The sequence below is a fragment of the Dendropsophus ebraccatus genome, chromosome 1 (genome assembly GCF_027789765.1).
Source record: "Dendropsophus ebraccatus isolate aDenEbr1 chromosome 1, aDenEbr1.pat, whole genome shotgun sequence".
In the NCBI taxonomy this organism is placed as follows: Eukaryota; Metazoa; Chordata; class Amphibia; order Anura; family Hylidae; genus Dendropsophus; species Dendropsophus ebraccatus.
The window spans coordinates 118,800,081-118,872,169 of NC_091454.1; the positions used below are offsets into that span (position 1 = coordinate 118,800,081).

At 44.2% G+C, this 72,089-nt stretch overlaps 1 protein-coding gene across 1 annotated transcript; it reads left to right on the top strand.

Moving 5' to 3' along the window:
- The first annotated feature begins 2,506 nt into the window (after positions 1 to 2,506).
- Positions 2,507 to 55,565, top strand: NAMPT (nicotinamide phosphoribosyltransferase). The gene is made up of 11 exons (XM_069977589.1): positions 2,507 to 2,749; positions 28,556 to 28,712; positions 31,839 to 31,942; positions 34,331 to 34,459; positions 35,499 to 35,657; positions 38,072 to 38,208; positions 40,776 to 41,001; positions 47,414 to 47,533; positions 47,934 to 48,074; positions 48,161 to 48,295; positions 50,549 to 55,565. Exons 1-11 carry the CDS (start codon positions 2,696 to 2,698, stop codon positions 50,660 to 50,662), a joined length of 1,476 nt encoding a protein of 491 aa, XP_069833690.1. The 5' UTR covers positions 2,507 to 2,695; the 3' UTR covers positions 50,663 to 55,565.
- The last annotated feature ends 16,524 nt before the right edge of the window (positions 55,566 to 72,089 follow it).

Below are 72,089 nucleotides of genomic sequence, written 5' to 3' on the forward strand. Positions count from 1 at the left end.
ATCAGACCCCATCTCCCAGGTTGTCACACTACATGTAGCAGCGGGAGGGGGTGCTGTACAGGACTATCCTGGGGTGGTATGACAGGATTAGCGGTGTCCTGTAGCAGAGGGAGGGGGCGCTGTACAGGACTATCCTGGGGTGGTATGACAGGATGAGCGGTGTCCTGTAGCAGCGGGAGGGGGCACTGTACAGGACTATCCTGGGGTGGTATGACAGAATGAGCGGTGTCCTGTAGCAGCGGGAGGGGGCGCTGTACAGGACTATCCTGGGGTGGTATGACAGGATGAGCGGTGTCCTGTAGCAGCGGGAGGAGGCGCTGTACAGGACTATCCTGGGGTGGTATGACAGGATGAGCGGTGTCCTGTAGCAGCGGGAGGGTGCTGTACAGGACTATCCTGGGGTGGTATGACAGGATTAGCGGTGTCCTGTAGCAGCAGGAGGAGGCGCTGTACAGGACTATCCTGGGGTGGTATGACAGGATTAGCGGTGTCCTGTAGCAGAGGGAGGGGGCGCTGTACAGGACTATCCTGGGGTGGTATGACAGGATGAGCGGTGTCCTGTAGCAGCAGGAGGGGGCGCTGTACAGGACTATCCTGGGGTGGTATGACAGGATGAGCGGTGTCCTGTAGCAGCAGGAGGAGGCGCTGTACAGGACTATCCTGGGGTGGTATGAGAGGATGAGCGGTGTCCTGTAGCAGCAGGAGGGGGCGCTGTACAGGACTATCCTGGGGTGGTATGACAGGATGATCGGTGTCCTGTAGCAGCGGGAGGGGGGGCGCTGTACAGGACTATCCTGGGGTGGTATGACAGGATTAGCGGTGTCCTGTAGCAGCGGGAGGGGGCGCTGTACAGGACTATCCTGGGGTGGTATGACAGGATGATCGGTGTCCTGTAGCAGCGGGAGGGGGCGCTGTACAGGACTATCCTAGGGTGGTATGAGAGGATGAGCGGTGTCCTGTAGCAGCAGGAGGGGGCGCTGTACAGGACTATCCTGGGGTGGTATGACAGGATGATAGGTGTCCTGTAGCAGCGGGAGGGGGGGGCGCTGTACAGGACTATCCTGGGGTGGTATGACAGGATTAGCGGTGTCCTGTAGCAGCGGGAGGAGGCGCTGTACAGGACTATCCTGGGGTGGTATGAGAGGATGAGCGGTGTCCTGTAGCAGCAAGAGGAGGCGCTGTACAGGACTATCCTGGGGTGGTATGAGAGGATGAGCGGTGTCCTGTAGCAGCAGGAGGGGGCGCTGTACAGGACTATCCTGGGGTGGTATGAGAGGATGAGCGGTGTCCTGTAGCAGCAGGAGGGGGCGCTGTACAGGACTATCCTGGGGTGGTATGACAGGATGATCGGTGTCCTGTAGCAGCGGGAGGGGGGGGCGCTGTACAGGACTATCCTGGGGTGGTATGACAGGATTAGCGGTGTCCTGTAGCAGCGGGAGGAGGCGCTGTACAGGACTATCCTGGGGTGGTATGAGAGGATGAGCGGTGTCCTGTAGCAGCGGGAGGAGGCGCTGTACAGGACTATCCTGGGGTGGTATGAGAGGATGAGCGGTGTCCTGTAGCAGCAAGAGGAGGCGCTGTACAGGACTATCCTGGGGTGGTATGACAGGATTAGCGGTGTCCTGTAGCAGCAAGAGGAGGCGCTGTACAGGACTATCCTGGGGTGGTATGACAGGATTAGCGGTGTCCTGTAGCAGCGGGAGGGGGCGCTGTACAGGACTATCCTGGTGGTATGACAGGATTAGCGGTGTCCTGTAGCAGTGGGAGGGGGCGCTGTACAGGACTATCCTGGGGTGGTATGACAGGATGAGCGGTGTCCTGTAGCAGCGGTAGGGGGCGCTGTACAGGACTATCCTGGGGTGGTATGACAGGATGAGCGGTGTCCTGTAGCAGCGGTAGGGGGCGCTGTACAGGACTATCCTGGGGTGGTATGACAGGATTAGCGGTGTCCTGTAGCAGCGGGAGGGGGGGCGCTGTACAGGACTATCCTGGGGTGGTATGACAGGATGAGCGGTGTCCTGTAGCAGCGGGAGGGGGCGCTGTACAGGACTATCCTGGGGTGGTATGACAGGATTAGCGGTGTCCTGTAGCAGTGGGAGGGGGCGCTGTACAGGACTATCCTGGGGTGGTATGACAGGATTAGCGGTGTCCTGTAGCAGCGGGAGGGGGTGCTGTACAGGACTATCCTGGGGTGGTATGACAGGATTAGCGGTGTCCTGTAGCAGCCGGATATCAGGAGAGATTCCTGTCCCCCGCGCCCTTCTTTCCCCGGCAATGCCAGGCCCCACAGGGGGAATAACGCTATGTGACGCAGGGCACATCCTACTCCTATTTCTCGAACACAGACTCGTTCGCCCTTTACAGAAAACCGAAACTGACAGCAGCAGGCATCGCTGTGGGGGCGAGTCTGACACACGTGCTTGTGGGCGTGCCCCGCTGCCCCGAGCCATCCAATGACAGCAGCGCCCGGCTGCCGATATGACGTCACCGTGTTCAAGGGGGTGGGGGGAAATTATCGTCAGTGATCATCGCTGAATGTGAATAGGTTTTGGAGACGGCACCTCCCGGCGACGTCATATCAGAGGCCCCGCCCCTTGGCCTGGCACTACGAAAGGTATTGAAGAACGGCGAGCGGCGCGGTTCAGTATTGTTCACCTACTACTCGCGCAGCGTGCTGACAGTCACCGGTGCGGACATGGAATGTGGCGAACCAGAGTTCAACATCCTGCTGGCTACTGACTCGTACAAGGTGAGAGCTGCGGGGCGGCCGGGAGGGATGCTGCCGTGTAGGGTACTCACCTAGAGCGGGCTGCCAAGGGGTTGTGGCCTCCTCGCTGAAGAGACTTGGGGCCCTGTGGTGGCAGCGTGTGGCGCCCCCCGGGTCAGTGCGGGCACGGTGTGTGCTGTGAAGGTCAGGGGTGACTGGTGGCAGCAGCCCCGAGCCCTGCTTGTGCATACAGTGCACCTGGTGCAGGGGGTGTGCATGGCGGACACTAGACTTGACTGTGGTCCTGCCGTGCCTCTCGGTTATGGAGAAGTACCTATATTGCATAAAGCCCCTGACTAATTGCGCAAGGTCTCCTCATCCTCCTCATTGTACAGTGGAGAAGTGCGGCTTATAGTATGGAAGGCTAGCTGAGGTCATGGGGGGTGATGAAGCCGCTGTCTGACCAGCATAACATGGACACAAGTCTAAGGACCCGGACTGACAGCATCCTAGTCATCTGTTCTGGAGCTGTGGTCAGGCCTGGACCAGTGTCCTAGTCATCTGTTCTGGAGCTGTGGTCAGGCCTGGACCAGTGTCCTAGTGATCTGTTCTGGAGCTGTGGTCAGGCCTGGACCAGTGTCCTAGTGATCTGTTCTGGAGCTGTGGTCAGGCCTGGACCAGTGTCCTAGTCATCTGTTCTGGAGCTGTGGTCAGGCCTGGACCAGTGTCCTAGTCATCTGTTCTGGAGCTGTGGTCAGGCTTGGACCAGTGTCCTAGTGATCTGTTCTGGAGCTGTGGTCAGGCCTGGACCAGTGTCCTAGTCATCTGTTCTGGAGCTGTGGTCAGGCCTGGACCAGTGTCCTAGTGATCTGTTCTGGAGCTGTGGTCAGGCCTGGACCAGTGTCCTAGTGATCTGTTCTGGAGCTGTGGTCAGGCCTGGACCAGTGTCCTAGTGATCTGTTCTGGAGCTGTGGTCAGGCCTGGACCAGTGTCCTAATGATCTGTTCTGGAGCTGTGGTCAGGCCTGGACCAGTGTCCTAGTGATCTGTTCTGGACCAGTGTCCTAGTGATCTGTTCTGGGGCTGTGGTCAGGCCTGGATCAGTGTCCTAGTGATCTGTTCTAGAGCTGTGGTCAGGCCATAATCGCTGTCCTAGTGATCTGTTCTGGAGCGGTGGTCAGGCCATAATCGCTGTCCTAGTGATCTGTTCTGGAGCGGTGGTCAGGCCTGGATCACTGTCCTAGTGATCTGTTCTGGAGCGGTGGTCAGGCCTGGATCACTGTCCTAGTGATCTGTTCTGGAGCTGTGGTCAGGCCATAATCGCTGTCCTAGTGATCTGTTCTAGAACTGGGATAAGGTCAGGAAGTGTCCTAGTGATCTGTTCTGGAGCTGAGGTCAGGCCTGGATCAGTGTCCTAGTGATCTGTTCTCGAGCTGAGGTCAGGCATGGACCAGTGTCCTAGTCATCTGTTCTGGAGCTGTGGCCATGCCTGATCACTGTCCTAGTGATCTGTTCTAGAGCTGTGGTCAGGCCATAATCGCTGTCCTAGTGATCTGTTCTGGAGCTGTGGTCAGACCTGGACCAGTGTCCTAGTGATCTGTTCTGGAGCTGTGGTCAGACCTGGACCAGTGTCCTAGTGATCTGTTCTGGAGCTGTGGTCAGGCCTAATCGCTGTCCTAGTGATCTGTTCTAGAACTGGGATAAGGTCAGGAACAGAGTCATAGTGATCTGTTCTGGAGCTGTGGTCAGGCCATAACAGCTGTCATAGGTATTTGTTCTAAAGCCGTGGTCAGGCCATAATTGCTGTCCTAGTGATCTGTAATAGAGCTGTGCTTGGGCCAGGAATGATGTTCTAGAGATCTGTTCTAGAGTTTTGGTCAGGCAGAAACAGCTTATTGTGTTTATCTGGAAGGGGCCTCAGTTAAAGGGAGTTCCCATGTTGATTTCGATTCCTAGTATTGGGGGAAAACCCCTATATTTCCAATGTTCATAATCTTTATACCACTTCCTGCTGCCATTGTTTCCTCATTCAGCAGGATGGCTAAGATAAAAAGGGAAGCCGTCAGCTGTAAATTACATCCACACTAAAGGCCCTATTACACCAACAGATCTGATAACAGATTATCTGCCAAAGATTTGAAGCCAAACCCAGGAGTGGATTTGAAAAGAGGATAAATCCAGTCTTTCCTTTATGACCTGTTCTCTGTTTATAGTCTGTTCCTGGGTTTAGCTTCAAATCTCTGGCAGATAATCTGTCGTCAGATCTGTTGGTGTAATAGGCCTTTAAGGCTGTAGCTCTTAGGACAAGGAGATACCCAGAACCTTTCATATATCTGTCTGAATGTGTAGAAATGTTATCCTGGTTAGCACTGTCGCTATACAAATTATAACTGTTATCATTATATTCACCAGTGTAAAGTGTCCAAGAGGCTTCACCAAGCTTATAAACTAGTGAGGGCTGTAATGCCTCCTCGATCCCCCTCCCATTTATATTCCTGTTTGTTGGATAGAGCTCAGCTCTCAGTCATGCTGGGATAGACATAGGAGGGGGAGTGTAGAGATGTTACAGCCTTTCGAATGTTACAGCCTTTTTACCATGTGTCTCCTTGACCTAACCATGTCAGCAGTTGGAACCTGAATTGCAGCCAACAGATTCACTTTAAGGGTATGTTCACATGTACATGATCGGGTGCTGATTTTGCCCCAAAATATGCAGCTGATTTCCCAACCATTAACCAAATAGATATTTAGACCCAGTCCCAAGGTCACTGTCTGTCTATGGTGATATGATTCTCCATGTACATTGCTACACAGTACATTGTCACATGAATAGTTTATGCTGCTTCATTTAAGAAGGCATATGTGCTGCATTTGGAGTTGTAGTTTCTCTTCTGTTCCTGTGCTGCAATGTCATGTAGTCTTTGTAATCTTAGTCCAGGGCAAAGTGCCTCGCCAAGGTCAGTGTTAGAAAAGCATTTACATGACTGGCAGTGAGGAGTACTGCCTGTTCGCAGGGCATGTTTCATGTTCTAAAACTGTCCCACCCTCCAAGTCTTGTACCAATATAGTATTTCTCCAATGTCTTTGAAGTGTCACAGTAGTCCGGTGGGCTTTTTTCATTGAAATGTGTCTTTTGAGTTTACAGGCTGCTGAAAATATTCATACTGTAAGCTACAGAATAACTTGTACATTTTAAGTGCATTTGTTTGTAGAGCTTTCACTAGACTTTATCCATTGCTGGGTCATTCATGCATCCTATTAACTTCATAATAATAGCAACGCGATTGAAACTAGCGATGATTTAGGGTCCATTTACACAGAAATATTATTTGACAGATTCTCTGCCAAAGATTTGAAGCCAAAACCAGGAACAGACTATAAACACAGATCAGGTCATAAAGGAAAGACTGAGATTTATCCTCCTTTCAAAGCCACTCCTGGCTTTGGCTTCAAATCTTTGGCAGATAATCTGTCAGATAATCTTTCTGTGTAAATAAACCCTTACATGCACAAAAGATGCGATGGGCTGAAGGAGGAGAGCTTTCTCATTGGTCAGCTGATGGTTGGCCCTTTTACACAGGCTGATACAGTCAGTGAGCGTTCCTGCCTGTCGATATTTGGCCTGGAGTCCTTGAAAAGAGGATAAATCTCAGTCTTTCCTTTATGACCTGATCTGTGTTTCCTGGTTTTGGCTTCAAATCTTTGGCAGATAATCTGTCAAATAATCTTTCTGTGTAAATGGACCCTAAGTCATCGCTAGTTGCAATCGCGTTGCTATTATTATGACGTTAATAGGATGCATGAATGACCCAGCAATGGATAAAGTCTAGTGAAAGCTCTACAAACTAGCGCTGAAGTGTCTGTCCATGTAAAAGGGCCCTTTAGGCTGGGCCTTACAGACCTTATATGCATACAGAAAAAATGTCAAACTGGCTAAAGCATAAAAGAAATAAAGAATTGTTGGAATAAGGCAGGGTTCACATTATAATTGTGCCGCCCACAGCACAGATGCATTGGCCGCCTCTCAAATACTGGCACTGATGTATCTGTGCACAGAACCCATTGACTTCTGTGACTCAAACCAAACCCCTATTAACACAGAGACGTGCAGCCAATAAAGACACATTTTTAAGCAAGCTGAAAAGATGCGATCAGTCAGGCAGATTATTGGCTGCAGGAACGTTTCTAGTGATGCTCCTAGACGGTAATCAGCCCGTGTAAAAGGACCAATAGTCGGGTGATGGCTACATTTGGGTTATTTCCTGCACTTATACAAGTTTTCACTTGGACTCCAAGGAACGGCTTGCTGCTTTTTAGGGTCTGAGTGAAAACTGGTTTATGTGCATGAAATGACCCGAACCTTCGGGCCATAGATGGGGTAGTAAATGGGGTCCGAGCACAGATTTATGTCAAAACCTGGTGCTGACATAATAGTGGTGTGAATGCACCCTTACTGAGACTTACTGTACCTATGTATTATTACATGGTTGCCAATTGACTTTAGTGAGCAGCCTGTGATGCTCTAATGGTACAGGGATTTGTTAGAGGTCCTTTTAACAGCAATTTCTTCATGTTTTTTGCTCTGTATCTGATTTTTTTGTTTTTTGTTAAAGGGGTAGTGCGGCGGTAAAAAATTATTCACAGAATAACACACATTACAAAGTTATACAACTTTGTAATGTATGTTATGTCTGTGAATGGCCCTCTTCCCCGTGTCCCACCACCCCCACCCGTGTACCCGGAAGTGTAGTTGATTATACATTCCTGATCCGTGCCGACACGCGTCCACCATCTTGTGCCAAACGTCATCTTCGGCCGGCCTGCCCGAACACCTTCGATCTTCCAGAGTGCCGTCCGCGTCATCAGCTGCTCAGCCGCGATTGGCTGAGCATAACTGTGCTCGGCCAATCGCGGCTGAGCAGCTGATGACGCGGCCGACACTCTGGAAGATCGAAGGTGTTCGGGCCGGCCGGCCGGCCGAAGATGACGTTTGGCACAAGATGCCGGACGCGTGTCGGCAGGGATCAGGTATGTATAATGCACTACACTTCCGGGTACACGGGTGGGGGTGGTGGGACACGGGGAAGGGGGCCATTCACAGACATAACATACATTACAAAGTTGTATTACTTTGTAATGTGTGTTATTCTGTGAATAATTTTTTACCGCCGCACTACCCCTTTAATATACCCCAATATAGACACCTTTCAGAATGTCTGTTCACTATTTTGATACATTTAATAAAATCTGTGACACAAAACTGGTGGTATCATTTACCTAAAAATAAACCCTATGTATTCCTCTGTACTCTACACTGTAGTTTTGTCATCGCTTACTACATGTCTCATCATGAGTATGCACTTCTTGTACCATGTGCTGTATCGCTGCAACTTGGATCCATCCTGCGTCTAGCTTTAGTAACCTCAGAATTCATAGACTTCAGGTCTGAAGGAATACCAGAAATCTAGATTATAATACCAGTTAAACATGTTTGACCAGAATGCTAAGTTTTCAAATGATCAGAAGTGTTTAGTTAACTGTTTTTTTTTTTCCAGTTCTATATACACTGTATTTATTTGTGCTAGATTAAACTAAGACTATGCTAAGACTCTTTGTAGGATCCAGTGACCGCTGCAGTCCACAAGGTTCATTAAGTGACTCTGTACCTTCAATCTGCCCACCTAAAACCGCTTGTACCTTCAGATAGCCGCTTTTAATCCAAGATCAGTCCTGGGGACCATTCGGCAGGTGATGCAGTTATTGTCATAAAAACAACTTTTAAACTAGCAGCCCTGTGCCAAACTGGTGTGGCCTAGAATGACTATGCATTAGGCTGGCACAACCTCTATCCCTCCTCCCAACCTTCTTCATCATTAGGAATGCCCCAGGCAGGTATTCTCCTATTCATCAGCTGTGTGAACACTGCACATGAGCTGAATCATTAAGGCACCTGTGCAGTGTTTACTGCAGAGGAATAGGAAATATCATGCCAGTGACATTCCTAATGATGAAGAGGGTGGGGAGGAGGAACGGAGGGGTGGTGCAAGGTTAGGGCACAGATACTCTAGGCCACGGCAGTTTGACACAGGGCTACAAGTTTAAAAGTTGTTTTTTAGGACAGTTACTGTATCAACTGCCGAACAGACCCTAGGACAGATCTTGGATTAAAAGCAGCTATCCGAAGGTACAAGTGGTTTGGGGGGGGGGACAGATTGTGGGCACAGAGTCGCTTTAATGTCAAAATGTTGCAGAGGTACCTAAAAGTGCATCAAGTGTTCAAACCATGATCGATCACTAGAATGAGCCAGGAGAAGTGGATGCTTAGCACTTTCTCCCCCTGGCTCTGTCTCGTGACTGAGACAATATTATAATGTAAGTCTATGGGACCCGTCTCGCTTCCATAGACACATAGCGTGGACAGTTTTTTTTTTTTTAATTGGCATGTACACATTTTGCCTAACTCCTATTGACTTTAATGGGAGTTGCATAAATTGCTAAGCACTGTCAGTTATTCTTTTTCTAGAACACAAGCAGAGTAGCCTGCAGTGCATTAAACCCCTTAATCTTTTTAGCTATAAACTCCCTATGGCACCCCGGTTAATTGGTTGGTTTTCTTTTTTTTTTTGTTTAAAACTTTTTTTTCTTTTTCAATTTAACAGTTACAGGAAAGGAATAATTACTCAAATGTTAAGGATTCATAAGCAATATTACACATGGTACACATCCCAATCCAAGCTCCAATGCAGGAAGTATGAGCTTTCAACATGAGGAGGTTCACATCTCGTAATGTACAGATGTGCAGTAGCCATCCAAAACGAAGAAGAGAAACACACAGGACAAAGGGAGAAAAGGGAAGGGGGGATGATACCCCAGAGTAGGACATCCCATCTCTCACAGTATCTTGAATATGTTCTTTATTGTCAAAGAATGAGTGAGGAAAAGGAATGTTGCGAGAAGCCAGACTGCATCAAGGACAAATGTGGTGGTCTAACTTGGTCTCCCTGGTTGAAATCAGTGGCGGTCTTTGGCACCAAGCAACCCAAGCGATCGCTTGGGGCCCCCAACATCCAGGGGGGCCCCCACGCCCCGCTCTTATGCTCAAGACCGCTGGACAGGGCTGCTGTCCTGCTCGCTGCTGCCATCTGAACTGTAACTATGAGCACTCATAATGAGCGCTCATAGTTACATGCAGCAGCACTGACAGGGCGGGAGCCATTGGCTCCCTTCCTGTCAGTCACTCTTGTGGCCGCAGGAAGGGTTTTCCCTGCGGTCACGAGTGGCAGCTTTGTCCTTGTGGTGCCGGTGCTGGAGCATTGGCGCCAGGACAAGGGGAGTGCGGCCTCTTGTGATCGCAGGGAAAACCCTTCCTGCAGCCACAAGAGTGAAGAGAAGAGGAGACGCCCGGACCCATGTGAGTATAAGTGTTTGTTTTATTGTGTTTATATACTATTTGGGAGGGGGAGCACACAGGGGTCTGTTTAACTGAGGGAGCGCACATCGGGGGTCTAGATAAATGGGGAGCTATATAACGGGGAGCACACAGGGGCTATAGACTACTGGGGGTTCACAGAAGGGTCTATATACTACTGGGGGCAGCACACAGGGGGTCTATATACTACTATGGGCAGCAGAATGGGGTCTATATACAACTTGGAGAGCACACAGGAGGTCTATATCCAAGTGGGAGAGCACACAGTGGCTATATACTACTGGGGGAGCACACAGGGGTCTATATACTACTGGCGGGGCACACAGGGGGTCTATACACTACTGGGGGAACATACCGGGGGTCTATATACTACTTGTGAGGCACACAGGTGGTCTATATATAACTGGGGGAGCACACAGGGGTCTGTATACAACTGGGGCAGCACACAAGGGGTCTATATAATACAGGTGGGGCACACAGGGGGTCTATATACTACTGGGGGAACCACACAGGGGGTTTATATACTACTGGAGGAGCACACGGGTCTATATCCAAGTGGGGGAGCACACAGGAGGTCTATGTCCAAGTGGGGGAGCACACGGGGGCTAAATACCCCTGAGGGAGCACACAGGGGGCCTATATACTAGTGGGGGAGCACACAGGGGGTATATACAACTGGGGGCAGCACACAGTGGGTCTATATACAACTGGGGCAGCACACAGGAGGTCTATATACTTCTGGGGGAGCACAAGGGGGGCTATATATAACTGGGGGAACACACAGGGGGTCTATATACTACTGGGGGAAGCAAACAAGGGGTATATACTACTGGGGACAGGACACAAGGGGTATATACTATTGGGGGCAGCACACAAGGAGTATATATTACTGGTGGTAGCGCACAAGGGGTATATACTACTGGGGCAACACACAGCGGTCTATTGTTTTGGAACGCGTGTCGAGGGGGGGGGGGGGGGGGGGGCCAGACATAACTTCGCTTGGGGCCCCAGAAATGTCAAGACCGCTCCTGGTTGAAATACAAGCTTTTTTAAATATAAAATGGGATCTATACGTCCAGCTCACAAACTCCTCCATAATCTGTATTTGGTCAACTCTGCTGCGACATTCCGATATTGATGGAGAAGTGGTCTGTTTCCAAAGATTGAGGAGTTTGGCTGCTGTGAGAGTGCTGCTGTAGATGGACCAAAAGTGTGTTTTTGGTTAAATGTACTTGTGGAGGAGATAACCTGAAGAGAATTAATTGTAAGGTAACCACAATGGACTGGTCTCACGCAGGGCTGTGGAATCGGTAAGCCGCAGCTCCAACTCCGACTCCTGAATTTTCTCAAGATCGACTCCGATTCCCGACTCCGACTCCTGCTCCTTCATAAATGGCCGGCCATATACCAGGGGAGTTAATTATAACACTGGCTCAGCAGCTTCTCCCTAATGTCCTACATGATTTCTGAGGGAATAAGGAAACATATAAAGCGGATTCTCCTGTGTGTGCAGTGGATGCAGCCAGTCTCCAGCCTCCATGTCCTGAACAACTCAGAACTGGACTAGATGGAGCAGGTGGTCTTTTCCTGCTGACAGTCTTCTATGTTTCTTCCTAAATATTCACCATACAAAAAGAAACACTGCTTACAATGCCAGATACCTGTGATATAGAGGTCAGCCATAGTGATATACAGGGGGTCACACATAGTGATATACAGGTCACACAGTGATATAAAAGGTCACAGTGGGGGCATGCAATATCACGCGCACACACACACACAGCCTGCTGCAGCCATAGCATGCACACCACACACAGCCTGCTGCAGCCATAGCGCACACCACACACAGAGCTTGCTGCAGCCATAGCACACAGCCTGCTGCAGCCATAGCACACACACAGCCTGCTGCAGACATAGCACTCACACACATACACACAGCTGCAGCCATTGAACACTGAAGAAAAACACACAATATTATCCCAGAGAGAAAACACAACACTGAGGACAGAGGTTACTGCTACACTACTTATGTCTTCTCCTCCTCCTCTATATTACACAGGATATCTTCATATTACACTGCTGCTCATATACAGTCATCCAGCATCCAGGAAGAGAACAGCACCGATCTCCCCCCCCACACAATAGACTCTTCCTGCTCAGAAACAAACTGCCAAATAGTGACCGACAACTTTTCCATGACCCCCCTTATGTAATAGGGCCAGTGTCGTGTTAGAATGTTGCTCCTAATATATATCAATAAAAATTCCCGGCACTTCACCACAGCTTAAGCTTGCAAAAAGTGCATTTATTTACAGGACATAGTGCACACACATAGTCGGGCAGGACGCGTTTCGGCAAAGTGCCTTTATCAAACTGCCAGGCAGTTTGATAAAGGCACTTTGCCGAAACGCGTCCTGCCCGACTATGTGTGTGCACTATGTCCTGTAAATAAATGCACTTTTTGCAAGCTTAAGCTGTGGTGAAGTGCCGGGAATTTTTATTGATATAGTATTGCTATATCCACGAGCACCACGTGACGGAGTGCCGACATTGAAGGTATATGCTCATAATATATATTCATAAGCAGAACTTGTAAAATTCATATCAAAATTCAATTCTATATTTTTTAAACATTCGGTACATTTTTTTCCAACTCCGACTCCAGCCAAAGCTAGCTCCGACTCCGACTCCACAGCCCTAGTCTCACGTCTAATGGATTGCTATAGTAACAGATTCCCAGTATGTTAAAGTTGTCTTCCCAAGCAAGAACAAAACCAGGTTTCGGGGTCAGAAGATATGAGTGCATTTTGGATAAGCATTTTGAGGTTGCATTAGAATGTGTAGGTATCTTTCTTTGATTACAAGTCGAGAGAAAGTGACAGAAGAAGTAAAATCATGTAATTGAAGAAAATTTTGTGAGTCTACAAGAGAGCTGGGTAAGAGTTCTGTAGATGCAGGAGAGGTAAGCATATCCGCTATTTTAGTAGCCAAGTTGATTGCCTGCCAGTAACAATCACAAAACAAGTCTGGGGAAAGATATTGTTTTAGATAGCGGAGGGGCATAAAAGGGGATGGCGAGGGTGAAAAAGAATGTGCTGTGTTTAATTGAAGCCACACAAAGACATTGGCCTTTGTAATGGTATTAAGGGAGATTGGAAGAGATGGGAGTCGTTGCTTGTTCCGTCCTAATATGCAAGGCAGCATTAATCATGTTGGTCAGTGAGATAGCTCTGCATAAATGTATAGCCTCATAACATTTTATTGGGTCTGGGGGACCAGTGCCTATCACACTTTGTCCTATTAGGAGTGGGAAAAGTAATACAAGGTTTTTGTTAATTCTAGAGAAATCAATTAAACATTGATTTCATGTTTCTCAAAATATTTTGTGTTTAAGTTTTCAGTTGTTTTTTATTTTTTTATTTTTTTACGTCCCCTGCCTATTTGGTGCTGCAGAAACCTGTCAAGTGACTTTCAGAACAGTCTTCTAATTCACTTCTCTATCGTGTGCCACCCATCCATCACACCATCTGCACTCCCACAGCCTTTACATTGGTCTGCAGCTTCACTCTTTTTTATATCTTCCCACCAACAGGGAACTTCACAGCGCATGTGCTGTTATGAAACATATAGTGATGCAGGCTGCTCGAGCTGCGCTTGCATCACACTGAATATTGTCCACAGCCCTTTGCACAATGGAAAGAAGTAGGCTCTGCTATGCAGAGGGCTGTCGGTGGGTATTAGTGTGGCGCATGCACTGCTATAAAGAAGCCTGTGGGTGTGGAGATAGGAACGAGTGTGTACACAGCCTAAAGAGCACAGCACATGCATGATATTTTTGTAGTAATGGATCCAGCTTGCCAAAGGGATGAGCTGGGTGGGGAGGTAGTTGGTGCCAGTTAGTGCTTTGAGGCGGGTGGTTCAGCAAGGACATGTGTGCCTCTTGCAGGAGAGGGGAGGGGTCTGGGAAGCCATACCAGTACACTGAGAGGTGGAGCAATGGTCCCAGTACACCAAATACATATACTTAATGTGCATGTGTGATATGATGTATGTGTGTGTGTGGGGGGGGAGGGGTCGTTGTTGTGTTTTTGTTTTTTTGCACAAATCTACTGAGCACACTTAAATAGTAATTAAAAATGCAGGATCCCGAATTCTTTATACGTCGGGGAATTAAGTATGTTGCACAGATTCTTTCTAATGGGGAGTTCATTTCATTTTTTGACTGTAAAAGGGAATATAATATCACTGACATACACAAATTTCGATATTTACAATTAAGATACGCTTTTTATGCCTCTTTTAATAGAGATTTATTTCAGGTACACTCGCACGTTTTTTTTTGACTATTTGAGATCTCCTATGCTGGGTACAAAATGTTTGACGGAAATATATGCCAGATTGCTAAAGGTGAGGGGTATGGGCATGTTGATAAAATCTAGAGAGAAATGGGAGCTCCGAATCGGAATTGTCAGAAGACCTGTGGACGGAGGTATTAGAGCACGTGCAGCACGTGTCGGTTAATACTGCCCACAGGTTGATACAATTAAAAATCCTCTACAGACTTTATTTGTCACCAATGGATCTGTATAGGAGAGGGTGTCGATCTTCTTCCGAATGCCCAAAATGTTCTGGGTTGGACGCCGATTTCTTTCACCTTTTGTGGGAATGTCCGTTGGTGTGTGCATTTTGGGCAGACGTGAAGATACGAATGGTAAGAGATGTAGGTTTGATAGTAGGAGAGGAGATTCCTAGATTTTTGCTGGGAGGATACGATAATGATGGGGGAGTGGGGTTACTGTTGAACAAGTTAATTTCTCTGGCTAAGATAGTTATCGCCAGGAAATGGTTTGGTGCAGGGGCTCCAGCAGTGGAGGAGTGGATTCAGTTGGTGAATAGAGTACAATTATATGAGGAATATTGGGCGCGACAGATATCCCGGAAAAAAACAAATAGATTCTATAAAATCTGGGGACCATGGATTTCAGCTAAAGTAGAATAAGAACTAGGATAATATATTATATTCTGTTGGTTTATAAAAAAAAATTTTCTTCTCTCTCTCTCTCTCTCTCTCTCTCTCTCTCTCTCTCTCTCTCTCTCTCTCTCTCTCTCTCTCTCTCTCTCTCTCTCTCTCTCTCTCTCGGGTGGGAGGGGTGAAAACATATATGATTGTTGCCATTATGTTATGGCTATCTCTGAGTGTTATCTGTTATATATAAAGGTCTTGTCCAGGAACCAGAAGACAGTTAAGGCTTTCTGAGATTGTTGTCTCAGAAGTTCCTGGAGGGGCATGGCAAAGTCACAATCATCATGTCAAATAGCTGCACAGTGTCTCCAATATTGTGGACACACTGTGTAGCTATTGAACATTGTGAATGTTTTTAACTTACATGCGACCATTTCAAAGAAGCCCCACCTCTCGCATCTCTGGAGGAAGGGAGGGGTTCAGTTTTAGCCGCCTTCAGCTCCCAGGACAACCCCTTTTAATTATATGCCTCTTTAATGGAGTGCCAGGGGTGTATTATACACATGTACATGATGGTAGACTCCCTTTAAGTCTCTTTTAAAGGAGAAGTCCTGTGAAATTGAAAAATGGGAGGAAGGAGGGTGCAGGAAAATAGCAAAGTAAACTCACTTGACGCTGTGCCTCCGTAGTACCAATCCTGGATCCTGCTGACACCCACTGGATGTCCTTTTTGGCTGGAATCCAGGTACGTCATGTACTTTGCTCTTCCAGTTGCAAGAGTTATTGCCTGCTCAGCTAGTGCCCGAGTCACTGATTGGCTGAGCTGGCAATCGCTCAACCAAGTATGTGACATTGCAGCTGTAAATGCTGCAGGTGGCCAGCAGCTGTCAACGGGACATGGGAGCCATGCTTTGGGGCACTGGGAGGATAAAAAACGTATTTTTCTGGGGACAGGCTGTTTGTGGCCAATATAGGATAGTATACATTCTGTCCTGACCTGATATTATTTTGAATCTGTTCAAACATGTTTGATTTTCACATTTGAAATATATGCTGAAAATATAACCCTATATAAACATAAATGGTACCCTTGATGATTATTAAAATTTTTGCACACTATGCATCAATTTTGAATTCAGTACTAGCATTTTAAAGCGACTCTGTACCCCCCCCCCCCCCCCCCCCCCAAACCACTTGTACCTTCGGATAGCTGCTTTTAATCCAAGATCTGTCCTGGGGTATGTTCGGCAGGTGATGCAGTTATTGTCCTAAAAAACAACTTTTAAACTTGCAGCCCGTGCCCAAAGGGAGTATCTGTGCCCTAACTTTGCACCACCCCTCCATCCCTCCTCCCCATCCTCTTCATCATTAGGAATGCCACCGGAACATTTACTCCTGTCTGAACATTGCACAGCTGCTTAACGATCCAGCCCATGTGCCGGACTGACACAGCTGCTGAATAGGAGACAATCTGCCTAGAGCATTCATAATGATGAGAAGGGTGGGGAGGAGGGACAGAGAGGTTGCGCCAGCCTAATGCATACACAATCCAGGCCACGCTCGTTGGACACGGGGCTGCCAGTTTAAAAGTTGTTTTTTAGGACACTGACTGCATCACCTGCCGAGTGGACCGCAGGACAGATCTTGGATTAAAAGCAGCTATCCGAAGGTTCAAGTGGTTTGGGGGGTCAGATTGTGGGTGCAGAGTTGCTTTAAGTAGCATGGACTTATTTACACTCCTATTTACCTTCTGACAGGTCTGCTTTAGGAAAGCATAGTCACATGCCATATGAATGTATATTGGCCATTTGTTTGAAGGAGAAGTTCGTTTTTTTTTTTTTTTTTAGCAAGTGCTGGGGAGGGGGAGAACATGTCACTACTCAGTCCCCGGTCAGACCAAGAAGTGGCAGAGGACTGGAGCGGTGGTATGCGGCCACCAGTGCTTGAGCCAGGGAGGTAAGTGCATGTTATTTCTTTTATCCTCCCCAGCACTTGTTAAAAAAAAAAAAAAAGAAGTGGGTCTGGCCGGACTTTAATTTTGCTAATCCGGGTGGGTCTGCCCGGACTCCTTTAATTTTGCTAATCCGTTTGTATTGAAAAGCATTGTCAACTGCACTTTCCTCTCCAGGTAAAAAGGTTGTGCTGACTCATACCTGGTAGATCTCTAGGGCTCTGTAACCAGGTATCTGTGTAAATAGGTTCAGGCTAAATGAAGCAGTCATGTCTTATGTCTTGATGTAGTGTAACATGTACAGTAAACTGGAAATTTTTCTATATATTTTATTTTTTTTTACCAACAGCAGAGATCCCATGGTTTGTGAAAGATTAAATTCCAGAGGGCCTATAATATGGTCGCACCCACATCATGATTTCCCTTAATGTTCACACATAGTATTTCTGTCAAGTTTTTTTCACCCAAATCGGGAATGGAACTGACAGGGCAAAATTATAATGGAAATATTTACAGTTTGTTTTCAATCCACTCCTAGTTTTGGTTGCTAAAACACTGACAGAAAAAAAACTTTTTACTGTTTGTTTGTGTGTGTGTGTGTGTGTGTGTGTGTGTGTGTGTGTGTGTGTGTGTTGGTAGAGGTGATAATTATGGTACTGCCACCCACCTGCGTTTTATTGCTGGCGGGAGTGAAGATTGTAGTACCACTTATCCTCCTCCTCCTTGGCACCAGAGGTAGTGAGTGAGGAGAGTCAGCCCAGGTGTGTCTGGGTTGCAGCCAAGTCTCCCTTTCAGCCTTCTTTATTCGTTTTAGTTGCCATGTCCCCTGTTATCCTTCTCTTTCTTCTTCTCATCCTCTGCAGCCTCCATGTCCTTCTCTCATATCCTCCCTATTAGCTGCTATGTCTTCCTTTCTTCTCCTCATCAGGTGCCATGTCCCCCTCCCTCATCCTTCAAATCCTCCTTATCAGCTGACATGACCTTCTCTATATTCCTTGGACAGGATATTGCCTCAAAAGGAAATCACCCTGGGTTCCTTTTTTTTGTTTAATACATTTTGAAAGCTTTATGTACTGTACAACCAAATTTGCAGCAAAGTATATATGTATAGAAGTGCTTATAATACCCACACTGCAATTCTTGCAGATTTTCTCAGGAAGGATTTTTTAAGCAGCAAATCAGTCTAGTAGGGAGAGCAACTTTGGGCACATGTCTGGTTTTTCTAGTTGTACCTGGGAGAGTTGAGGGAGACCAAGAAACTTTCATTATAGCAACCTTAGCAGTTTCATTCCAGCCAATAGTGGGAATTTTAGCTTGTTTTTGTTCGCTCTTCACTGTTCCTAGGATCTGTGTGCTGTAAACTAGTGAAAACTTCATACTTAGGAGCAGGGGCGTAGCTAGGGGTTCAGCCTAGGGGGGGCGAGCAAGTCTGAGTGGGCCCCCAACCGATTATGTTACCCAAAGGGAACCTCACTTAACAACAATGCTTTCTAAATAATAAAGGGTATATTCTGCTCCATTACTCATAGTGAATTAAGATAAAGAGCAGTGTTAGAGGCTTCTACATTTACATATATAGACACATAAAATGAAAGAGGTTCTTCAGGATAAGAAAAACATGATTGCTCTCTTCTAGAAAAAAAAAAACACCACCCCTGTCTTTATCTTGTGTGTGTGTGTGTGTGTGGTATTGAAGCTCGGTTGCTTTCCACATGTTTCCACATGTCCAGCTCCCCCTGTTTCCACATGTCCAGCTCCCCCTGTTTCCACATGTCCAGCTCCCCCTGTTTCCACATGTCCAGATCCCCCTGTTTCCACATGTCCAGCCCCCCCAGTTTTCCACATGTCCAGCTCCCCCTGTTTCCACATGTCCAGCTCCCCCAGTTTACACATGTTCAGCTCCCCCAGTTTCCACATGTCCAGCTCCCTCAGTTTCCACATGTCCAGCTCCCCCTGTTTTCACATGTCCAGCTCCCCCTGTTTCCACATGTCCAGCTCCCCCAGTTTCCACATGTCCAGCTCCCCCTGTTTTCACATGTCCAGCTCCCCCTGTTTCCACATGTCCAGCTCCCCCAGTTTTCCACATGTCCAGCTCCCCCAGTTTTCCACATGTCCAGCTCCCCCAGTTTTCCACATGTCCAGCTCCCCCAGTTTTCCACATGTCCAGCCCCCCCTGTTTCCACATGTCCAGCCCCCCCAGTTTCCACATGTTCAGCTCCCCCCTTTTCCACATGTCCAGCTCCCCCAGTTTCCACATGTCCAGCTCCCCCTGTTTTCACATGTCCAGCTCCCCCAGTTTTCCACATGTCCAGCTCCCCCAGTTTTCCACATGTCCAGCTCCCCCAGTTTTCCACATGTCCAGCTCCCCCTGTTTCCACATGTCCAGCCCCCCCAGTTTCCACATGTTCAGCTCCCCCCTTTTCCACATGTCCAGCTCCCCCAGTTTTCCACATGTCCAGCTCCCCCTGTTTCCACATGTCCAGCTCCCCCAGTTTTCCACATGTCCAGCTCCCCCTGTTTCCACATGTCCAGCTCCCCCTGTTTCCACATGTTCAGCTCCCCCCTTTTCCACATGTTCAGCACCCCCCCTTTTCCACATGTCCAGCACCCCACCCCCCTTTTCCACATGTCCAGCACCCCACCCCCCTTTTCCACATGTCCAGCACCACCCCCCCTTTTCCACATGTCCAGCACACCTCTGTTTTCCACATGTCCAGCCTCACCCCGTTTTCCACATGTCCAGGTCGGCCTTCCCCTGTTCTGTATGCAGCAGCAGCAGTCATAGGCGGCCGTCCGGCTCCTATGCTGTTCAGCAAGTGACTGACCTGGTGCGAGCGCGGGAGACGGAACCCAGAGGGACAGCGCCGCGCCGGAGGTGATTGACAGGTGGGCGGCGCACGTACCAGCAGTGGTGCGCTGAGGCCATACGCAACCTCAGTGCACCCGATCAGCTTAAGATGGCGGCGGCCGCGGCGGAGTGACATGGGGGGGCAGGGCCGGACTGGGACTGAAAATCAGCCCTGGCACTCACACCCCTCCAGCCCACATACCATAACACACTTAGGTCGTGTTGTGTTGTATTTCAACTCATTTTTATTTACAGAAATGGTGCCAAGTCTATCCATCTCCTATCTATCTATCTATCTATCTATCTATCTATCTATCTATCTATCTCCTATCTATCTATCTATCTATCTATCTATCTCCTATCTATCTATCATCTATCTATCTATCCATCTATCTATCTCCTATCTATCTATCTATTATCTATCTATCTATCTACTGTATCTATCTATCTTCTATCTATCTATCTATCTATCTCCTATCTATCTATCTATCTATCTACTGTATCTATCTATCTCCTATCTATCTATCTATCTATCTATTATGCAACAACAGGTTACAGCAGTGATAATATATATAAGTAGGGTCCTAGGGAAATTTGTAGGATATGTAAAATAATATTACACATTTCCTGTATAATGTTAGCACTGGTAAGACAATTTTCTATGCATGATAATACTGTATATCTCTAAATAGCTATTATAGTTACCAAAAAACACCAGTATACAGGAAGCGAATATCATCATTACTGTTACTGGCCAATCTATTATAAAGAGACTGATACTACCATTATTACAGTATACAAGTAACAGATAATACCTCAACACTATGGCCACTACCATCATTACAACAACATGACTAATACCACTATACTGTCACTGAATAAAATCCACTACACGAACACAAGTAATACCAATAAAAGGAGTATACACAGGACAAATAATACCATGACCACTGCCGTCATCACCATACAGTGACTGGATAATACTGCTGTACTGTCTATAAATAATATTCCCTTTATAGCACCAGTATATAAAATGCAATATTCTACCTCAGCATTGACTAGAGATGAAGTTCAGAGAATTTGGGTTCATGTGAACCTGAACTTACTGTAAGGTCACTCATCTCTAGCAGTGACCAAATAGAGGTAGAGATCCAGCTATACAAAGGATCTACAGACCTTAAAGGGGCAGTCCACCAAAAAATAATTTCTTTCAAATCAACTGGTGCCATGAAGTGCCAGAGATTTGTAATTCACTTCTATTAAAAAATCTTAAGTCTTCCAGTACTTATCAGCTGCTGTGTGTCCAGCACGAAGTGGTGTTTTCTTTCCTGTCTGACAAAGTGCTCTCTGTTGCCTCCTCTGTCCATGTCAGGAAATGTCCAGAGCAGCAGCAAATCCCCATAGAAAACATCTCCTGCTCTCCAGACTGGAAATAATACAACTTCCTGTTGGGCATACAGCAGCTGATAAGTACTGGAAGGCTTGAGATTTTTTAATAGAAGTAACTAACAAATCTCTGGCACTTCATGGCAGCAGTTGATTTGAAAGAAAAAATTTTTGGGTGAACTACCCCTTTAAGAGTGTGTTCACACATAAAGGATATGCACCAGATTTGATGCTGCAGATAGCTTTGTTACTCAATGACGGAAAAAATGTGTTCATCCGCAGCTTCATAAAACTCAATGGCTTTATTCAACGTCACAAAACATAAAATAACAGGTGATTTAAAAGACACGCCGACGCGTTGCAGGGTGAGAACCCCTTAATCATCCCCATGATTAAGGGGTTCTCACCCTGCAACGCGTCGGCGTGTCTTTTAAATCACCTGTTATTTTATGTTTTGTGACGTTGAATAAAGCCATTGAATTTTATGAAGCTGCGGATGAACACATTTTTTCTTATCATGGATGATTCGGGCTGCGGTCTCCAATATTAGTACCCGCGAGCTTCCACATCACGGAGATCCACACATCAGGTGAAGCAAGACTGAGTGGGTGAGCTGACAACTCTTTTCCTGTTCTATTACTCAATGACGGAACCCGATATCAAATCTGCTGCAGATCCTGTACGTGTGAATGCACCAAAAAAGTGATTATGCATGATTGTGCAGTTACTTCCAGTGACTTACAGGAGGCGTCTTCCTACATGAATCATAAGTGACGTTCTTGGTAGTGAAAGCTGTCTGTTTTTTCCTTTTCTTTTCATCTGGCTCATCCCATCATGAAGATTTCTCCAGCCATGACTCGTCTCCCCAGAATCTGCGAGACAAACACTTTAGGCTCCACGTTCTAGCATCATCCTAACCTTATACCTCATTATAACCTTATATTCCCCATTGCTTTACACAGTAACAGTGCCCCCTCTGTGCTTCCACATAAGCAGTCAGGCCCAATATGTGCCTCCAAATAGTAGTCAGGCATATAGCCCCCCACACATAATATAGATGCCCTGTGCAGTCCCACATAATATAGGCCCCCCACATAGTATAGCCCTTCCCCCTGTGTAGCGCCCATAGTATATCCCCCTTTGTAGCCCCCGCATAGTATAGCCACAACATATTATTCCCCCCTTCTTGTATCCCCCAAATAGTATAGGTCCCTGTGTAGCCAGCCCCCACATAGTAAAGTCACAACATACAGGGATGTCACTCAGTATATGCACAGTATACGGGGATGTCACTATATGCACAGTATACAGGGATGTCACTCAGTATATGCACAGTATACAGGGATGTCACTCAGTATATGCACAGTATACAGGGATGTCACTCACTATATGCACAGTATACAGGGATGTCACTCAGTATATGCACAGTATACGGGGATGTCACTATATGCACAGTATACAGGGATGTCACTCAGTATATGCACAGTATACAGGGATGTCACTCAGTATATGCACAGTATACAGGGATGTCACTCACTATATGCACAGTATACAGGGATGTCACTCAGTATATGCACAGTATACAGGGATGTCACTCACTATATGCACAGTATACGGGGATGTCACTCAGTATATGCACAGTATACAGGGATGTCACTCAGTATATGCACAGTATACAGGGATGTCACTCAGTATATGCACAGTATACAGGGATGTCACTCAGTATATGCACAGTATACAGGGATGTCACTCACTATATGCACAGTATAGGGGGATGTCACTCAGTATATGCACAGTATACAGGGATGTCACTCACTATATGCACAGTATAGGGGGATGTCACTCAGTATATGCACAGTATACAGGGATGTCACTCACTATATGCACAGTATAGGGGGATGTCACTCAGTATATGCACAGTATAGGGGGATGTCACTCACTATATGCACAGTATAGGAGGATGTCACTCAGTATATGCACAGTATACAGGGATGTCACTCACTATATGCACAGTATACAGGGATGTCACTCACTATATGCACAGTATAGGGGGATGTCACTCAGTATATGCACAGTATACAGGGATGTCACTCACTATATGCACAGTATAGGAGGATGTCACTCACTATATGCACAGTATACAGGGATGTCACTCAGTATATGCACAGTATACGGGGATGTCACTCACTGTGTAGCCAGCCCCCACATATTTCCCTCCCCCGATAGTATAGCCATAACATATTATCCCCCCCCCACATAGTATAGGTCCCTGTGCAGCCAGCCCCCACATAGAATAATCACAACATATTATCCCCCCCTGAGCCCCCCACACAGTAAAAGCATCCCTCTGTAGCCCCCCACATGGCATTTCCCCCTGTACAGCCCCCACATAGTATAGGACCCCCTCTGTAACTGTAACCCCATGTTATAGGCCCCAAGTGAAGCTCCCACATGAGCATTCATGTAAAAAACAAAAAAACAAAAGTATACTCACCTCTGGTGGATCCAGCAGGTCCTCTCTGGTCCGGTGCCGTTAGCTGCTTACATATTCTGTTACCGGCAGCCCGATGCAGCCCGGCCCCGGAGGCTCACAGCTCCAGACCCGCGGCGCCTGCATCTCTCTCCCCTCCTGCTCGGGCGGGCAGCAACGGATGACGTCACACGTCTGCCGACGAGCAGGAGAGGAGAGGGATGCAGGAGGCGGGGCTGGAGCTGTGAGCCTCCGGGGCCGGGCTGCATCGGGCTGCCGGTAACAGAGGGGGGGGGCTGCACTCACCCATCCAATGGCGGGCAGCGGCGGGCAGCGGCGGACAGCGGCGGGCAGCGGCGGACAGCGGCGGGCAGCGGCGTCAAATTATAATCTCTGGAGATCACAGTGGGCCCCTGCCAGAGTGGGCCCGGGGGCGGCCGCCCCCTCTGCCCCCCATCAAATTTCGCTACTGCTTAGGAGGCAGAAAAACTAACAAGACAGGTTTTCAGCCCGTGGATGTTTCTGATCACAGACCACTCTTATGTAGCCTTAGACTTCAGCACGTTAAATTCTTCATGTGATCGGTTTAAAGAAGCTAAATCCAAAACATTGAAAGTAAGCTTAAAAATGGAATGGCATTCCAGAAAATAAATGGGATAACACAAAGAAGAGAAAATAAACTGCACAATATTCAGACTACACCCACCACAACATGTCAACACATTTCTTTATGACTGGGATAACATAATATCCCCTATCGTGTGACTCATTCGGATTCTGCATTAGATTATGTGTCATCTCTCAGAGCACCTGATTTCAATGAAAAGAAACTGAAACTGCATGGAGTACCAGGAAAGCCATGTACTGTACAGTTTTTTTTTTTCCACTTACTGAAGAAACTTTCCATTTTTGATTCAAATCACTACTTGCTGTCTTTAGGTGCCTGATGAGTTTCTTATGGCACTGATTTATGGAACAAGTTCTAACAATAAAAATGCTTTAATCTAATGACAGCAAAGTATTATAGTGTACAGTACATGTATTTATATAACAAGTGAGGGAGTCTTTGGATTTTGTAATTGCTGGAAATTGTGTCAACAACAGTTGTACAGTAAAACCTTAGCTAGCTTACTAGCATAATTCATCTTGACTACATGCTTGTACTCCAAATCATTTGTATATCAAAGCAAATCTTCCCATAAGAAATAACTGAAACAGACATAATTTGTTACGCACGCCAAAAATAAGGTAGGGAAGGTAAAGAAGGGCTAATCAATTAACTCCCACCACACACCACTCCCCAGGTGGCTGCAAACCTGCTGGTGATGGTACTAGTGCTGGTTGCCTGGAGAAGCTATCAATAAAGAGGTTAATTCAGTGTCCAGAAGGTGTCCGATCACAGATAAGGTTGATCAGGTAGCAGTGGGTTCAAATGAGAGGGGTTCAAATCCGGCGCGTGCTCACATCTGCCTCTGCTGTAAGTCTTATTCTCTGTCCTGTCATTATACGCCGGATCTCACACGCTTCCATGCATTCTCTACGGAAGCGTGTGACTTCTGGCGTTCAATTACAATTCAGAGTAGAGGAGCCGCTGCAGAAGCTAAAGTGAGCGCGCGCCGGCTTTGAACGGCGCCGTGGGACACCGATCAGCTGCGGTGAGTATACATGCCAGTGGCTACTGGGGGGATGTCAATAAAAAATTTTTGTGAACTTCTTGCAGTAGCATTACTGCTTACCTCCTCTGCTCATACAGTAAGTATATCTCCTACAAAAAGGACACTATTGTATTCAATATCAGTAATCTTTATTATCAAAATTTTCATAAAAACATGATTTTACATTGTCCTAAAAGCTTATGAGCTGAGGGACCAGCTCTTTGTGGTCAGGATAGGAGTGTACATACAGTAAGTAGCAGTGCATTGCACACTGCTCCTTACTGCAGGAGTAGGGAATCCCAGCTACAAACAGGCATTCCCAGTCTAGAACAGAAGTCTTCACCGCCCTTGCTTCTCCCCGCTGTGGAGAACAGCTAGGCCACCGCCCACACTCCTCACCTAAAAAAAAAAAAACTTTTAGGGTGCAAACACACAGGACGTATATGCAGCGAGTTTCTCGCTGCGTAAACGCAGTGAAACTCGCTGCATATCCGGTCCCTGTGTAGTCAATGGCAGGCAAAATCGCAGCAGGGATGAACATCCCTGCTGCGAGTTTGTCTGCAGCCCGCACTTTTAACCCCCCAGCCGCCGGAGCGTATACTTTATCTGATCCTGGCTCCGGCGGTTGCCGGTGTCTTCAGCAAGCCGGGGCGGGGACCAGGTAAAGTATATGCTCCAGCCAGCCGCCGCCCGCAGCTTCCTTAACACATCCTGCAGCCCCGATCGTCCCCACGGGCGCCCAATCGCCCCCCCCCCCCCCCCGGGGGGGGGGCGATCAGGGCTGCAGGATGTGTTAAGAAAGCTGCTGCAATTTTGCCTGCCATTGACTACACAGGGACCGGATATGCAGCGAGTTTCACTGCGTTTTCGCTGCATATACGTCCTGTGTGTTTACACCCTTTAACTGCCAGCCCCGCTTCCAACGGCCGTGGCCTAGATTGTGTATGCATTAGGCTGGCACACCTCTGTCCCTCCTCCCCGCCCTCCCCATCATTAGAAATGCTCCAGGCAGATTGTCTCCTATTCCTCAGCTGTGTGAATACTGAACATGGGCTGGATCGTTAAGGCACCTGTGCAATGTTCAGACAGGAGAAAAAGTTCCAGTGGCATTCCTAATGATGTAGAGGGTGGGGAGGAGGGACGGAGGGGTTGTGCAAAGTTAGGGCACAGATACTCCCGTTGGGCATGGAGCTGCAAGTTTAAAAGTTGTTTTTTAGGACAATAACTGCATCACCTGCCGAATGGACCCCAGGACAGATCTTGGATTAAAAGCAGCTATCTGTAGGTACAAGTGGTTTGGGGGTGTCAGATTGTGGGTACAGAGTCGCTTTAAACAGCCACTGCTCCTGTGTCTCTCTCTCTGCCTTGACTGGGGGTAATACCCGTTAAGAGCAGGGATTCCCCTTAGGGGAAACAGCTATGGTCAGTGTATGCTCTGGTCGGCAGCTGCCAGGCAAGCAAGTGGCGTCGGCCGGGCCTTGAGCAGGGTGGTTTCACCTAAAATCAAAATTATACACTGGTCAATCATAAAATTATAAGTATTGTGTAGGTCCCGATTGTATTAAACAACCACTCTGACCACACTGAAGATGTCCTGTGGTATCTAGCATCAGGACTTTTGTAGCAGGTCCTTTAGGTCCTGTAAGTTGAAAGGTGGGGTCTCTATAGTTCATTTATTTTTTTTCAGCATGTCCTACAGATACTCCATCAGATTGAGATGTGAGGTATTTGGAGGCAAAGTCAACACTTGGTAATAATATTTATTTGTATAGTGTCAACAGATTCCACAGAGCTTTGTAAGTGGCACACATGCTCCTTGCAGTTCTAATGTAAAAGAATACAAGATTCATCAGAGCAGGCCACCTTTCATTGCTTCATGGCTCAGTACTGATGCTCATGTGCCTATTGTAGGTGATTTTAACTGCATGGGCATTTTAAACCATTCAAGGTTACACACAGCTTAATGGCAGGCTATGATGCAAGCTACTCTTAGAAGGTACTGGCCAATGCTTACCAAGAACACCTTTTAAGACCTGCTGTTTTCGTCATATAATTTTTTTTTTTTAGTTTTAACATTTTTTTTTTACAAGAAAAGCAATATAAAGCATTGCACAAATAGTACATAGAAGGCAAGAAACGATAATCGTCCTCCGTAATCTGGCCTTTAGAAGTCCTGCAACATATGGCTGATACAGCCAATTTTGGTCCCTGCCCCTATTAGGGCTCACCATTTAATTTCACTTATTTGTATGTTTTGGGTGTGGGAGGAAACCCACGCAAACACAGGGAGAATATACAAACTTCTTGCAGATGTTGCCCTTGGTAGGATTTAAAGGGGTACTGCAGCGGGGGGGCTATTTTGTGATCTGGCCGCTAAGGAGGTGGCTGAGAGAAAAGACGTCCACTCGCCTCCCTGGATCCAGCGGCGGGTCCCGTATCGCGGCGCTCCGATTCCCGGTCGCTTCCTGGTGTCTGATGCGGGCTCGAGACGTGACGTCTCAAGCCCGCTCAGCCAGTGACGGAGGTGGGATCTGAGCGGACTTGAAACGGATCCCGCCTCTGTAACTGACGTCACGTCTCGAGCCCGCGTCAGACACCAGGAAGTGGCCGGGGAGCGGAGCGCCGCGATGTAGGACCCGCCGCTGGATCCGGGGAGGTGAGTGGACGTCTTTTCTTTCAGCCACCTCCTTACCGGCCAGATCACAAAATAGCCCCCCCCCCCTTTTAAACTCTGGACCCCAGCTTTGCAAGCTTTGTTAATTTAAAGTGACTGAACATATATGGAGGTTGTTTCAGCACCTTAGTCTTAAATGCCAAACTACTTTGCAGGTGGGTAGTGGTAGTGTGAGAATCCTGCTAATAATAGAGCTGGTAGCTGGGCATTTTCTATAGATGTTAATACCCACCAGTCATGCATGGCTATAACTTTGTTCCTGTATGTTTATGGTTATTACTGTACTATTGAGACAGGATTGGTGTGTGTCCTTGTAATCTACTGATCGTAGGAAAAGTCTAATAGACATCAATGTCAACTAACTGGAGTACTGAAATATGAATCCGTAGATGACAGGACATGTGAATAAAGCCTAATAGCTAGCCTTTTGTACAGCTATTTTTTATGTATTAACTTTTTCCTTTTTCTTTAAGGTTACACATTATAAACAATATCCACCAAATACAAGCAAAGTATATTCTTACTTTGAGTGTCGAGAAAAAAAGACAGAAAACTCCAAGTTTAGGAAGGTGAAATATGAAGAAACAGTCTTTTATGGTTTGCAGTACATTCTAAAGAAGTACTTAAAAGGTATGGACGCTTAATCTAGCATTGAACATGTAATTTAGCTAAATATCTTTTGAACTACTGCCTGGTCTTTTTCTTGTTCTTGTGAGAGACAGACAGACAGATTGATTTTTGACAAATAAAATAGCATAGAATTATGGCAGAGAGGAACCACCTACCTTTTAGAAGTACTGCCAAGATTGCTTAATATAGTTGTAAAAGATTGCCTGTTCTTTAAAACAATATCGGTGAGTAAACAAGTGTTTATTTCTCCTGTAATGCCCCATTACCTAGAAGGAGGAAAGGCTTGCCACAACACTTCCTTATGGGAATAATAGCCAATACTGAAAAAAGACACATGGCATATAGCATGCAGTTGGAACAAACAGATGCACTTTATGCATCTGGAATCTAAAAGGCCTTTTAAACAGGCAAATTAATGATCTAGAGTGTTGCTAGAAACGCTTCTTTGGCTGGTCAGGCCATGTTCACATGGCGTAAGACACCGGCCGTTCTGTGACCCGGCCGGGTCACAGAACGGCCGGTGTTAGAGAAGATCATCCCGGCTGGTACTGCAGTAGCAGCCAAATGATCTTTATTTCTGATGAATTGGAATGTGGTCTCATCAGTGTGCGCCCGCATCCCAATTCGCCGCTGCACACAATGGAGAGTGCGGCTGGAGTGTGAACTTACAGGTTCTCTGTGGCCACTATTCAATGAATAGCGGCCACAGAAAACTGACATGTCAGTTTTTTTTTTTTGTAGCGCCGCTAGCAATCCTGGCCAGAGTGTGCTGGAGTGGCCGGTCTTTAAAAGTAGCCGAGAGGCATTAGTGTCAGCCATAAGTGTGAGGTGCAGCGCTCCTTTCTCTCCCTGTCCGTATTTTACGTTTCTCTCTTTTTTGAGTCTTTCCCTCTCCTGATAAGACCCACATGACCGCGATCAGCAGGAGACACCTGTGCAAACATGACTAGTACCTCCTATTTTTACCATTCTACCTGCAGGAGCAATGATGAGTGTTTTAGACCTTGTTCACACTTGTGTTGTTTGGTGGCAGCTTTCTCTGCCGGCGGTGCCTTCTGGGTTTTGGGGGGGCCCTTGGGGATTGATCCTGTGACAGTGGGGTTTCAGGGCCGGTCTATGGCCTCCCTTCCCTGCTTGCGCTCGCTTTGCCGGGTTGGCGGTCGCTGACTGACACGGTGGTGAGTTAGTGTAGGAACTCAAGTGGGCCAGGGGACCTGCACGTGGTACATTGGGCAATATGGTTTGATCAAATTATATACCAACATCCTGGCGTTGGTTTTTAAATGTAGCCGAGAGGTGCAGCGCTCCTTTCTCTCCCTGTCCGTACCTGGCCGGAGTGTATACACTCCATCCGGGATTCCCTCTAGCTACAGCACAGTGTAAGTTCAGTATTAATCACGCCCATGTTGCAAATCGGCAACAATGGCCGTGATTAATACTGAACTTACATTTTGTGAACATAACCTCATCGTGTACAATTGACAGCGATCAGCCGAGGAGCGTAATCAATGTTTACTGTATAAACAGTAGCAGTAGAGCAAATTTCCAGCAGCAACCAACTTGGACAGGAAAGAACCTTCCAAATGAGCCTGGCGCAGGTGTAGGGAAATCCAGTATATCAAACACCACCAAGTGGTGTAAGTCCCAGTTGGTTGCTGCTGGGAATTCGCTCTACTGCTACTGTCTTCACCTCCCGGTTTATCCGTGAGGCACCTGTAGCCGGCTGTGGTGTTATACCGGTGAGCATACACTTTATTCACCCCTTCTGCTTATTTTGAGCTGACCTTACTGCACTAGAAGGCGCCCCGCTTCTGTCTTTGTGTTTTTTCACTGTGTAAACAAGAGATGTGCAGCCGATAGCAAAGGAAAACTGACAGCACAGATATGCATATATTAATGCTGTCAGTTTCCAGATCACACAAGCAGTGCATGCATACCTAGTGTTCTGTTGCTGTGATTTGGCATCTGGCTCTCCTGTACCTTCAGGCTGCCTCCTCCAGAATTATTGACAGCCAGAGTAAGCGGGGTAGCCTGGAGAAACAGCAACACAGAAGGTATTTATGCACTGCACTGTGTGATAACATTTTTTGAGTCCGCCTTCAAATTTTGTATCACACACAACTCTTACTGTGTAAACAGAAGATGTGTAGCCGATCGCAAAGGGAAACTGACAGCACAAATATATGCATATCTGTGCTGTCACTTTCCATGTCCGCATAAACGATACAATTGTGCCATGTTAAGGCACTGCAAATGAGTGTCGATCACACTGATTGGCACTTGTTTGCGCCCTTGCACTGCACCATGTAAAAGAACTATAATTCTTCAAAGCAGTCACCCATTGCTGCATTGTGCCTTTTCATTGAATTGTTTAGCTGGAGTGCTTTGTTAGTTTATGGTGAACAAGTGGATCATATTGATTCCCTTATGTTTTTAATTTCCTTGGTACAGCTGCTGTAGTTCATCCACAAGAATATACATTATAAGGCTATGTTCACATTTTGTAAGACACCAGCCGTTCCGTGACCCGGCCGGTGTCAAATAAGATCATCCGGGCCGGTACTGCAGTACAGGCTGGATGATCTTTAGCACCGCTGAATTCTGATGCAGGTGCATCCATGCGCACCCGCTTCTGAATTCCCCATTGCACACAATGGAGCATGCGGCCGGAGCCACGCTCTCCATTGTGTGCACTGACAGGGTTTTCTGCGCCCGCTATTAAATAAAAAGCCGCAGAAAAATGACATTTCAGTTTTCTACGGCTCCGCTAGGGATCCCAGACGGAGTGTATACTCGCCCGGGATTCCCTCAGCCTTCAGCAACAACGGCCGTTGGAACTTACGTTGAGGGAACATAGCCTAAGGCTGGGTTCACACACAGTATTTTTGTGAACATAGCCTAAACATGTGTGTGAACATAGCCTAAAACTGGCAAGCTTTTGTCTTACAGGTTCAAAATTCCTAGATGCGAACGTGGATTTTTGTGTCTTTTTGTATGAGAATAATAGAATAACCAAAATGAATCCCTGTTGATTACCTGTAAGCAAATGAAAAGTGTACCTGAACTTGGGACAAGTAAGCTATTTATGATCACTTTTTAACAGATATCTATTCTTCTCTGTAAAAGGAAAAGTGGTGACCAAAGAAAAAATTCAGGAAGCCAAAGAGGTATATAGAGAGCACTTCCAGGATGACGTCTTTAATGAGCCTGGATGGAATTACATCCTTGAGGTAAGGCATGGTTATAGTCATGCAAGTTTTTATGAACAGATCAGATGTAAGCTGCACAGGAGTGCCTTATTACAAGACTTTAATTCAGTTACCATAATTGAGTTATACTGTAAAATTACCCATCCATACACTATACCAAAGTCAGCCGACTGCCAGCGCCAGGTCAAGCCAATAGTATAAGATGCATGGGGGCGCCCAGACTCTCCAGCAACAGATAAGGGTCAGGCATAATGGAATTTCACAGCCCGACCCTTTTGTTCTTGGAGGGATAAATGGGGGCCAACAGTTATTGAAGGTGTAAGGGCACATTATAGGGAAACTGACAGCACAAATTTGCATATATCTGTGCTGCCAGTTTCTAGACTCACAAAAGCATTGTATACATACCTTTTGGTGATCCTCTGTGATCCGGCATCCTCATGTAAAAGGCATCTTTATTTGGGGCTGACAGTGTCACAGAGGTTTCCCTTTAAGGGTGAAGTCCAAGAGTAGCAGCCAGAAACTGCACCAACATGCAGTTTCATTAAATATGTTGTGTTTTCAGAATGACTGACTGATTGTTACAAATAAGACTGCTGAAAGACATTGACAATCAAATTTAAAATCTGAGCAGCTTTGACACATTTCATGGGACTTCTGAAGCTGCTGTTTCACCTTTTAAGCAATGTTCACACATGTTTTGAGCCTTATCCCGAGCCTCAAAAACTGTCCATTTGTACTGGCATTAGATGTGTTTTCGGATATATAATTTAAATTTTTTGGGCTAGAGTATACAGTTATAGCCCAAAAAATGGCTATTTGCAAAGATGACATTTTTTGGGGAAATGTAATAACTTTAAGAACCAAAAAGCACCAACTTCTTTAGAAGCTTTGCCATGCTTAACTGTATTGGAATGGTGCATACTTTTTAACAAGTGAATAGTGAAGAGTGAATAGAAAAACTCTTGGACCGCTACGTAGTTCATGTCATCTTTTTTGAATTTTCATGTTTTATTTTCATTTCATGATGTTCATGTAATGGATTACAAACTCTAATCCAGCTCTTTCCTGGTGCTAGGTTATGGGGTCCTTCTCTTACTCATGCGCATGACTGGACCTTGGAACATAGTGTGCATGTTGGCATGGTTGTTTTAAGCCCCTATTCCACGGGTCGTTTAAAGGAGCAATATCGTTCGTATTCGGCTGATATCGGCCGCTACGAACGATATTCGTCCCGTGGAATAGAGTGCAACGATCAGCCGACATCGTTCATGTCGGCTGATCGTTGCAGTCGCTTGTTTTTCAACATGTTGAAAAACAAGCGACTGATATAGCAGCGATCTGCTGCCGTCGCTCCGTTGAATAGGAGCATCGGCAGCAGACTCTGCTATATCCTATGGGCTGCCCGGACGATCAGCGATCCCCCGGGCCGGGGGCCCCCCCCCCCCCCCCCCCGCAGCTCCCTGCCGCCCCTCCCGCACTCAGCCGCTCGCTGCAGCCGCGTTGAATAGTGGCGTCACAAGCGGGGAACGAGGAGCAAACGAGCGCCTCCAAACGACTCGTGGAATAGGGGCATCAGAAGCAACACCAAAAAAGCGCTCCAGTAGCCACATCTTTATTTGAGACCCCAGTCTGGCTATGCAGTGTTAACCAAAAACACTCCAATGTTAAAAATAGCCTTAAAAAGAAGCTAATCAAGCTGTTTTTGAAACAGATTTTTAAGTAGTTTTTTTTACACATGGAGGAATTTATCAAAATTATTCTAAATGGAAGATGGTCTATATCATGCCTTTTGCCTTTAGAACACTTTTCTTTCCTGCGCCAATTTTATCAAAATGGCACAGGCTCCGTCGTAAATTGGAATCGAACGAGTAGCTGCGCCATTTCATCCATTAAAATGGCGCCATTTGTAAGAGTGGTCTAGACTGGAGTGGCTTTGCGTCTTTTTGTACCCATTTAAAAAAAAGTTGTATTTGTTAAATTAGCAGGTGCACTGAATATTTACCAAAAGACCTATTCTGAGAACAGACTTAAGTGGTGTAAACTTAAAAAAAAATAAATCACAATTTTATGCACAATAAAGCAATTGCACACAAATTTACGACTTGTGTCTTTACATTAATAATTAATGATAAATTCCCCCATGGTTTTTGTAAGTGTAAAAATTCCGTAATACATGTGTTATAGGGAACATAAACCTTTATTACATACGCTAGTGATCTGTGTTAATAAACTGCCATTTAAAACCTGGCACCCAGTGCTATCTGTAGGATTGGAATTTTTCAACTAGAGCAAGAACACAATGTGAGAGGATGATGAATACTGTGGTGTTGTGTGTGTGTTCTGGTATATTTCTGTGTTTGTGTCATTTGATACACCCTATTAAACTTTTTCTTTATTTCTTTATAGAAATATGATGGCCATCTGCCAATCGAAGTTAAAGCTGTGCCTGAAGGCAGTGTAATCCCCAGAGGGAATGTACTGTTTACAGTAGAAAATACAGACCCTGAATGCTACTGGCTTACAAACTGGATAGAGGTTTGTTTTTAGTCATCTAATTCACACTTCTTTTTGTATTGAATGTTTACTTGCGGCTGTTTTTTGTATTTTACTATGTTGTAATTTAGAAATGATGAGGAATGTGATCAAGGTGTGGACTGTGCATTTGCAGCGATTAAACATTAATGAGAAATAATTCTAGTTTAAAAAGACACTTTTATCATCTTATCTTTTCTAGCTTAATCATTTACTTCCAGCAGTCTCATACTCAGGCGCCTATAGCAAATACACAGTTGATACCTAAAATAATTAAATGTCAATACATCAGTACATTGCCTATTTAGGAAGTTTTGATGATGGTTTTCTAATTTTCTATTTATAAATTAATTTATAAAATAATCCTAAAATCTTGCAGTTTTTATTTTTGTCTCTAGGCCTAAAACTAAGCTTACTGTGCCTGGCTGCAACAGTCTTTAGTGGATTTAAACTAGGTCCATTAATGCCTGTGGATGCAGCCCTGCTTCCCTTCGGGATGAGCTCTGCCTCTAGTGGGCCGACCTTATTAGAAAAGGGCTGGGTGAGTTGGGGGTAATTGTGCTAAATAGCCATGCAAAGCCTATGATTACCAAGCACAATGCCAAACCTTAGGGCCCTATTCCACGGGACGATTATCGCTCGCATAATAGTTAACGATAAACGATCCAAACGACCGCTATTGCGAAAGACCTGAAATTTTTCATCCATTTACATGGAACGATAATTGTTACTTATGATCGTTCTTGCAGTCATCTTGTCGTCGCTTTAGCGTTTGTCACTAATGCGAACGACCAAACGACATCTTATTCAATGCGAACGATTTGCGAACGAGCAACGATAAAAATAGGTCCAGGTCTTATTAAACGATTAACGATTTCTTGTTCGGTCATTAATCGTTAACTGCTATTTAAACAAATAATTATCCTTTAGATTCGAACGATTTAACGATAATCTGAACGATAATCGTCCCGTGGAATAGGGCCCTTTTTGTAACTTCAGCTCTACCAGTTCTTACACATTGTTTGATGCTTTTTTTCGGCAGACCATCCTTGTTCAAACATGGTACCCAATCACTGTTGCAACAAATTCCAGAGAACAGAAAAAGATTCTTGCCAAATATTTATTGGAAACGTCTGGTAGTTTAACAGGTCTGGAGTATAAATTACATGACTTTGGCTACAGAGGGGTTTCTTCGCAAGAGGTAAGATGCCACTTCATTTTTTATAGTTATATTTGTCCGCCAGGTTTATACTGGATATATTTTCAGGTTCAATCAGATATTATACATTTTGTATTAGAATTGTTCTGTTTTCTAGTAAGTAATGTCACTTACAAATATAGTTAGAAATTAGGCCATTCTGCCATTAGTTGGGTCACCTGGCTAATGTGGGACTGGAGCCCCTTCCCCAGTTATAAATCATGATCGCAGCGGGTATCATGACTGAATGATATGTCAGATATTAATATAAAGGCCTCTAATGCTTAAAGGGAAGCTGTCAGCTGCAATTTACATTCTGTCTGTGCTTCCAAAATGTAAAAAAAATGCTTTAATCCTATAGTATGAAGTGTCAAAGGGCTTTCCTGAGTCTTTCACAGTGCAGCAAGCTGTAACACCTCCAGCTTGTAGCTTTTCAGGAGCTCAGGAAGGCCTTATTGACTCTTTGTACTATTGAATGCAAGCATTTTTCTACATTCTGGAAGCACAGCTGGATATATGAAAGGATATATGTATCTCCTTCTAACAGCCATTTTACAGCATCAGATCTAATTCACAATCCAGATTCATTTTAAAAAGCGCATAATGAACTGATGAGACACTGTTCTTACTCTGCTAATGCCAATCTGAACACTTGGACTGATTGGCTGCAGTGGGTTTAGAATATCATCAGGAGAGCTGACAGAATGCATCATCAGGGTAAGTAAAGCAAGGAAGGGCCTGGGGTGGTCCAGTGAGATGGCGCTGTTCTAAGCAAAGCAAGTGTGCTTGTTCTTTTTTAAATTTAAGTCAGATAACATCTTATATTTAAAAAAAAAAAAAAAAACACACACAAAAAAAAAATACACGTTTGTGTAGTTGTAATTAGGGATGGTCCGAACCTGTGGAGGTTCGGGTTCGTACGCAATGATTCCTGCTGTCTTAAACCTCCGTGAAGAGGGTGGATACAGCGGGAGGACCGCCTGGAAAACCGGGATACAGCCATAGGCTGTATCCCAGTTTTCCAGGCGGTCTTCCCGCTTTATCCACCCTCTCCACGGAGGTTTAAGACAGGGGGAATCATTGCCGAGAGTGCGGGTTCGTACGAACCCAAACCTCGGCAGGTTCGGACCATCCCTAGTTATAATCCATTTGTTTTGATCTAGTATTTATACTGGCCTCTTAAATTGCAGTGGCCTTGTATTTAACATACAATGGTCTTTTTTTTGGGGGGGGGGGGGGGGGGCGGCATTGTATCTTGAAACCATACTTTACTTACTGTGAGTCACTCACTGCCGATTTACAGCATATTTGCAATTCAGTTAACAGTCATTGATGTTTTCCGCTTCTGGGGCCGTGCCGTTGTCGGCCCACCCAACCACTCCACAACCTAGATGGGACACCGGAGGAGCACCGCTGACTGGCTGGGCAGGCCCGTCACATCACTGCCTCAGAACCAGATGCACAGTGGGTTAGAGCCTTGAGATGCTGGCAGTGGCACAGGAACACCCCCTCTCTGGGCATATCTAAAAAAAAAAAACACTGCCTAGACAACCCCTTCAAGACAATAAGCAACATATGACTAGGGCTAGGCAATATGGCCCAAAAATTTTTTTTTTTTTTTTTAATTATTATTATAAGCAGTTATGCTCAATATGTGCCCCTATATAATAAAGTTAATTTGATTAATCGCCCAGCACTACTCTTGACCATTACAAATATGACCATGCAAGTATCATGCCACCTAGCTAAAACCAGTGATTGTTTACGAATTTTATATAAATTTAGGCTATGTTCACACTACGTAAATCTACGGCCATAGTTCTCGCCGCAGAACTACAGCCGTAGATTTGCGGGGTGGACCATAGCATTATTTGCTATGGGATCCCGGCCGGAGCATACACACATCGTATACGTTCCGGACAGTTCACATGCGGCGCCGCAAACAACTGACAGGTCCATTATTTGCGGACGGAATTCAATGAATTCTGCCCGCAGAAGGACCTGTCAGTTCACACAGTGAAGCGAGCGGCTCTGGCCGCTTGCTTCACTCTGTGCTATGGGAAGCTCTGATGCGGGCGGGCGTGCGCTGATGTGCCCGCATCAGAGCATCACAGAGGAAAGATCATCCGGCCTTATGGTGTATTAAAAACATTCTTTACCGAACCAGTGATTTAGTAGTGTTCCAGTGTTCATTGAGGTACGGTACTAGTATGTTGCAAGCTGGTAGTGCCTCCTTCTGCTGTCTCCTTCTGACACTTTCTCACAGAGAACTTGGCAAAGGTCCTGGTTGCATTGAAAGTAAACATTTAACTTACAAGTGTTTACAAAACCTACTATGAGTTTTTCACCTGTATGTGCAGTGGATGATATAATATGGTGTATATGTCTATGAACAAAATATTTTTCTTTATATTAAGACTGCAGGAATTGGGGCTTCTGCTCACCTTGTCAACTTTAAAGGAACAGATACCGTAGCAGGGATAGGCTTGATAAAGCGATACTATGGAACAAAAGACCCAGTTCCAGGTTTTTCTGTGCCCGCTGCGGAACACAGGTAAGTTTTATAATTCACACTTTAAAGCGAAAACATGAAACCTGAATTGTAGTATCTGGTCATATAATACACTTTGCTATATGTGGTTTAAAAATGTCTGAATAAATAAAAGGCTTCTGTAGAAGTGTGGTGTCATTCCTCACGTAAAGCTTGCTGATGCTCTTAGTGTGTTTTTCCTGCAACTGATCAGGCGTGGGACAATGTTGGTGAACAATAGGCAAAGCAAGCAAACAACTTGTCACTATAGTAACTCTGCAGATGCAAACTATCGCTTACAAATGTGTTCCAGACACGTAGCCTGAACCTATTTATTGCTGTGACAAGTTTAAAAATCTTCAAAGTGGTAATGGCAAGAGACAGTACAGCATTTCTCTACTTCTCTGTTTTTTGGCCTTTATTACACAAAAAGGGGCATGCTGTTGTGGCATAAGCTAAATGTGCATTACCATTTTTAACAGATTGCTTTAAGAAGGTAATGTTTGACTTTTTATATGAGGTTAGTCATGGTTAAGAAAAAACACTCCAGGCATGCACTGGTGTCCAGTTATTGCACAGCCCTGCTCAGAAATGCCCGCTCAGCCAAATGGTGACTGTGGTGGGGCACCTTAAATGGGTTGTTTGGGATAAATGCTTTATTAGCCAGGGATGAAGGGGGCACAACAGTAATGTATACTTACCTGTCCTGCTCTGCCGCAGCTGGCCAGGCCCCCCGTTGTTCGCCACTGTTGTTCTCCTTCGTCACTTTTAAATAGATTAGGTATTTCACTGAAATATGCAAAAATACTGGACCCTTATTAACCCCCTTCGCCAGCATACTTTCTGGGCCTTAATAACCAAGTAATTGTTTTTTCCCCGCTTTTTCATGGACCCCTCCCAAGCAGTGTAACCGTTCTAGTTTTCCATTGACATAACTATGTGAGGGCTTATTTTTTGCGAGTTGTAATTTTTATCTGCACCATTTACTTAAGACTTTTTTTTTTTTATTATTATTTACTTTGGGAGGAGGCAAATTAACAAAATGGTAAGTAATTAGTTTTTGTTTTTTTTTCACTGTGCAGGATAAATAGAAAAAAATATTCAGGTCGTTACGGACATGGTGCTCCCTAAAGGCCCTATTCCATGAGCCGACTGGAGGAGCAAATGAGCGCTATGTTTGTTTCTCGTTCCCTGCTCGCTGCCACCGCTATTCCACGCAGCAGCAGCGAGCGAGTGAGTCCGGGGGGAGCTGCGGATGGCTTTCCAGGTGATCGCTAGATTATCTGGGCAGCCCATAGCATATAGCAGCGTCTGCTGCCACCGCTCCTTTTCCACGGAGCGGCCGCAGCAGATCGCTGCTATGAGTAGTTTGTTTTTCTGCATGTTGAAAAACAAACGACTGCAACGATCAGCCGACATGAACGATGTTGGCTGATCGTTGCCTTCTATTCCACGGGACGATTATTGGCCGTAATGGCCGATATCGTCCGAATATGGCTGATAATCGTTCTGTGGAATAGGGCCTTTAAATGTGTATTTTTATTACATTTTTATGTTTTTATTTAGAAAAAGGGAAGTTAAAGAGAAAAAGTATTTATTTTGGTGGGGGATGAGAGGATTTTTTTATTTTATGTTCTACATCGAGACTTTTACAGTGATCATTAGATCACTACTATAATACTAATGCAATGTATTGAGCTGCAGACACAACTAGGTAATCAGACATCCATAACAGCCCAGGGGATCCTCCCAAGGCCCCTCAGCTGCCATGGAGATGACATCAGAGATGGCGTCATTTGGATGCCAATGTGCTCTCCACACTAGTTACGTGTCGCGGGCACAATCTGACTGTGACATGTAAAGGGTTAATCAGGAAAGGAGGTTTCTCCATTTCTAATAGATACAGCGAAGGCCTGGCCTGACAGTAACAGATACATGTAGGACCATATTTAATTCTTTGTATTGTATGTTCATGCAATTAAAGGGATCCTGTACTCACAATCTGCCCCCCCCCCCCAAACCATTTGTACTGTCGGATTGCTGCTTTTAATCCAAGATCCGTCCTGGGGCCAGTTATTGTCCTAAAAAAACTACTTTTGAACTTGCAGCCCTATGTCAAATTGGCATGGCATAGAGGGTCTGTGCCCTAGGCTTGCATCGCCTCCCCGTAACTCCTCCCCACCCTCTTCACCATTAGGAATACCCCTGGAAGGATTTTTCCTAATCACTACTTGTCTAAACACTGCACAGCTGCCTTAACGATCCAGCAAATGTGCCGTGTTCAGACAAGTGAAGAATAGGAGAAATGCTGCCTGGGACATTCCTAATGGTGGTAAGGGCCGGAGAGGCGGTGCAAGCCTAGGTCAAAGAGACTGTAGGCCACGCCAATTTGTCCTAAAAAATAACTATCAATAACTATATCGCCTGCCAAACGGACCCCAGGACAGACCTTGAATTCAAAACGGCTATGTAATGGTTCAAGTGGTTTCGGTGACAAATTGTGGGTACAGAGTTGCTTTACACCTACATTTATTATGTGGGTGGCTTCACTTCCTGCAGTAGGTAACACTTGTTGCATTTATATGTTACAGTACAATCACTGCCTGGGGAAAAGACCATGAGAAAGATGCTTTTAAACACATTGTGACCCAGTTCTCTTCAGTACCGGTCTCTGTGGTCAGTGATAGTTACGATATTTACAATGCCTGTGAGAAGATCTGGGGAGAAGATTTAAGGAGTTTAATAGAATCAAGAAGTGCAGATGCTCCTTTGATAATTCGACCAGACTCTGGAAATCCTCTTGATACAGTTTTAAAGGTAACAGAAAATGTATTTCCTATTTTTTTTATTTTTTTATTCTGTAAGACGCACCCATAGTTTAGACAACTGAAAAGAGTAAAAAATGTTATACTTCCCTGGAGGTCTAAGGCAGCAGAGGGAATTCATGTCATTATGGGTTCATTAGACGGGCTGACGGCAGCCCAATCAATAATGTAAATGAGCGCCGATCTGCCCTTGTTTAGCAAGGGCTGTCACCTCTGCGGTCATCCAGGCCAGTGTTTGGCTGAGTGGTCTTTTAGCTCAGAGAAGCTGCAATCGTTTCTTCGGCCGATCATTGTCTCTATTACACAGAGTGATTGTTGCTCCGTGTCATAGGGCCCCATCTTTTGAGACTTCCTCCCCCACTGACCACTAGATTGAGCAGTGAAAAGTGCACAGCTAAGCATTTTCTCTCCCCACCAGTTCCTTGCTACAGAATACAAGGTCCATACACTTCCTATAGAATTAGGGCCCTATTACATGGAGCAATCTCCCTTAACCCCTTAAGGACAGAGCCTGAAATGGCCTTAATGACAGAGACAAATTTTATGAATATGACCTGTGTCACTTTATTCATTAATAACTTCGGGATGCTTTTACCTATCCGGCTGATTCTGAGATTGTTTTCTCGTGACATATTGTACTTTACATTTCTGGTAAATTGGAGTCGATACTCATAACGAATCTTTATGAAAAAAACCCAAATAATGTGAAAAACTGCATTTTTCCAAATTTGAAACCTTTTTGCGTATACAGAAAGTGGATATACCACATAAATTATATATTAAATAGCATTAGCAACATGTCTACTTTATGTTGGCGGCATTTATTTAACGATCTTTCATTTTTTTTAGACAATAGGAAGCTTAAAACATTAGCAGCAAATTTCAAAATTTTCAGTAAAATTTCAAAATCAGATATTTTTAGGGACCTGTTCAGGTTTAAAGTGTATTTGAGGGGCCTGTATGTTAGAAAGCCCCACAAAGCACCCCATTTCAGAAACTGCACCCCCCACACTCTGCAAAAGCATATCCAGAAAGTGTTTTAACCCTTTAGGGGAGTCACAGAAATAAAAGCCACAGAAATAAAAGCTAAGTGTGTAAGAAATTTGTGCAGAGATTTTATTGTAATCCAATATTTTTCATAATTATAAACCTATTACCAGAGAAATGCACCCCAATATTGATTGCCCCGTTTCTGCAGTTTATAGAAATACCCCATATGTGGCCCTATTGCGCTATTTGACGCAACCACAAGCCTCAGATACAAAGGAGCGCCTAGTGAATTTCAACGCCTCCGTTATATATGGTCATTTCTGACTGTACCACTTCAGGTTGGCAGAGGCTCTGGGGTGCCAAAACCTAAAAAACACCCCTAAAGGGACACCATTTAGAAAACTACACCCCTCAAGGAATGTAACAAGGGGTGCGGTGAGCATTTGGACCCCACAGGTGCTTCACAGATTTTCCGAACAATATGGCGTGAAAAAAGAAAAATTTATTTTTTACACTAAAACGTTGTTCTAGCCTTCAATTTTTCATTTTCTTAAAGGGATAAGAGGAAAAAAAAGACACAATGTGTAGCGCAGTTTCTCCCGAGTACGGAAATACCCCACATGTGGACATAAAGTGCCAAGCGGGCGCAGGACGAGCCTCCAAAGGGAAGGAGCGCCAATTGGCTTTTGGAAGCTGGATTTCACTGGAATGGATTTCAAGGGCCATGTCGCATTTACAGAACCCTCGTGCTGCCAAGACACTGGAAACCCCCCACAAGTGACCCCATTCTGGAAACTACACCCCTCAAGGAATCTAACAAGGGGTGCAGTGAGCATATGGACCCCACTGGTGACTGGCACAAATGTGGAACAATGTGACGTAAAAGTAAAAAATTTCATTTTTTCACTTTCATGGCACAAATGTGCCCGTCATCAAGGGGTCCATATCCTCACTGCACCCCTTGTTAGATTCCCTGAGGGCTGCAGTTTCCAGAATGGGGTCACTTGTGGGGGGTTTCCAGTGTTTTGGCAGCACGAGGGCTCTGTAAATGCGACATGGCGTTCATCATCCATTCTAGCCAAATCCAACCTCCAAAATCCAAATGGCGCTCCTTCCCTTTGGAGGCTTGCCCTGCGCCCACATGGCGCTTTATGTCCACATGTGGGGTATTTTCGGACTCGGGGGAAATTGCTCTACACATTTTGTGTTTTTTTCCCCTCTTTTAACCCCTTGTGAAAATGATAAATTCAAGGCTAAACCAACATTATAGTGTAAAAAATGTAATATTTCATTTTCACGCCACATTGTTCCACATTTGTGCCCGTCACCAGTGGGGTCCATATGCTCACTACACCCCTTGTTACATTTCTTGAGGGGTGTAGTTTCCATATTGGGGTCACTTGTGGGGGGTTTCAACTGTCTTGGCAACACAGAGGCCTTTTGAATGCAACATGGCCCCTCGAAATCCATTCCATCCAAATCCAGCCTTCAAAAACCAAATGGCGCTCCTTCCATTCGGAGGCTTACCCTGCGCCCGCACGGCGCTTTATGTCCACATGTGGGGTATTTCCGTGCTCAGGGGAAATTGCTCTACACATTTAGTGTTTTTTTTTTTATCTTTTAGCCCCTTGTGAAAATGAAAAAATCATGACAAGATTAATGATTTAGAGTAAAAAATTTTACAAAAATTACACTAAATGTTGGTCTAGCCTTGATTTTTTCCATTTCCACAAGGGGTTAAAAAGAAAATGAACACAAAACGTGTAGGGTAGTTTCCCCTGAGTACGAAAATACCCCACATGTGGGCATAATTTGCCATATGGGCACAGGGCAAGCCACCAAAGGGACAGAGCGCCATTTAGAGGCTGGAATGGAGGATGGAGGCCATGTCGCAATTACAAAGCTCCTGTGCTGCCAGGTCAGTAGAAACCCCTGACAAGTGACCCCATTCTGGAAACTACACCCCATAAGGAATCTAACAAGGGGTGCAGTGAGCATATGGACCCCACTGGTGACGGGCACTTACGTAGAACATGTGCCTAGAAAATAAAAAATACCATTTTTTTCATTTTCACGTCCCAAATGTGGCCGTCACCAGGGGGCCATATCCCCGCTGCCCCCCTTGTTAGATTCCTTATGGGGTGTAGTTTCCAGAATGGGGTCACTTGTGGGGGGTTTCTACTGTCCTGGCCGCACAGAGGCTTTGTAATTGCATCATGGCATCCTCTAATGGGAATGGCAGCCATACCTACTTAGCTGGGGAAAAGGGACAATTCTAATTTATTTGGGGGTATTAGGCCAATTATTAGTTTATAAGGTTGGAAATGACAGGTGTCCATCAAACTCAACCTGTGTTGATCCAGAGAAAGGCAAAAACCCCTCGTGAGGCAGACGACAGTAGCCTCATCACAGGGGAAAATTCCTTCCCGACTCCATATTGGCGATCAGAATAATCCCTGGACCAACGTGACCCCTGAAATAGGAACAAAAGGGACAAAATTTAGATAATGTAGAACCCCAGTGACGTGTAGTGCGCCTTGAAGCGATCCTGTATGCAGAGGCCGGGGGGATCAGGACAGGTGTCACACTGGAAAATGGTGTCCTTTCTGATCCCCCTGTTACCCCACACTTTGCACTTCTTCTGGGGTCTCCCTTTCTCCAGTGTGGGGGACGTCACCTGGAAAATGTTCTCCTGGTGCGATACGGGGTCCTTCATATCCAGAAGCGCTGGGTCCGATCCATGGCTGCTAAATATTAGGGCTCTATTACTACTTCTGATATTTTCGTATCGTGCCGCAAGCTACAGTAGCTCGGGCAGCGAGGGACCAGAAGAGGGGGGTGCTGGTATAAAAGTTATCCCCGTACAGGTGGTAACCTTTATCCAGCAGTGGGAAGATCAGTTCCCGGACGATCTTCCCACTTGTTCTGAGGATGGGGGGGGGCATCTGGGGGCTGGATTCGGGTGTCTCTTCCTACATACACTCTAAGGGTACATGCACACTGCGGAATCGCGACAGATAACCCTTCGTGCATTCCGCAGTTGGCACCCGCCGGCGGAGTGATGCAGGCGCACGTCTCCACACGTGTCATAGACTCCATTCTATGCACGGGCGGATTCCGCTCTCCGTCCAACGTGTTCATTCTTTGGATGGACGACGGAATCCGCCCGTGCATAGAATGGAGTCTATGACACGGGTAGAGACATGCGTCCCCATCAGTCCGCCGGCGGGTGCCAGCTGCGGAATGCACGAAGGGTTATCCTTCGCCATTCCGCAGTGTGCACATACCCTAAATCTGTAAGAGTATCCAGAGGTACTCTCACAGAGTTTGGAGAATTTCACACCATACCGTCATCTCTTATTGGGACGGTACTGGCAGAAAAGACGTGTCTGGGGGGCAGCGTATGCTACTCTACCCCCAGACACGTCACTGGATGATGAGGATGAGGATGAATGGAGGAAAGAAGGATCCCCCCCATTCATCCTCACTGGCTGTTTCGGTGACGGAGGCAATAATAACGTATGCGTCCGACGCCGAAAACACCCTGGGGGCCATCTTTATACGGGGATTGGTATATGGGGTATGTAGTGGTGTAGTGTCAAACTTTATTCAATGTAGTGTGGTGTAATGTTTTTTTACGTGTTTTTTATTACAGTAAGTATAAAAAAAAAAAACCTACGGCAACAAAGGCGTTGCTGATAAGTGCCGCACTTATGTGCGGCACTTATCAGCAGACCGTGGCAGTAGAATATAGAAAAAAAAACACCCTACGCCAGAAAGGAGGAGTTGCTGATTAGCAGCGCACTTTCGTGCGATGCTGATCAACACTCAGCGACGATAGGGTGCGGAAAATAGAAAAAAAATTTAAAAAAAAAAAAAAAAAAAAAACTTTTTTACATTCTGAACGTCCCTGTAGCTGCTGATATGTGTAATACACTTATCAGCCGCTAGAGGGCAGCAGAGCGCATAATACGGAAAAAGCCAACGCTGGAGCCGAAAATAGCCGAGAGAAGCCGAACGTGACGTCACGGAGGAAGCCGAAGACCCGAACGAACACGAGGACGCCGCTAACCCGGAAGATGCCGATCAGGAGCCCGGGACAGGTGAGTAATGTACAAATACCTGCTCTGGAGCCCTCGGCTACCTAGCTGAGGGGTCCAGGGCAGGTATTTACTATTTTATGGGACTCTGCCGGCCGTTCACGGCGATCGGGCCGGTGGCACGGCGATCACCATTACTTTTTACAGTAATGGCGGTCGGTGCTGTCCTCGAACAGCACCGACCGCCATTTTTTCCGGGTCACCGATGACCCGGAAAGGTTCCGATCGCCGCTATTGGCTGATCTGAATTGATCAGCCTATAGCGGCGATCGTAAGCACGGGGGGTGTTAATCACCCCCCGTGCCGACGAGCAGAGATGGCCTGCTATACATTATAGCAGGCCATCTTCCCCCGACCGCTGTGTGTGAACACACAGCGATCGGGGAAACATCGGGCGTACCTATACGCCCGTTTGCGTTAAAGCCCACCCTGCGGGGGCGTATAGGTACGCCCGATGTCGTTAAGGGGTTAAAAGAGACAGCGATCAGCCAATGAGCTGATCATTGTTTTTCAGCATGTCAAAAAAAAAAATCATCTGCCTCCACCCGCACATCTCTGCATGTGATAGGTTATGCACGGTCATTGGCTGATTAAAGCAAGGGCTATTATCAAGCCTTGTGATAGGCTTGGTCTGCTAAATCAGCTTTTGCTTACCCCATGCGTCGAGCCATCTAATACTGCCTTAAAGTGAACGTACCACTACAATCAATACATACAACACACGGCTCTTGCATCAACATGCACATGCACTCATTTACATGCACACAAACACGTGCATTTTAATGCAGAAAAGTACCTACCTTGCCAGTAACTAGTACAAGAAAAGGAGGGCATTTGTTCAGGCTTACCCAGAATGGGAAATTAACATTCTAGAGTACCTTCCTTGTTGTCAGTCATTTGATTGATCACATGTTTCTGACAATATAAAAGGTTGTGCTGTGACGTTCATCTCCCATTCTAGGTAAGCATGTAGATGGGACCTTTACTTGCCATGAGAAGCTGGATGTGCACAGCACATGCAGCTTTCCTCTCTTGCCCAGCACTGATAACACAGATCAACTGTGTAGCTGCACATTTCTCTCAGTGATCAGGCATAGGGCTAAATAAGCTCTGTTCCCAATCACTAGGGAAGTAGTCAGGGCAGTTTGTCACTGTCACCTGGCTCTGACTGGCAGACTTTAAGATGCAGGCACTATTTGGCAAGGTGTTTTCTTGCTAGAAAGTGCATCTTACAGTTTAAAAAATTTAGATGTTTGTTACATACATTATACATGTGTGGATGCCTTTACAATGCTGATTCTTTTTTATTTGCAGGTACTAGAGATATTGGGGAAAAAATTTCCTGTGCAAGAAAATGAAAGAGGTTACAAAGTTTTGCCACCTTATCTTCGTGTAATACAAGGGGATGGTGTGGACATAAACACGCTGCAAGAGGTGAGGGCTGTGTTTTTATAAATCTTCGACCTATGAGAATAGAGTTTGGTGTATGTGTGTGTTTGTTTTTTTAAAGCCAGCTGTAATGCTAAAGTATGCTATCTGGGTTGGCCTAGTAATAGCATAAATTGTTTGGTCCCCAAGTGCTGCTTGTAAAAAAAAAATAGTATGAGCAGAAATGTGAATATGCAAATTCCATGTTAATATAAACATGATGTTTATCCCAGTACTAAAAGTATAAGGGAAGAAAGTGCATTGAAATTTGTAGAAGTGGGAATATTGTTGCTCAGTCAGGAGGTCATATTTATTGATGTTTATATTGTATAGGTGCCTTGTCGTTATTTAACTACTTGTCTGATGTTCTGGCTATTTTATTGAAAAAAAAGCATGTTATTTTCAGATTGTAGAAGGAATGAAGAAGCATAAGTGGAGCATTGAGAATATCGCTTTTGGATCTGGAGGGGCTCTCTTACAGAAACTTACCCGAGACCTATTAAACTGCTCATTCAAATGCAGCTATGTGGTGACCAATGGCCTTGGGGTATGCAGACATATTTACCATATTACACTTAATTAGCCGGTTCCATAGGAGTCTATAGTAAGTTTGCATTATATATTTCCCTGCAGGTAAATGTGTTTAAAGATCCTGTAGCTGATCCAAACAAAAGATCAAAGAAAGGGCGACTGTCTCTTCACAGAACTCCCACAAATGAGTTTGTGACTCTTGAAGAAGGCAAGGGTGATCTGGAGGAATATGGACCAGTAAGTAAAGCAGTTAGTCCTTGAGACTATCATTTAAAAAAAAAATTCTGACATGTCATAGCAACATTTCAGAGGTTTGTATCCATTGGGGTCCAGGTGCTGAGAACCCCAACGATTGTTAGAATGAAGGGGCAGATGCACTGAGCAGCATATACTCTTACTCTTCATCTCCGTTTCACCGCTAAAGTAGCCGTGGATGGAATTATAATGGAGCTTATGGTACCTATGGAACAGCGATTACTGGAAGTTCTATAGGGCTCCATTATAATCCTGTCAACTGCTACTTTAGCATTAAGACTGAGATGAAGAGGCAGAGCATGCGCTGTTGAGCGCGTCTGCCTCTTCTTTCTAACGATTGGCGGGGGTCTCAGTATTCGGACCCCCACTGATACAAACTTATTAAAGAAGCTCTTTATCTTAGGCTGTATTCCCACGTTCCATGTTCCTCACGGAACACGGACAAGGAATGCCTGTAACAGAGTCTTCCCCGCCCGGATGCCTTAATTTAATGACAGCATCGCGCACCGCTCATTCATTACAGCGCGGCGCATATTAGTACAGTTCCCCCGCTCTCAGCATCTTATCTCAGATGCACTCCGGGCGGGGAAGAAGTTACAGGCATTCCTCGTCCATGTTCCATGAGGAACACGGAACTTGGGAATACAGCGTTAATGTATTCTTTCCAAAATATGTTCGTGACAGAGTGGTTTGATCCCTATTTAGCCACATTTTTCTGGTTTTCTGCACCTGTCTCAATTTGCTTTGACATCATAGTTACTAGGCAGCATGACAACACTATGTAAATAGCCACATAAATAATGTAACCTTTGCAACTAACAACTCAGCCATTCATCTTATAGATAAATCAGTAGAAAAAGAGTCTTGCTGGCAGTCAGCTTCTTGGCAAATGTTGTCAGATGCATTTTCCCCAAATAATTTAGGTGGAGAAAATCTGACTAACCATTATACCATTACTAAGGTATTGCCAATATTACATTACTGGCTTAGTGTGTTTCATATCCATACCTAAAACTATTACATTTTTGAAATTCTACAATTTATGATGTCTTATCCGTTTATGACCTCTTATTTATGTAAATTATAACAGACCGTAATCAAAGAGCAAAAAAAAAAATATGTAAAACTCCAAACAAAAGAAACAAAATTGTTATTGCAGATAAAATGTCACCAAGAGAAACTACAGTTCACGATGGGAAAAAAAAAATCCCCCCTGGGAATTTTTGTGCCTACCTGTCTGTGCCTTTAGCAAGGCTGGATAGATCCCTTATTGGCACTTTAGTAGTACAGTATATGTATGTATGTATGTATGTGTGTATATATATATATATATATATATATATATATATATATATATATATATATATATATATATATATATATATATATATATATATATATTTATATGCAAATGGAAGACACTCCATTTTCCCTTACAAAATCATTATTTATATAAAACATTAAACAAATGTTCATAAGGACCTTAACTATAAAATTATCTCATAATTTATCCCAGAACTATTCCAGAATTTGCTATATTGTGCACATTTGCCTTGCCCCATTTGCAATAAAAAAATTCTGCCATTAAAAAAAACAAACTAAATTGCTTGATCATTATGTTAAGTTTGTTTGCTAAAAGTGTAACTGTCATTTCAGTGTAATTTTTCAGAAATCAATAAATATCAGTAGTTCAAGCGATTTAAAAAAAAAAACTCTGTAATCGGTTTAATAAGCAAGAGTTTGCTTCTGTACTTAAAAATCTGTTTTCCTACTTTCCCCTCACTTCAGAAAAAGCAGGATTCCTGTGTCCATTATGCTTTATGGAGAGGGAGGGTTGGGGGGGGGGTAAAACAGAGAGGAGAAAATGTATAACTGCAAAACACTACACCCTGCAATCCTCTCTCACCAAGCTCCCAGTAAAGCACTGACCTTTCTGCATTATGTGTGCCGAGACCATCTGCAAACTGTACAGCTGTTCACCCAATCCCCCTTGCCCCCCCCCCCCTTCCATAGGTTATAATGGACAGCTTTGCCAGATAATGCACAGATAAGAAGGGAGGAGTCTGCAAAACAGAGTACGGAGGCATTTTGCCTTATAAATCACAGAGTTTCTTAAAATCGCTTATACTATTGATTTGATTTCTGCAACAACAAAAAAAATTTAATGACTTAAAATATATTTATCCTTTTATTTTAACCTGGAGATTTGCTTCTGATGATGGTGTTTTTCTGCAGGATCTTCTCTGCACAGTGTTTAAGAATGGCAAGATAATCACGTGTTACTCGTTTGATGATGTGAGGAGCAATGCTGGACTAAAAAACAGAGAGCTTGAAGAAGAGATTCAGTAGATACGATCCTATGTATATCATTTTGTATGTAAATCTTAGAAAACTTTCACTGTACAAACCTGTGTCAGTTTCTTTGTGTTAATGTGTTGTTTTTTTAATGCCGGTTTGTCAATGCTTTTATCTGAATTACTGTTTCCCTCTGTCAATATCTCCAGAATACCTCCACAATTCTGGCCTGAACCGAACACTTTTTTCCAGATACAACATTCTTCTCCTTTTGATTTGTACAGTAGAAAACTGTAAAATATATTTAATCTTTAGTGTATCCATGTCTGTGCTTGTAGATTTGTATTTTACAAGCACAGCTTTACAAAGCCAGTGCATTGTGTTTTTAGCTTCCAATGGTTAGAGAGTGGAATTCTTTATATATTTCTATCATCTCATTCAGATATATTTTATAGAGTCAAGAAATAAAGCTGTGCCCCGCTACAAGATCACTTTTTGTTTGCCTTATATAGCTAGCACTAATCTTTTTTAAGTTTGTCTTAAAAAAAAGAGAAAACAGCCTTCATGTGGCATCTGTGACATGTGTATTATCAAACATACTACTTTATATGTACTATATTAGCATTGTGTACTAGTTATACAGACTACAGTGCCATACTGCACACTGCTTTATGTAACATCATCCTGCCAACTTTATAAAGTAAATGGGCTGAATTTACCAATCACAGCTCCTCTTTTATTTCTCAGATTGCACTGATAAAGTGGAACCTGAGCACTGATTGGTTGCGTTGGATGAGTCAGACAGATTGCTAAATCCGGCCCAATTTACTTTATACAGCTTTATGGCAAACTTATCCTCATTCATCTGCATAATAGGCAGTCATACCAGAAAAGCCAAAGACTTATTGTCAATTCACTTGTTATGTCCAGTCACAATAAACCTCCCAAAATGTCAACTAATATTTCAATCAATGTTTGGACTGTTTCTATTTATGGCTGTACTAAATTTTTCATTTATGAGGAATCGGACCCATAAATCGTGTTCCAGCATAGTAATTTTCATATTGAAGTCCCTTCCTAGTTAGTAAATATTGCATGCACTGCATACTGCTTCTGGCCTAGGTTGAGGCTTGTAATTTGATAACTTGTATCAGAATACACCAGATCAGTCTGATATAATATGTTCCTAATTCTGATTTAGTTTTTGATCCATGGAAACTCACATGTAGTATCATTCTTTCTTCTGTTTGGTAGCAGAGAGTGTAGGCAATTTATAACATTTCCATATGGAATTGTTTACTGGACTGTATATTAACTTTTGTAAGTACTATTTTTGCTGAATTTAAAAATGTCTAGCGACGTTAGACTCAAAACGGTTGGGTAGATGAATATAAAACTAAAAACCAGTAAATGCCACATATAAGATACCAACTGTTTAAAGCGTAACTGTCATATTTTTTTTATTGCAGAAATCAGTAGTATAAGCGATTTTAAGAAACTCTGTTTTATCAGCCAAAAAAGCCTCCTTCTGTACTCAAGAAGCAATTTCCCAGCCTCCCCCCCTGACTTCTTATCTGTGCATTATCAGGCAAACACGTCTTCATTACAGAAAAGCCAGTGAAGACAGGCTCTGCTCTCTCCATTCTATCCTTATGGAGGGGGGAGGGGCCGAGGGAGATGAGGGAGCAGGAAGAGGTGACATGAAGGTCAGCTGTTTGTAGACTGTCTGGGCACCTAAAACGCTGGATTCTGGGGTCAGAAAGGTCAGTGCTTATCTATGAACTTACTGAGAGTAGATTGCAGGGTGTTGAGCTTTGCAAGACTGCTCTGTGCTCAGTCACTCCTAACAGCCCCTCCCCTCTCCATAGCCACATAATGGACACAGAAATCCTGCTTCTTCTGAAGTGAGGGGGGAGGCTGGGAGATTGCTTTTTTAGTCCAGAAGGAAACTCTTTTGGTTTATAAAACCTATTACAGAGTTTCTTAAAATCGCTTGTTCTATTGATATTTAATGTTTTAAAAAAAATGGCCCTGAAATGACAGGCTGCATTCACACGTTCCGGGAAGTTGTCCGTGCTCACGGATCCGTGTGCACGGACAATTTTACAGCCCATTGCTTTCTATGGGGCTATTCAGATGTTCCATGATTTCACGGATCCGTGATCCGTTCCGTTAAAAAATAGGACATGTCATTACTCGGAACGGATGCACGGAAAGGATTCCCCATAGAAATCAATGAGATCCGTGTTTTTCACGGATGTACACTGATGTGACATCCGTGTTCATCTGTGAAAAACACGGATGTGATGTAATCAATGTCATTTAAAATGCTGTAAGACAGATCCGTGAAAAAAACGGACACTGATACAAAACGGATGCAAAACGGACTGTTTTGCACGGATCACGGAGGTAGCTGCCGGACCACAATCACGGACCGGGAAAATCACTGAACGTGTGAATGCAACCTTACGCTTTAAGCACTAGGAACTGGAAACCACTTGCACAACCCAAAAAAAAGTAAAACCTTTCTTAACTATGTTGAGGGTCCAGTCATGTTGTACAAGAACAGATTTGTTTTATAACTTGGACTCTAAATATAGAAGTATTAAGGATCCCTTACTGGAGCAGAAAACTCCCTCCTGTTACTTTCAGAAATGATCAGGCTTTTTTAATAGAGATCTGTGAATAGTTTAACATCAAGTGACCGTGTGGAGACACAGACCTTCCATACTGAAAACCAAAGCTCGAGGTCACGTAGCTTAGGTAACAGGGATATTTTTAAAGAATAAGATTGAACATAACATTTTAAATATAAATTTGGAGCAATAAAGAAATCCTTTATACAATGACAACAAACACAATAAAGATATTGACAGAGTGTACACAGAATCATGTATTGTAAACTAATTTTATAGAAAGTATTCTTTAATCTACAATGAACCTATAGTGATTCTGCAGTAAATTAGCTCCTCCTGTATGTTTTAATCTATTTTACACATGATGTGGCATTTTGATGTATTTTTCTATTGAAGAGTCTATTTTCATTGTTTTAACTTTATTTTCACCTAACTTGCCTTCTTTAGGTTTTCTAAGAGTTGTGTAATAGATAAAAACAAGTGTTTGATTATGCTGGCTTTCCTAAGATATCATTGTCGAACCTGATGCGTTCTTGTATTGGAAGGAGAGATCTCAGCATTGACGGACAGACAATTCTCTAACATAACTGTAAACTTGACCATCTACACTGGTTCACTATTCTGCACTGGATAATTTTCTGATCATTAGCTTTTAGAACAAAGTTTATAGTCTACAAAAAAAAATATATATATTTAAAGTATTTAGACTTGGGTAATTGTCTGTGTGGTGCACCTAATCTTGTCTACATTGGCTTAATGTTGAGATTGCTACTTACTCAAAAGATCATATCTGGGTATAATCATAGGTAGCAGCATTGATCCTGGTATTGTACAGTCCCATTATTGCAATCAGAAGATCCACACATACATCGGCAGTTAACACAAACACGTCAAATATGTACCTATTACTATTCACCATATTGTAAGCAGATGTCAAATATCTGTAACTTCCTAGTTATGACCAGCACATTCTGACAGAGGAGGAAAGATCTTTAGTTCAATAGGTTATAGTTAAATAATTATTTTTCATTTCTGCCATATAAAGCTCTCTTCAGAAATGTTTTTTTTTCAATTTTATTGTTGTGCTCCATTATAAGGCTATGTGCCCAACAGACCCCACTTATAATGTGGTCCACCAGTTTGTATCACAGTGTACGTAATTTTTTTAGTTATAATTATGCAGTTATCTGAGACTGCCTCCACTACAGATTTGAACAGACCCTGTATCTATATTTTTTCATCCCATGCAGTGTTGAATCCAGCTTGGTTTGTTTTAGAACATAGCCTCTTTGGGGGCATTTACATGATTCATAGATTCACACTGCCCACAGCTTCACGCTCTGTAGCATCCGTAATCTAAGGAGCGTGTGAATGTCCCCTTTTGTCACCGGAGAAAATGCCTAAATATGGATTTCATTCCTTAGAGCTGTGTGTTAATTTGTTTTGCTACTTATTGTTGTTGTGTTTGTTCTTTTTTTTTTTTTTTTTTCTACTTGTGTTTTTTTTTAAATCTGTCATCCTATAAAGTGTGAACTATTTTAATAAGTACAAGTCTCAATCTCCCTTCTTGCTGTTTTATATGTAATAGAAATTGAGATTAAGAGGGAATCTGCTGCTTTCATCATATATATCAGTTTTATGTGAGCCATTGCTATTAGGGCCTGTAATAAAGTAGCTTTGTAATATACTCTTTTTCCAAACACAAGCACTGTTTGTTTCATTTTCCAATAAATGGCTCTATATATTTCTTGTGCAATGCCAAGGAAATGCTTTCTCTTTCACTTTGTGAACAATACAAAGAATGTTCTTTGTCTATCTCATCTAGACTTGGGCAACCTGTGCAAAGGTTGCCCTCCTGTCATAAGTGAAATAAGAAGGATGATAGCAGTGTATATTCTCTTCTGAATACAAGCAGGCCTTCGTGTTCACAGATATGTTTAGTTTCCTCTTTTGATTCCATATACCATTTATAATTTATATCAGTAAATTTCTACTAAATAAAAATGGACTGCAAGACATGTATGTATTCTCACATAATTTATTTGGTCTTTTATGTAGTGTGCAAATGCATTTTATGTATATATTTCCTTTTCTGCACTGAATACTTCTTTTTGTAGAGACTTATGTCTCAAGATGTTGGAAAGCTAAGTGCCCTGAGATTTCTGTTCAAGGTAATTGCCAGGTTTTACATTCCTGAAACTCTATGTGGAATGTGACATTTCATAATTTCTATCCTTTTGTCAAATTTACTCTAGAGTAATAAAGCTATACATGCCCTGTATTAAATATACATTAATAAATCTATACCTTCCCATTGTAAGTGAATGCACTTCTTTTTTGGAAGGGATATTTCATGTGGTATTTCCAAACTATTACTGTAAATCATTACTTACTCTAACCATTGGAAGTTCAGCATGTGTCCTTGTTGGCGCCACCAGCTGACATAGGAAATCTAGAAGTGGCACTGTGGAGAAATGAATCTTCAAATCAGCTAGTACCACATATTTATAAGTTACTTCTACAAAAAAAACCCTCAAGTCTTCCAGTACCTAGCTGTTGTATGCCCTGAACAGGGGCGGACACAGACTGCACAGGGCCCCTATGCAAAAAATGTGCTTGGGGCCCCCCACAACCTACTCATATCTCCACCCTCCTGCCTTTAAGGCACAAACATAGATTAATGATGTATGCACTGGCCCATTTAACACCACCATATTAGACCTGAACAATACTGCCATTCTGTGACTGTATAACTGCGCCATACTTACATGATACCACCATACTGTCACTGTATAACTGCGCCATACCTGACACCACCATACTGTGACTGTATAACCATACCTGACCTGATACCACCATACTGTGAATGTTTAACCATGCCATACTTACATGATACCACCATACTGTGACTGTATAAGTACCATACCTGACACCACCATACTGTGACAGTATAACAGCGCCATATTGGGGTACATGGGAATTACTGGTCGGTTTTCATTCAGTGTACTACAATCAGATAGAGTAATATAGGGAAATTCATATATTTCAGTTCTACAGGAGCTGCAGAGTGACAGGGTAACTGTACACAGTGTGGGACTACAACTCCCAGTGTCGTCTGTCTATGCAGCCTTCGCCCCCTTCAACTTTGAGTCTTGGAAGGTGGGCACAGACAGCAGCCAGACCACATTGGGAGTTTTAGTCCCTGAGTGTCACAGCTCCTGTAGAACTAAAACACCCTGCTGGCAGTAGTTGTGTGTAAGCAGCCGCCATTGTCCTCCCCCCGCTTTATCATTGATAGTGTGCTGTATATATATTTTTTTTAAATCAGGTAATTTATATTAACATACACATTGCAGTACAGTCACGTGCTGTATATACTTACATAAGTGCAGTGACAGAGGTCACGAGGGGGTCAGAGGTCATTCATCCCAAGCGCAGCAGCTGGGGCCAGATAAGGGATCGGCCTCTCCTCACAGTGACGGTGGAATGCAGGTGTGCCCAGGCCTGTTGAATCATCCCTCACTGAAAAGATGCTGGATTGTTCAGCAAGTCTGAGAGGGAGGTAGCAGAGTTGAAAGTAAAAAACTAACCCTCCCTCCACTTCATGGGGACTGGCTGTGGGGAGGGACACAGCAAGCAGCGCAGGAGGTCCGAAGACGCGTGGGTCGTGACTTTACGGATGGAAGTTCGAGCCTGGTAGGGCCCCTGTGCAGTTGAACCGGCTGAACAAGCGAAATGTCAGGCACTGGCCCTGGAGGACATTGTGCAGTTCTCCGGTGCTTCCTGCTGCTCCATGCTGCCATCTCTTCATTTCAGGAACATGTACAGACCTTCTTGAATGGCAATCTATTAAAGGTTATTTTGCCCATTTGTCAACCTGCTTGAAGCCATGTTCTTCCATATAGTCTCAGCTTAAGGATAGTATTTGGTTGCCACAATTTGGGCTTGAGTTCTTCCTGCTGGTGTTCCTTTACAAACTTGAGAACATAGTGAATGTGGCCCACCAAGCCACATTCTCTTTTCAAAGTCCTTTAAACTGTCACTACAGTTAGGCACTAGATGACTAGTGAGAGGATGTGGGTCTAAAGGTCCTTTTACACAGAGCGAGTATCTGGCAAGTCAGGTAGATATCTATCCCCTCTTGTAATGTAGACAGCAATTGGGCGACAAGCGAGCAAACTCGTCTAAAACATGTCTGGGCAGTCCTGGCCTCACAATTGTCACGCCATGTAATAGCGCAAGTCAGGCTGGCTAATACGGCCTTAAATGGTGCTTCCCCTTGTATAGACTGCAAGCTGCATAGAGAGTCTAAGGGTCCTATTACACGGTACAATAATCGTCTGAATCAGGCTGATTCGGCCTATTATTGCTGCGCGTAATAGAGACAACGATTAGCCGATGAAACTATTATCAGCTGATCGTTTCTTTAGGCCCTGACCTAAAATCGGCTGCTGACTGCGCATTGCAACCTGTAAAAGTGATGCATGGCTCTTGATTTAACAAACAGTTTTTATAATACCTATCCACGTTCCCAGTCTCTTCCTGCACTCTAGAAACATAGAAGATTGTCGGCAGAAAAAGACCACTGGGTCCATCTGCTCTTTTAGTATTTTCTTTCTTATTATCTTAGGATAGATATATGTCTATCCCAGGCGTGTTTAAATTCTGTTATTGTAGATTTACCAACCACCTCTGCTGGAAGTTTGTTCCAGGTATCTACTACTCTTTCAGTAAGTGCTTCTGATCAGTGCTTCTGATCTTTCCCCCAACTAACCTCTTACTGTGTCCTCGCGTTCTTGATCTCTGTTTTTTACTAAAAACACTTCCCTCCTGAACCTTATTTAGTCCTTTAACATACTTAAAGGTTTCAATCATGTCCCCCCTTTCCCTTCTTTCCTCCAGACTATACAGATTCAAATCTTTAAGTCTTTCCTGATATGGTTTATGCCTCACACCCTCCACCATTTCTGTAGCCCGTCTTTGGACCCGTTCAATTTTATCAATGTCCTTTTTTAGATGAGGTCTCCAGAACTGGACACAGTATTCCAGATGTGGCCTCACCAGTGCTCTATACAGCAGGATCACAATCTCCCTCTTCCTACTGGTTATACCTCTAGCTATACAGCCCAACATACGATTTGCTTTCCCCACCGCCTGGATACACTGGTGACTCATTTTAAGGCTGTCAGATATCACTACCCCTAAATCCTTCTCTTCTGAAGTCTTTTCCAACAGCACTGCCGATATGATACTCGGATAGAGGATTCCTCCTCCCCAAGTGCATTATTTTACATTTGGAAATGTTGAACTTCAATTTCCACTGTTTGGACCACTTATCTAGCAAAGCTAAGTCGTTTTCCATATTACTGACACCTCCAGGAATATCAACCCTATTGCACAAATTTGTGTCATCAGCAAACAGACAAACTTTACCTACCAACCCTTCTCCTATGTCACTTACAAACATATTAAAAAGAATAGGACCCAGAACAGACCCTTGTGGCACACCACTTGTAACCAGTCTCTGCTCGGAATATACACCATTAACAACAACCCTCTGATATCTATCCTTCAGCCAACCACAAATCCACTGAACTATCCAGGGATTTAGTCCAATTTTCTCCAGCTTCTCCATCAGCTCTTTATCGGGAACTGTTTCAAAAGATTTGCTGAAGTCCAGCACCACTGATATCCACAGCACCACCTTCATCCAGCACTTTTGTGGCATAATCAAAGAAATCAATGACATTAGTCTGACATGATCAGCATGGACAATGCTAAGTATGTCTGTGCAGCCCTTGCTAAAAAAAATTATCGGGCCTATATAATAGGCCCAGTAAAACGAGCGCCAATCTAGCAGATCTCAGCATGTGTGCAGCTATGAATATCATGGATACATGAATTTTCAGGCGATGAGTGGAATTCACCGTGATCAGGTCGAAAGACGTGCTGACAGGTACATTTTAACCCATAGACGACCATGGACGTACAGTTACGCCCTGGAAGTCTGTCACCAGATGACCCAGGGCGTAACTGGGTGTTTGTGCTGCTATGAAGCACCCTCCGGAGCGCGCTTCTTAGGAGGTGGGGGCCGGCTGCAGTGAGCCGCCCAGCCCTCACCGTTAATGACAGGCTGCGGCAATCACGCTGCAGCCTGCCATTAACCCCTTAAACGCCACGATCGCTGCGTTTAGGTGTAAGTGACAGGGGCAGCGATGTTCCCGATCGTTTTAACGTACCGCCGGAGGTCTCTTACCTTCCTCTGCGCTGTCTGATCGGCGCTCTGTTGCTTGAGTCTGCCACAGGCAGGATCAATCAGCAGAGCGCCTATTACACTGATTAATGCTATGCCTATGGCTTAGCATTGCACGGTGTATGCAATCTATTGATTGCATGTAAAAGCCCCCCACAGGGACTTAAAATGTGTCTAAAAAAAAGTAAAAATGTTTATAAAAATACCCCAAAGCTCCTCTCCCAATAAAAAGTTCAAATCACTCCCCTTTCCCATTATATAAATAAAACATATAAAAATAAATAAACATTATATACCGTAGTGTGCGTAATTGTCCGATCTAATATATATATATATATATATATATATATATATATATATATATATACTTGTATGTAGAAGAAAAGATAAGGGCACTCACCCAACTGTAGTGTAGTGTAGTGTGTAGAGTCGGAGCAGACGCCATACCATATTACAGCTTTGTCATGATGGCTATTTTGCGCGCATGCGCGCTTCCTCGGATGACGCTCCTCCCGCAGGTCTCAGGTGATATACCTGCAGTGACGTGCTGGGAGTGAGCGTTACAAAAAAAGATGGGGTGTGTAATAAAACCTTCATTAAAAACATACATGGTTTCGCTGATACAAAATGCGATACATTTAGATAAACATGCCTAATTCTATTTTGTCATTAAGGCCTGCTTTTCCCTGCGCTCCTGTGGCTAATATGAGTCGAGCTTCTAATTTCAGTAGTTTTGCGTTGGTGTCTTTTCCTGCTTGAAAGTAAACTCTCTTTAAACCTATATATTTAAGACAATTGGTATCCCCATTATGCTGCGTGTGTATATTTTCTATTATTTTTGTTGCGGCTTTTTTAGTATTGATAGCATAAATATGTTCGTAAAATCTGCGATTTAATGCTCGTAAGGTTTTTCCTATATAGAACATACCACACACACATACAATGGCGTAGACTACTCCTTTAGTTTTACAACATATGAAGTTTTTTATATCGTATTCTACTCCACCTAGGGATATTGTTTTGATTGTTAGTGCTTGTTCACACAATGAGCAGTCACCGCACCTGAACATACCTTTAGGTGTCATGCATCTTTATTACTTTTAAACTTACTGTGCATTAAAATATCTTTTAAATTTTTACATCTGAAAGCTATCGCTGGTCTTTCTGCAATTACATCTGATAGTATAGGATCATTTTTTATAAGATACCAATTTCTTTGTATTACTTTTTTTATTGTTGTTGCCATAGGGCTATATTTGAAAGTGAATGTAAATTTTTGTTGTGTTTGATAATTATCGTTACTGTATGTTTTTCTCTTTTTTCCTTCTTTCAGCAACAGGGCTCTATCCTTTTTTCCTTCTTTCCGCAAGGATAGAGCCCTGTTGCTGAAAGAAGGAAAAAAGAGAAAAACATACAGTAACGATAATTATCAAACACAAACGGGGGGGGGGGGGGGGGGGGGGGCGTGGCGTCCGGAGCTGCGGCGGCGGGATCGAAGCGGCAGCGGGGGTTGCGATCGGAGCGGCGGGGGTGGCGATCGGGGCAGTGCAGGGGGCTGCGGTTGACCGTGGGGCCGGGCTGCGGATGAGCGGGGGGCCGGGCTGCGGGCGCGCAATCGCAAAACGATCGCAAAGCGATTTTTCCGTATGATCTATCGTACCGTCTAAATGCTGATCATTATGAAAAGAAAATCATTACTCTGATATCGTTAATCGTACGATCGGGCCAATTATCGTTTCGTGTAAACCCAGCATAAGTTCCGTTGAAATAAATGGAGCTTAAAGGGGTGCTCCAGCATGGGGGCACTTTTTGGGGGGGACCGGGGAGGAGGTGGCTGAAATAAAAGATGTCCACTCACCTCCCCGGTTCCAGCGGCGGGTCACTCATCGCGGCGCTCCGGTCCCCGATTCCTGGCCTCTTCCTGGTGTCTGACGTCGCCCGAGATGCTACGTCTCAGGGCCTCTCAGCCACTCAGTGAAGGAGGCGGGATCCGTTTGAAGTCCGATCGGATACCGCCTCCTTCACTGAGTGGCTGAGCGGCCCTGAGACTTAGCGTCTCGGGCGGCGTCAGACACCCGGAAGCGGCTGGGAACCGGGGACCGGAGCGCCGCGATGAGTGAACCGCCGCTGGAACCGGGGAGGTGAGTGGACGTCTTTTATTTCAGCCACCTCCTCCCCGGTCCCCCCCAGAAAGTGCCCCCATGCTGGAGCACCCCTTTAATTGCAAACTGCACCTGAACTGGAGACAACAGTAGGGGAAAAGTGGCTATGTTTTTGTAGCACTGGATAACCCCTTTAAAACCGTTACAATAGGGCCACTTTATTAATAATTAATTGCAAAAAAAAAAAAAGATTTCATAAAAAAAAAAAATATATAACATTAGAGAATCTGTGTAAACCTGCATATGGTTGTGTTCGGGCTGTCCTATAAAATAAAGGTATCATGTTGCTTTTACCATATAGTGCATTACGTAGACACAGGAACCCCCCAAAAGTTACCATATTGTATTTTTTTTTACAATTTCACCAATTTATATTTTTATAAATGATATTTTTGGGGTTCCATCATACATATTATGGTAGAATGAAAGGCGGCATTACAAAGTACACCTGTTCCTGTCCTGAAAAAAACAAGCCCTTAACATGGCCCTGTAGATAGAAAAATGAAAGTGCTAGAGCTCTTAGAAGGGGAAGAGGAAAAAAAACGAACCACAAAAATTGGTCATTTTGGGCTTGGTCCTCAAAGGGTTAAAGGGGTAGTGCAACGTTTAACATTTATTCACTAAATAACACACATTACAAAGGTTTAAAACCTGAAATTCTTCTTATGTGATGGTTTACTTGTTTAGTGAATGAGGGGCTTCATAGTCTGACTGGCATACTACACACAGGATACTCCTGTACAGGGGGTGGGTATGCAAAGCAATAATAATGGAAAAAGGAGATCCTGTTTTCTCAGTGCTACCCACAAAGTCCAAGAAGCCCAGGAAATAAAATTTATTTATTAAATACAGTGCACAAATTATGCATTTCAAGAGAATAATCTGCCTTCCTCAGATACAGTGCAAGATCTTATTTGCACTGTATCTGAAGATGTGAAAGCATTCTTCTAAAACACATCATTTATGCATTTTATTCAATAAATCTGTTTTATTTTTACATACCGGGGACATATATTACTATGGGGGCATTGTTATTGTACAAAGTACAGAAGGACATCATTATGAGGGCAAGGGAGACAGTATTACAATATTTAGGCACTGTTAGGGTGGTATTACATGGGCCAATGAGGGCCCGATAATACCTGTAAACAAGTGCCGATCTACTAGATCGGCGCTCGTTTACCTGGCCTATTACACGGCCCGATAATCATTTAACAAGGGCTGCAAGGACATTGTTACCGATGCAAAATACTATTGTCTGTTTATCCGCTGTCTCTAACACTATGACCTCTCTATTTCTCAAGCTTAATCTCTCTAAAACTGAACTTCTGGTATTCCCTCCCTCTAACAAGCCTAAACCCGACATCTCACTCTCAGTCTGTGGTACTAGCATAACTCCTGTGCATCAAGCTCGATGTCTGGGGGGCAGGGCCAGATTAAGGGAGGGCACCAGGGGCACGTGCCACGGGGCCTCCACCACTAGGGGGCCTCCACCAGCCCAAACATGGAAGTAGGGTTTGTGAATAAAAAGCAAACAGTAGAGGATATACAACCTCACACAGAGTGTTGTGTATCCTCACTGTTTGCTGCTAACTATGGCTGCAGCAGCCTGTGTGTCCTGTGACTCCTGCTCCTCCCTGTGAGCACTGTGATATGGCTGAGACACAGGACACCAGGGCAGCTGCAGGACGGGATACCCTGCTCAGTGTGGGCTAAAGGACCTGTGGTGATGTCAGGCCCATGTGATGAGGGAGGAGCCAGACTGTGTATGGAGAGGAGCTCATGTCCGTATAAGCAGGTAACCGGCCCTTCAATGTACACACACACCACAGCAAAGCACTGCCTGTTAGACACACACACACCTGCCTGTTACACATACATATTTTTTATGAATGCTCACACACATACAGCTCTGCTATCTGTACTTTCACACTCTGTACTTTTACACATTGCCCCCTTAATGCCACCCCCCCACAGTTTCCACAACAATGCCCACATTTTGTGGTGAGACCCACTACCTCTTCAGTGGCACAGTGCACAGTATTGCTGTACTGCTGGACAAATAGCCTCTGTCCCCATTACCACATGATGTCTGCCATGTTGCTGTTATATAGTATCTAGATTAACCAGGCTGAAGTTGGTTTCTTATTCAGCAGTTTCTTATTTAGAGGATTTTTATTTTTAATATTCATAACCTGCTTGTAAGTGAGGAGCCCTGAGGAGACTCGTGATAAATATGGCCAAAAAGACCCCACGGTTGGCATAAAAATGGGCATCAAAGTAAAAACACTAAATTATGATTTCAAAATAAAATTGACTTTGGACCACTGATCTCACACTGCGTACACAGGGAGAGGGGGGACCCCGCATCAAACTGATACTACACAGAGAGGGGGGACCCCACATCACACTGATACTACACAGAGAGGGGGGACCCCACATTACACTGATAATAGAGAGGGGGGACCCCACATCACACTGATACTACACAGAGAGGGGGGACCCCGCATCACACTGATAATAGACAGAGAGGGGGTCCCCACATCACACTGATAGTACACAGAGAGGGGGGACCCACATTACACTGATAATAGACAGAGAGGGGGGACCCCACATCACACTGATAATAGACAGAGAGGGGGGACGACACATCACACTGATAGTACACAGAGAGAGGGGACCCCACATTACACTGATAATAGACAGGGAGGGGGGAATGCGAGGCCCCAAACAAAATTGTCGCCCAGTGCCTCCACCAACCTTAATCCGGCCCTGATGGGGGGTATGCTAGACTCTGATCTATCCTTCACTCCCTATATCCAAGCACTTACACGCTCCTGTCATCTTCATCTCAAAAACATCTCCAGAATCCGTCCATTTCTCACCACTGACACGGCTATGACTCTGACTGTCGCCCTGATCCATTCCCTTTCTTAAGACAAGAGGGAAAAAAAGGAGCCGGGAGGATGGCGCCTCGTGTAATCCTGTTACATGAAAATGAGTGAAATAAAAGTATAGGTGGACTCTCACCTTTTAGCCCCTTGGGCATTGTGCGTATCACCCCACTATGGGGTATCTTGTACCGTCGGTTGATGGCTGCCGGCCGAAGGATCCAGGAAACGGGACTCTCCCAGTGTCGGGACCCGTGGTTTCATGCAGTAGACAGAAGAAAAAAGTACCTGGGTAGGTATCCTGGCGCTGCCAAAAAATCCTTCACAACGAGTAGAGTATAAAACATAGAATGGCTGATTTATTGGATAAAATCAGTAAAAATGTACATAAAATAAGCAATTACGCGTTTCGGGAGTTGCATCTCCCTTCATCAGATTGCATGTATGCCATGTGCCAAACAGCTTGTTTATATGAGCTGAAAAAAGGCGCCAATCCCGCCTAGGGGGCGGGGCTAAGCAATAGTAAACAGTGAACAATAGTAACATAATGCATCAAAGGTGGACCAAAAAAGTGTGGTTTACACTACACAGCATGAGTGGTTAAACATGTATTCATTCATAAACAGGCAGGAAAAGGGGGTTTGAAACATAAATAAATAAATAAATGAATGAATGTTTATAGCAGTAACAGTGTAATTAAGTCCTGAGCAGCTGCCAGCTCCTGCTGGCCAATGGACAGAGTGAGTGTCCCGTATCCTAGTAACAGGAGGCGGGCCCTGAGTGGTGTGCTCAGAGGTCTGGTCACATGATATGGAGAGGCCAGTGGAAAACAAGCAGGGGGATGTAGCAGAGCTGATTCAGAGTAGTGGAGAGAAGTGGGTAAGAAAATGGTCTGACAGTGAATAATTGAAGTTTCTGTCAGCAAAAATAATGGGAGGAGAAGGAGGAGGATAGACAGTATGAGGAGGACGACAAAATATGGTGTAGATGGGACACCATTTTTTTATTTTTTATTTTTTCCGGTGTCCCATCTACACCATATTTTGTCGTCCTCCTCATACTGTCTATCCTCCTCCTTCTCCTCCCATTATTTTTGCTGACAGAAACTTCAATTATTCACTGTCAGACCATTTTCTTACCCACTTCTCTCCACTACTCTGAATCAGCTCTGCTACATCCCCCTGCTTGTTTTCCACTGGCCTCTCCATATCATGTGACCAGACCTCTGAGCACACCACTCAGGGCCCGCCTCCTGTTACTAGGATACGGGACACTCACTCTGTCCATTGGCCAGCAGGAGCTGGCAGCTGCTCAGGACTTAATTACACTGTTACTGCTATAAACATTCATTCATTTATTTATTTATTTATTTATGTTTCAAACCCCCTTTTCCTGCCTGTTTATGAATGAATACATGTTTAACCACTCATGCTGTGTAGTGTAAACCACACTTTTTTGGTCCACCTTTGATGCATTATGTTACTATTGTTCACTGTTTACTATTGCTTAGCCCCGCCCCCTAGGCGGGATTGGCGCCTTTTTTCAGCTCATATAAACAAGCTGTTTGGCACATGGCATACATGCAATCTGATGAAGGGAGATGCAACTCCCGAAACGCGTAATTGCTTATTTTATGTACATTTTTACTGATTTTATCCAATAAATCAGCCATTCTATGTTTTATACTCTACTCGTTGTGAAGGATTTTTTGGCAGCGCCAGGATACCTACCCAGGTACTTTTTTCTTCTGTCTACTCCATTCCTGTCTTGACTACTGTAACTCCCTACTAATTGGTCTTCCTCTCTCTAAGCTCTCCCCTATCCAGTCTATCCTTAACGCAGCAGCCAGGCTCATCTTCCTCTCCAGCCGCTATACCGACGTCTCCCCTCTGTGCCAGTCACTGTACTGGTTACCCATTAAATCCAGAATCCACTTCAAGCTCCTCACCATCATCCTACACGTGCTCTGCAAATGATCTAACCTTAACATCTTCCATAATCAGAACCTCTCATTCCCGCCTCCAAGACTTATCTTGTGCTGCACCAGTTCTCTGGAACGCCCTACCCAAAGACATCAGACTCATACCCAATACTCACAGTTTCAAGCATGCCCTGAAGACTCATCTCTTCAGGCTCACTTATAACGTTCCCTAAACTTGTTCCCCTTTCTGTTGTTTCCCTCGCGCTATCTCTAACGGTTCCTGCACTCTATATGTTTACTTGCAATCAGATATTGGCGTTGTTACTGGCTCATCCTGTATTTCTAACTATGTACAATGGCTAGACCATGGACAAATAAAGCACTTATGTCTGGTGTCAACCCAAGTTGTAGTCTGTAAGCTCTAACGAGCAGGTCTTGTTTATACTTTGTATTTTTATTTACTCTAATTATTTAACTGTGTATTATGTACCTCTGTACTGTATGCATCGAAAAAAGCGCTGCGGAATTTGTTGGCGCTATACAAATAAATGTATTATTATTATTACCAGAGATATCTAAGATTTGCATCAAACTGAAAAGGACAACTTGCTATTTTAACTCTACCATTCGAAATTTCTTCTCCCCAAAGAATTTTTCTACTAAAAGTGGAATTTTTACATTTTCCCATACCTATTTGTAAAAGACTTAGAACAATCTATTTATCATCTTACAGCGCCGAATGTATTCAGGAGTTAGGTTTTTTTCATTGTATGATTTGGACCCCCGCAGTTTGACTGCAGGGTACCCGATCATTTTCCTTGACTGCAAGAGGTATAACACTAAGGGCCCTATTCCACTGGACGATTAGCGTTCAGATTATCGTTAAATCGTTTGAATCTAAACGATAATCGTTCGGTTGAAATGCAGTTAACGATTAACGACCGAACGAGAAATCGTTGATCGCTTTATAAGACCTGGACCTATTTTTATCGTTGCTCGTTCGCAAAACGTTCGCAAATCGTTCGCATTGAATAAGACATTGTTCGGTCGTTCGCAATAGATACGAACGCAATAGCGAGTAAATAGCGAAGAAAAACGATCACAATTACGATCATAAGTAACGATTATCGTTCCATGGAAATGAGTGAACGTTTTCAGGTCTTTTGCAATAGCGGTCGTTTTAGATCGTTAATCGTTAACGATTATGCAAACGATAATCGCCTGGTGGAATAGGGCCCTTACCTTTGTACTGTTTGATCGGCAATCTTCTCATAGGCATATTCTACGAGAAGATAATATGCCTGCCTCAGGCATATTCTACAAGAAGAGTGCCGAAAATACTGATCAATGTTATGCAATGGCATAGCATTAAACAGTATAGGCACTATGATTACTTGAAATAGTCCCCTAGAGAGACTTAAAGGGGTTATCCAGTGAAAATCTTTTTTTCTTTTTTTTCAGATCAACTGGTTTCAGAAAGTTATATAGATTTGTAATTTACTTATGTTAGAAAATCTCCTGTCTTCCCATACTTATGAGCTGCTGTATGTCCTGCTGGAAATGTTGTTTACTTTTCAGTGTGACACAGTGCTCTCTGTTGTCATCTCTGTTCTGTACAGTTCCTGTCTCGGACAGAGATGTCAGCATAGAGCACTGTAGAAGAATAGATCACGGCACACATCAAGTAAAGTTCTTCTTAATTTATTGATAAAATTGGTGCAGTATATATAGGAAGACGCGTTTCGGGTAGATTGCCTTCATCAGCTTCTGCACCAATTGTTTCAATAAATTAAGCAGAACTTTACTTGATGTGTGCCGGGATCTATTCTTCTACTGTTCGAGGACAAGTCCTACCACGAGCACCATTAAACCGTCTTCTACAACTACAGTATACAGCACTGTGTCAGACTGAAAAGAAAACATTTCCTGCAGGACATACAGCAGCTAAGTATGGAAAAGCTTTTTTTTTTTTTAAATAAAAGTAAATTACAAATCTGTATAACTTTCTGAAACTAGTTGATTTGAAAGAAAAAGATTTTTGCTGGACAACTCCTTTAAAAAGTGTAAAAAAATACGTAAGAAAAACCCCAAATCACCCCTTTCACATTTTACATATAAAAAAACAGTAAGCATGGTATCGCTGTGTGTGTAATTGTCCGATATATCGATTTAATGTTCAATATCATGTATGGTGAACAGCGTAAGCGAAATATTAAATTGTTGATTTGTTATCACATGATAAAAAATTATAAAAAAGTCCCATCTACACCAAATTAGTACCATTCGATTACTGTAATTTCATTTTGTAATGCAGTTTATGTTACAATTGAAGGGGAAAAAACAAAGTAGTAATGTCATACACATTATACTGTTGTTGTATAGAAATATTATCACAGTGTATAACAAATTATGTACCCTGCGTGGTGGCTAATTTTGGGCATTTTTGAGCATTTTTATTTAGCAAAAAAAACAAAACGTTTTAAAAGTATCAAAACAGTTCTGTACATAGAAAAATGAAAGGAGCTATTGAAAATGAAAACTCAAAAATGAAATTTGGCTTTGTTCTCAAGGCTAAAATAGGCTGCGTCATGATGGGGTTAAATCAGCAAGGGATGTGATATACTACATCCTTGCCATTTACATTATTTTACTGCGTCTTTTGTATATGAAATATAATGCTATAAAATCAACCACTAGGTGTCTCACTTACTGAAAAACTGCAGTCAAGACAACATCACTAAGGCCATTTGGTCTTTAGTAACAGCAGAAAAGAGACCAAATGCAGGAAGTGATGTCAGTTGTCCCTCTGCTCTGATAAGAGAAATTCTGTTGGACTAGCAGTCATGCATGCTTATCTGCACTACTATACCCAAGTAATTTAACTGATTTTCTTGTCTAAGGCAAATCTTATTTTTAATAATGGTCCACCGCCGCCTCAGCGTAAAGCACAGAATCATGAGCAGCACAATAGAGTGCTAAACAGACTGCTGGAGTGGCAATATTAAAATAAAAAACAACAACATACATGATTTAAGCATTAACTATTTATTTTCAGTTTTTTTTATGTTTTACGTGTCATGACAGGTAAATTTTTTATTAGCAATGACAGTGCCAATTTCATTTATACTGTAGTCAACATTTAGCAGACAAATAAGTAATAACATTTTCTTCTTAATTCAATCATTTTATTATTGTCTGTAGCTATGTTTACATATATAATTTCCTAAATGGATTCTCCAACAAATTGTCATTGTGTTCATCAGAAATATAAAAATGATTGTAAATGTAAAAAGCAAATGGAGACACTTTAGTAAGCATATTCTTTAACCCCAGCCTAGTATACTATTGTATTATGTACTTAAAGAAGCTTTTAAAATACAAATTGTATGACCCACAGCTCTAATAGCAGTGACATTTATTTTAAAATATTTGACTTTTAGAGGTTACGACCCTAGTTATGATATGTTGTGCCCCGATCGGATTCAGCAAAATGCCCTTTCCAGTAATAGAAAGGTCAGCATACTTCTGCAGCTATTCTGGCAAGGGTATCTAATTATAGAACTGCATCAACTTGTTGTTTCAAACATTTATAAGAAAACATTATGCTGCGTTTACACGGAATGATTATTGTGCGAATTTGCACGATAACGATCGAATTCGAATGATAATCGTTCTGTGTAAACGCAGCGAACGATTAAACGACGAACGAGAAATCGTTCATTTTGATCTTACAACATGTTCTAAAATCGTCGTTTGTCGTTCGCAAAAAATTCGCAGATCGTTCCGTGTAAACAGTCGCCGCGAAAGTCCAGCCACCCGCAGCCCGGCCCCCCGCTCATCCGCAGCCCCCTGCGCCGGCTCGATCGCCACCCCCGCCGCCCTAATCGCCACCCCCGCCGCCGCTCCGATCGCCACCCCCGCCGCTCCGATCGCCACCCCCGCCGCTTCGATAGCCCACGCCGCCAGTATACCTTACCTGCTCGGGGTAGCGGGTGTTCGAAATTCCCGGCTCCCCTCATCAGTGCATTGATCGGCTGAAGAGGGGAGCCGGGAATTTCAAACAGCACCTCTTCAGCCAATCAGTGCTCCTCTTCAGCACTGATTGGCTGAAGAGGATCCGTTTGAAATTCCCGGCTCCCCTGTTCAGCCAATCAATGCACGGCAGCACTGATTGGCTGAAGAGGAGCTGTTTGAAATTCCCGGCTCTCCTCTTCAGCCAATCAGTGCACTGAAGAGGGGAGCCGGGAATTTCGAACACCCGCTACGCCGAGCAGGTAAAGTATGCTCGCGGTGGGGGCGATCGGAGTGGCGGCGGCGGGGGGTGTGTGGTCGATCGGAGCGGTGCGGGGGGGGGGTGGCGATTGCGGCGCCGGGGGTGGCGATCGCGGCGGGGGTGGCGATCGAGCCTGTGCAGGGGGCTGCGGATGACCGTGGGGCAGGCGATCTTAAAACGATCGCAAAACGATTTTTCGGTATGATATATCGTACCGTCTAAACGCTGATCGTTATGAACAAAAAAATCGTTACTCCGTCATCGTTAATCGTACTTTTGGGCGAATTATCGTTCCGTGTAAACGCAGCATAAGAGTAAATAATAAACTGGGGATTTATGTGTATCCTGAATTTACAGCTGCTCAGAGAAAATGTATTAGAAAGTTAGACTGAGGCCACTTGACTGTATAAGAATAACTGTAAATGATGTTTACAATGTGTAATGAGGCCACAACTGCCTATTGATCAATATTTTGTTCCTCTTTTGATTGTGGTGACCATACAGTACATGGAGAACATAAGGTTTATTTATTTTTATTTTTTTTCAGTTTTAGCTTTGCATTATATAACAAGTTAACACATATTCCGTACCCTCATTACGTCTTTGGAATTGAAGACATATTCTAGAACTTAAAGTGGCACTGTCGTTACAACTTTCAAAATCTAAATCAACAGTAGATGTGATATAAAGCAAGTTTGCTATTTACATTCATTATTTTTTTTTTTTTAGTTATCATGGAAAACACAGCACTTCTTGTTTTTCCTGTCAGAAAACACGAAGTCCGTGTTTCCCAGGTCATCTTAGCGCACATAGGGAAGGCTGTCATGTGACTGATGGACACATTGAACTGTGACTCTCTGTACTGGCCGGAATTCCTATGTTTAGTCTGTGTTTTTCAACCAACACAAGTCTAAAAATCTGCCTTCAGGAGACTGGACCTGGATTTCTGGTAAGTTCAGCTTTGTCTTACAGCATGATAACAACAACAAAAAAATGAATGTATATTGCAAACATCTACTGTTGATTTAGATTTTGAAAGTTATCACGACAGTGACACTTTAACCCTTTCCCGCGCGAGGACGTATCTGTACGTCCTCGCGCGGGTGCCGGCGTTTAGAGCGGGGCCGCGAGGCGACCCCGCTCTGAACCGCGGCGGTCCCGGGTGCCGCTTGTAACCCGGGACCGCCGGTATTAGCGGGCACGGTCGGATCGCCGTGCCCGCTAATACAGTAATCAGATGCAGCTGTCAAACATGACAGCTGCATCCGATTACCGGATTCAGCTTATCCCTGGTGTCTAGTGGCGGAGATCGCTCCCCCGGGACGGTATCCCGGAGGAGCGATCT

What these genes read in the sequence shown, in the direction of transcription:
- NAMPT (XM_069977589.1), top strand. Translation starts at nt 2,696, where the DNA reads ATGGAATGTGGCGAACCAGAGTTCAACATCCTGCTGGCTACTGACTCG. An exon ending in GAGGGGTTTCTTCGCAAGAG is followed by an intron (nt 35,658 to 38,071) that starts GTAAGATGCCAC and finishes CTTTATATTAAG; the next exon opens with ACTGCAGGAATTGGGGCTTC. An exon ending in ACATAAACACGCTGCAAGAG is followed by an intron (nt 47,534 to 47,933) that starts GTGAGGGCTGTG and finishes TGTTATTTTCAG; the next exon opens with ATTGTAGAAGGAATGAAGAA.